This window comes from Chenopodium quinoa, unplaced genomic scaffold (genome assembly GCF_001683475.1).
Source record: "Chenopodium quinoa cultivar QQ74 unplaced genomic scaffold, ASM168347v1, whole genome shotgun sequence".
Taxonomy (NCBI): domain Eukaryota; kingdom Viridiplantae; phylum Streptophyta; class Magnoliopsida; order Caryophyllales; family Amaranthaceae; genus Chenopodium; species Chenopodium quinoa.
Genome location: NW_018743285.1, coordinates 857,712 through 929,800, shown reverse-complemented (window position 1 = coordinate 929,800; position 72,089 = coordinate 857,712). Strand labels below are relative to the sequence as shown.

Below are 72,089 nucleotides of genomic sequence, written 5' to 3'. Positions count from 1 at the left end.
TTAAGTACTCAGTGGCATTTCATGAAATTGTCGTATCTTTTATGTAATAAAAGCTTTCCTCTACTGATTAATTTTCTTCTCTCTCTATTTAATTATTGTAACATAACAACATTATGATTAAATCCAAATCATAAGAGTTACACTACATAATCACTTTAAAAAGAGAGCAGGACAAGTCAAACTTAAATGAGCACGCAAACTATTAAATAGAGCAATTTAGAAGCACCATGTAATACAACTCTAGGAATATGTCTAAAATGTTGTGAGACCCCTGAAAGTTGTCATGAATCAAGTTCAATATCGTAAAGTTGCTTATAAAATGTGTACATAGGCAACATAGCTAAGTATTGTCAAGCACGGACTCATAAGGGGCACAAACTCACACATACATAACCAAGAGAGACCAAAACAAAATGGATCAAACAACAACAGCTCCAGCTATAGCACCATCTGTTAAAAAATAAATAACAACAAAAACAACAACAACAACAATAATAATCCTCCTAAGTGTCGCTTGGGGTTTTCTCGAGTTCTCAAAGGAGCGCTTGATAAGGTGATTTGCAAGCCTGATAACATCTCTTGTTGGGTTCAACTGCTTGTGTTGCCTCTCTGTGTTCATAAAACCTTTTCTCCGAGGAGTAGTCGTGAGTGTTCTTCGGGTGTTAGGCGGCAGCGATAAGAAGAGAGTATCACCGATGTTATTCGTTCTTGGTGTGAGCCTGGTGGTTTTGTGCATCTTGAGCGGGATACGTTGGCTGATGTGTCTCCTCCTTTGTTGGATGATTTTGGCTGATGTGCCTGATGGGCAAGCATGATTTGTCTGAGTGTAGTATTAAGCAATGTAAGAAAAATATTTGTGATAGACATTACACTGCTGCGGTTAGGGTTTGTTCGTCTTCTAGTCTTGCCCCTTACAATGATGCTACTCTTGCTGATTTACAAGCTAAGCACCCTTCATTTTCGGCTCCTATCTCACCGGATATCCCCGTTGATCAGCCCCTAATTGCTACACCTGCTGTTGTTTTGGATCAGATTAAGAATTTTTCCGCGTAGTACGTCATGTGGTAGAAATGACTTGCGTGTTCCACACCTTATCGATTGCTTGAGTGGTCGTGCTGCAGTTGCTTTTTTGCTAGTGCTTGTCTCACGCTACTTGTTAAGCCTGGTGATGGTATTCGGCTTATTGTTGTGGGTACCGTTTGAAGGCGTCTGGTTTCAAAGGTTGGGGCTGCTTTAATTGGTCCACGTCTAGGAAGCTTTTGAGGAGGTCTTCAGTTTGGTGTTGGTGTGCTGGCGGGTGGTGAAACTATTCTTCATGCTGTTGATAGTTTGGTTGAGGCTCGTGGTAGTGATGTTGACCTCTCTATGTTGCTAGTGGATTTCCAGAATGTCTTTAATTTGGTTGATAGTACGGCTTTACTGCGTGAGGCCCGTCTTCGTTGTCCAGCTCTCTCGCATTGGGTTGAATTCTATTACTCTTCTCAAGCCAGACTATTTTATGGGGAGCATACCTTAAGGTCATGTCAAGGAGTGCAATAGGGTGATCCTCTTGGCCCTTTGTTTTTTGCTTTGGTGCTCCATCAGTTGGTGTGCCGAATTAGGAATTAATTCGTCTTATGTTTGCAGGCTTGGTATTTAGATGATGGCACTATTATTGGTGACACCTTGGTGGTAGAAAAATTCGGTCGGAATCACCCTGAATTCCGTCGAAAAACCCGTTTTCGACATAATTTCAGTCGGAACCTGTTGTCGGAAACACTTTTGTAGGAAAAACGACCTTTTTCAACGGAAATTCCGTTAGATACACTTTTCCGGTGGAAATTCCGTCGAAACTATTTCGTTAGAAGAGGATTTCCGGCACCGGAAAAATTTGTCAAAAAATACCGCCGAATACTGTTTCGCCGGAAAATTCCGACGGAATTTCCGTCGAAAAAGTCAATTAAAAAAACAAAAAAAAAAAATCCCACCACCCCCACCACCCAGCCCACACTAGCCCCCCTAACCCACCACCACCACGTCCAACCCCTTTTTTCAGCAACCCACCTGCCCCGAAAAACCCACCCACCACGCTAACCCTAACCTGTATCCCCTCCCCACCACCCTAACCCTAACTCGTATCCCCTCCCCAGCACCCACCTCACCATTCCACACCACCCACCTCGCCTTTTATTATTGTAAAATACTCATGTTTTATTGAAAATGTAGCTGATCGAATAGGTCCGAGAACTATGGGATGGAAGTATTGATTTTGAAGAACCTAACATCGATTTTAAGTCTAACAAGAGTAATAGGAATTTACGAAGTAGAAGATACTGATACATAAACAAAATCGAGTGATATCGGGTCTTAAGATCAATGAACTTCAGCTCATGGATATTTGCAGTAGAAATTCATAAGCAAATCGAGTGATATTTGCGTGAAAACTGTATTTGTGAAATTTACATTGATTATTCTTTCACAAGATACAAGTTTCATTTTTGCAATCGCGTTGATGAATGGGAAGAAGTTTAGGTGTCTACCTTAGTACCATGGTTTGTTTAAGTGATCATAGCAATTTAGGAGAATGTAGTATCTTATCTGCTTATGTAGAGTGAATTACATTATTTGTTTCACGTGAAGTAAAATTAGTACTCCAATATGGTAGTTTCACGAGAGAGTTGTGAAAGTAGAATTACTGTGAGGAATATTATGAGAGTAGGGCTGCTGGGGAAGGGGGGGAAGAGAAATGAGATTTTGTGGGATAACGCAGCCTGAGATTTCTTTTTTGGCAAGTAATTAATTATACAAAAATGAATACAAGTTTGCTGTATTTTCAATTGATTTTTTGGGAAAATGAAATTGATTGAACTTTGTTGTTGATTTTTGTAGGAATGTCTCTTATATGCAGTGTGACCTGAAATATATTCTTATTTATTGCCATTTATCTTCTTTGGAATATTGAACTAATACTTGTAATTAGTGATGTTATATACCAAAGATTGTATGAGTCCTTTAATTGAATTCTATTAACATATGCAGGTCAGGGCAACTGAGGAATCGGAAAATGCTAGCTCAGTCGCAGCAACTGCAGCAATTACGTCGTTTGAATTATATTGTCCGGATTAAGAAAGAACAAGTATTAGTAATTGCTCTGCTTTTTAAAATGCGGAATCATGAGTGGGATTGTAGACGGAAGCATACCCCAGGTAAAAGTTTAAAAGCAAAGTTATAATATAGCTAACTTGCATGAGTTTCATTTACAAGTAGTTTTTTTTTTTTTTTTTTTTTTTGGTTGGATTTGATGTATGATTCTCATTTCAAATTTTTGTGTGTTTGTTTTTCTTGCTTCCCTTAAATTTTTTTGGCATTTCATGTTCTTTAAAGGGAGGATCTTTGCATAAACATCTAGACACCAAAGACCTTATAGAGGAAGATGAACCTTTGAAGTACATACCTCTCAGACCAAGACCACGATCATCGTGGTCTGAGAGTAAAATATACTTTTACACATAGCTTATAGGACGACTTTTACGATCATGCATTCACGCCCAAAGTTAACTTTGAAAGAGATATGTCATATGTGCTGACTTAAACTAAAAAAAATGAAATGATTTTTACCTTGTTGTAAAACACCCATCTTATGGTGGATGTACCTACAACTACAGGCTATAGCTCTTTTCTTAAAAGAAGTTGGACCTGCCTTTAAAGTTTTCGAAAGCAGAGACCATTTGTGATCAAATTTTAGCTGCCTATCTGTAAAGTTGTGATAAACTTTGGCTTAATCTTCATTAGCACACAAGATGCAAATATATAATACAAGACAATCAAGTTTCCTTCCCTATATCAAACTCTAGGAAACATGCATGATAAAGATGTAAAATATATCCTAGAGTAAATTATATTCTCCAAATTTAAATATTCCTTAAATATATCTTAATACCCCCCTCAAGTTGGAGCATGAGATTAAAAAATGCCCAACATGGAAAGAAGAAAGTTAAACTGTGCCTTCCCAAGTGGTTTTGTGAAAATATCCGCCAATTGAGATGTAGTCGACACATGATATGGTGAAATTAATTTTTCAGTTATCGCATCACGAACAAAATGACAATCAACTTCTATATGCTTAGTTCACTCATGAAAAACTGGATTCCTTGCAATATGCAACGTCGATTAACTGTCACAAAATAATTTAATAGCCTTAGGATGTTGCACGCCCAAACTCAACAATAAATCCTTAAGCCACTTTAACTCACAAGTGACTCCTGCCATGGATCTGTATTCCGCCTCTTTAGAAGATTTAGAAACTGTATCTTGCTTTACCCTCAAGGATGCTTCCTAATGTTCTGGACGAGGGGCTTGCATGAACTGAGATAAAATGTGAACCGAATATGCTAAGTCTGGTCGAGTCACAGCAAGATAAATGAGCCGTCCCACCAGACGACGATATGCTTTGGGATCCTTCATTAAATCGCTAGTTGCATGAGCAAGTCTATGATTTTGTTCAATGGGAAACCCACTAGGCTTTGCTCCAAGTAAACCTGTTCAGAAATAATATGCAGAATATATTTTCGTTGACACAAAAATAACCCTAAAGAACTACGGGCCACCTCAATTCCCAAAAAATATTTAAGAGCTCCAAGATCTTTCATCTTGAAACAATCACTAAGATAAGCCTTGAAAACCTTAAATGCAGCGGAATCATTCCCAAAAATAATAAGATACAACTACAGGCTATAGCTCTTTTCTTAAAAGAAGTTGAACCTGCCTTTACAGTTTTCGAAAGGAGAGACCATTTGTGATCGAATTTTAGGTGCCTATCCAAAAGACTCTTCAACAAACAAGTAATTATAAATCATTATATGTAATTTAATTCCCTTCTTTCCGATTTGGAGTTTTTTTTTTTTTTTCTTTTTAATTTTTGCTTGGATATTAATTTTTGTGGACGATCCAGTTTGAATGTAGGATATAGTTTCAGAGATGTGGAGGTCAATGAAGAGTTAGAAAGACAAAAGGTCGAAAAAATGTTAGATGATTGTGTTAAATAGTATGCCCTTCAGCAGGTATGATCTTATATTTCATTTGTAATAGCGCCAATTTATCTCTCAGATCATAACATTAGCACCAAGTAGAAGTTGAGTGATTATAGTCCTAGAATTAAGAATGAACTAAATAGTATGAAATAGCCCAAAATTTCTCTGTAAACAGTTTTCTACTTTAGAGAAATAGAATTTATTGTCTAGAAGCTTGGCCAAATAGATCTTATGTTCTTAGATACAGGTGCATCGGTGCATGTCTTGTTACTTATCAAGGGTTTTTATATTATTATGCTGATACTTCTTTCTGTCTTAATTTAAATATTTTTGTTTATGGTTCTCTCCCACCTCTTTGTTCATTATTCTACAAACCATCATTTCTGTGATTCTTTTGCCAGGTTCCTTCTGAAAAAACAAGTATCAAGGAGTCTGTAACTGATGGGATTTTGGAACTCATATCTCAGTTAGGGATACAGAACCTGGTTATGGGTGCAGGAGCCAGCAGCAGATTTATGAGGTTCTAACACAAATTTTGCTATGCACTTTCACATATTTATGGCCCTTTCTATTGTTTAGTTCCTTTGGGTGATTGGGTTATTGTTGGTTAGAACTAAATAGAACTATTAATTATAGCAATTATTCGCAATTATTGTAAAGCAGGATCAATTTAATACAGGGAAGAGCATTTTGGAAGGTAATTGATGTATCGATTAGCTAGGTTGAGACTAACAAAGGTATTGAATCTTCAGGAGTTGGAGTTACTTCACCTAAATTTGACGATTGTGAGTTATGACAATAATTGTTGGAGCTCTATATTTGATTTACTAGCTATAACCTTATATGACTATATATTATCAAATACAGAGTAGTATTTTGTTTGCGCCCTTTAAACTAAAACTCTTTATGATTTTCTAGGTGATTGTGCTGATATTGCCTTGCTGATTTAGTGCTTTGAGCAGCAGGGGGAGTTGGTGTTTCAGCAATTCAGGTAGGAAAGGTATGTGGTGCCATTGTCATAGCAGCTGTGAGGTAGTTGTTTAGTGTGTATTAAAGGCAATTTGGAAGGTCTTGAATGTGATGAATTTTATAATTTGCTTTTTTTGTATTTAATTTTAGGAGGGAGCCCGAAACAATTTTGTTCCTCATAATGGCATTTTGGAAAATAATGTGATGTTTTTCATTGGTGGGTACCGCCTGTCAATTTTGGGTGGATCTCTCAGATCTTGACACATATCCTATTAGAAACAAAACTTGTTAGTCAATAGGAGAAACAAGGAATTTCCCTAATTTTAGGGGGGCTGAGAAGGTGCAATTTTTGAAATCATTAGGCGCTGACCATGTTTGTGGAAAGCTAACCAAGGACGCCATGAAACTGCTGAGCAGGGGGGCTAACATTTTGGTCATTGAATTTGTTAGTGGAGAAGTTCCTATCATTCCTGCGAACATAGCTCGAGCAAATGGATCAACTACAATGAGATTTTAAAAAATTACAAAACAATAGAAGATGGAAGAAAGATGAGGGGATTAGGAAAACAAGGAAGAAAGAGAGATGCTTTAGTAGCACTGTAATCATCTAATACTATATAGTTTATTTGTGATTGTTAAATAGTAGGGGAAAAATAGAAATGCATGTGATTAGGAAAAACATAAAACAAATGAAAAATTTTCCAAAAAAAAAAAAAAAAGCATTTATTGCAAATAATGTGAAACATATGTTTTTTTTGGCAAATGTTGAAAAAAATAATATGAAACAAAAGTTAAATAGTTATTTATATAGTAACTGTTATAACAACGAAATAGAAAACAATTAGAAAGAGTTTATCAAATATGCCAATAAGTTAAAGAGGGAGAGTGGGATTAGGATTATGATAACTTAAATATTCAAACCATAAAATAAATGTTATACGGATGGAAAGAAGAAACAAGATGTTGGGTGAAGAGGTCTAAGAGTGAGAAATAAGATAGAAAATGGGAGACAAATCTAAGAAAAAGGATACGAATTGGATTTTCCTTTCTGACCGATAAATCATGTTACGACGTCTTAAAACAAACCTAAAATTAACATTTATTTTATAAAAAAATAACTATAAAATATTTCTTAAGTTGTTGCTATCACTACTATTGTAAATTCAAATATTAGTATATATTCTTATAAACACTAATTACATTTCTAAATGTTAATTATAAAACACCTTATTATTTGGAAATTTTGTCAATAACTACCAATTTAAGCCTCTGTTTTGAAAACAACTACCTTTTCAATTTTTTTTTAAAACAACTACCACAAATTTGTAAAAAGTTACAGTAGCACTACCACTCTTAAATTTCCGGTAAGAATTTCCGGTGAGCGGGTCCCACTTTCTACCTTTTCCTCCAATTTGACCATACGAAATTACCTAATTACCCCTCTTTAATTCCAGACCCAACTACCTTCCCTTCTCTTCAATTCCAAGGATGAACCCTTCAATTTCTTGTTGAAATTTTCATTTTGCTCAACCAATCTTGGTTTTTGATCTTGCAGCAAACAAACCTCTTGCTTTATATTAGCAATTTCTGCCTTCATCAACTTCTTCTCCAACACTAGCTGGTTGGTAATGACCCTTTGCCATTCCACAATCTTTACATCAATCAATTCAAAAAACTTGCATCCACGCCTACCAGTATAGGCATCGTAAAACTTACAGGCAACAAACCTTCTTCTAGGATTGTTGTTGGTCCAAGAAGTCTCCACTTTGGGGGGATTCCACAATAGCACATCCCAGGAAAAGGACGAGCTGATTCATAGGATGAATTGGACATGAGTCAATTTGCAACAATGCTGCAAATACATGGATACCAACCAATTAATAAACCCTAATGTTGATAAATCCATTCAATTTACCAAAAAAACAAAAAACTGCGAAACCCTAATTTCCCCAATTTCGAGTCATTAAGAACCCTAATTAGCATATAAATTCTCAAATTACCTGATGTAATGTTCCTGAAATTATTTCTCTTGCTCAATTGGTGAAAAAAAGTAAGAAATTTGGAGGAAAAAATTAGGAAATTTTGTTCAATTGAAAAACGAACATTAGCAGATATGTAGAGAGGAGAGAGAAACAAAAATTGGAGGGAAAGGTAGAAAGTGGGACCCACTCACTGGAGATTCTTGCTGGAAATTTAAGAGTGGTAGTGCTACTCTAACTTTTTACAAGTTTGTGGTAGTTGTTTTAAAAAAAATTTAAAAGGTAGTTGTTTTCAAAACAGAGGCTTAAATTAATAGTTGTTGACAAAATTTCCTTATTATTTTAACATTTCCCATCAAATATCCAAATCAACATCATCATTTGTCATGCACATAAAATCAATAGAACAATAGCAATAATTTCCGACAATAACTACGTCAATTAATATTACACATCTGCTTACACTATAAATTACCTACACTCGGTTCTACTTTATTGGGCTATCACACGCACCGCGCATGATGACTCAACTAGTTGCTTCAAATATAAAGGGGAAATTGATTTATATAGATGTCAAACAATTTCAATCAACCACAATTTCAACATAGATGATGGATGACTTTTTATTATGATTTGATATTGTTAAAAAAAAAAAATGAAGCTAGAAAGTGTCTTTTTTCTAGAAAGTAAGTTGTTTCAACAATTCTGGTAGATGCATACACAATGATTGAAGCAGAGAGGTTGTCAACTGGTCATTCATTCAAACCAATCAGAACAAATTAAGATCACAAACATGAAGTAATAATTTAGGTCAAGCTAATAGAGGAAACACTAAATTCTTTTCCATGGGAAAGTGTATATATATATATATTGGCTCGTGTTTTTTTTAAAAGTATGTGTTATAGTTTTATTAGAAGACATGTTCGCATAATTTTTGTCGTGTATTATTATTTTAATATCATGATTTAAACAATTGATATTAGAATAATAGAATGTCATTCTTATATAATAAATTATTTTCACATCAATTTATTTATTATTATAGTATTAATTTGTTATTTATAAGAACAACCATTATCAACTGGGGTAATATTATCATTTTTTATTTGGGTAACACTAATATTACATTAGTCTTAATGTGTACGTAGTTTCAAATATATTGTTTTCATAAATTTAATTCAATTAATGTGGAAATAAGTATATACTACCTCCTTTATTTTGGTTAACGTGTATTGCGTTTTGGAATTTTGTTTTTTTTTTTTTATTAATGTGTATTTCTTTTTCGAAAGTTTTTTTTAATTGATCGACCCCACTACAAATCCGATTGGGTCTGTTTGGAAAAACTAGCTTTAGCTGTTGGCTATAAGCTTTTGAGTAGCTGTGAGCTGTCAAGTAGTACCTGTTAAAGGTCAGCTATCAAGGTAGCCGTTATGAGTGTTTGGTAAAAGTAGCGATTGAAACTATATAAAAGATAGTTGTTATTATTATTGTAAGTGTGTCGTGTTATGTATCATATGTTCGATATTTTTATATAGTATAATATAGGCTAATTTAGAAAATAACACCACAAAAAGACTAGATTTTGATAATAACACCACAAAAAAAAAAAAAAAAAAAAAAATTAATAATAATAATAAATAAATAAATAAAAAACTTTTTCTGCAACACCACAAAAAAACCAAAAATTTGATTTCACCACCACTTAACGGATTCTTGGATGGAATCCGTTAGTGGGGACTACAAAAGACACGTGTCATACATGTATTGGTTAAGAAAAATTTCAATTAAAAAAAAAAACAAAACCTTAACCCAGCCCAGCTGCCACCTGCCACCTCCCAGCACCACCTGCCCCAGCCACCGACACCCCCTTCCGCCACCAAAATCGGCGAAAACAACCAACTACCCCTACCCCCGTTCCCCCTCCCCGAAAACCACCCCTTCCCCCCCTTAATCGAGGCTTCAATTGATGATTTGTGGGTTGCTAACCACCGCAAATCACAACCAATTCGAACCCCAGAACCACCATAAATACCAACCACAATCCACCGGATCACTGCAAATTGGCATTTGTGGTGGTTCGAAGGGTCTGAATTGGTTGTATGCTGTGGTGGAGGTTGTTATGGGGATTGCTTGGTGCGAATTCATGGTTGGTGGTTGCAACGGTTCGAAGGCGTGCGAATTCGTGGATCCGTGAGGCTAGTCGAAGCTGGGGTGGTTTTCAGGCCGGGGAGGGGGAAGGGAGTATGGGCTGGTTTCATCGGTTTTGATGGGGTGCCGGCGGCTTAGGTAAGATTGTCGACGGCTAAAGCAGGTGGTGCCGGTGGTGGAGCTAGCTGGGTTAAGGTTAAGGGTTTTTTAATTTTTATTTTATTATTTTTTTTATTAATTTATTTTTTTTAACCAATAAGCTATTGACACGTGTCTGTTGTGGGCCCCACTAACGGATTCGATCCAAGAATCCGTTATGTGGTGGTAAAATCAAAGTTTTTGGTTTTTTTTTGTGGTGTTATAATAAAAGTTTTTTTTTTTTTTTGTGGTGTTATAATCAAAATCGTGTCTTTTTTCTGCTGTTATTTTCTAATTTAGCCTATAATACGTATTGCTAATAAGCAATCAATTTTAAAAAAATAAGATAGAAAAAAAATGCTCCTCATAGAAAGAAAAAAAAAAGAGAAAAAAAGGATACAGAGTAAAAAAATTAATATTATTCCTTTATGGTTGACTGAAACAAATAATAGTGAGTCAAAATGATGAATCCAAAAAAAAAGTTCATCAGAAAAACAAATAAAAAAAAAACCAAAAAAAAAGGTTGGATGCTACTTTACAATTTCAAAAGCTATCTTTTTTAGCTTTCAACAACAGTTACGTAAAAGCTACCTCTACCTCTACAACTACTTAAAACAATACTTAACCAAACACTAATATTATTCTAAGGTGGTGTTTTGACTAGGTCTAAAAGCTAACAGACCCTAATTGATACTCCCCCGTTTCATAATGTTAGTCCCATATACTATTTTGGGTGTTTTAAAAAAATCTACCCATATTGAATATGTTCCATTCTTAACTTAAGTTTTTTGGAATTAATTGATTATGGATTGATGACATGGTTCTAAATAAGGAAATCTCTACCTTGAATTATGCATTATTATGACTAATGCTTTTCCACAATAAAAATAAAAAAAAGTTAAATAAGGTAAACTAATTATGAATTATTTTGTATTTTAATGTTAGATTTCAAATATTCTTCTTTTCATATTTTATGTAATTGATTCCATATGGGACTAACATTATGAAACGGAGGAATGAACATATTGTCTACCCCAGTTACTCTAACATTCTCTCCCATGGCCTATCCTTAATTAGAGTATGTGCGTATATTAAATGGGTCATCTAAAAAGATTCGGAGGAAGTATGACATTAATCAAACAAAAATAATAACAATTAATTGGAAAAATTGCGAGGAAGGTCTTTTTAAGTGGTCGACCTTGTGAGGAAGGTCCTTTTATGAAAAAGGTGGCACAAAAAGTCCTTTTATGGCGATTGAGTTGTGAGGAGGGTCTTTTGACCAAACTCCGGCGTTGACCTGCGTTCACTACAAGAAATAGGCTGATTTTCGACGGACTGTTTCCGACGAACACGTATTTCCGTCGGAAAAATCAGACATTCCGACGAAGTTTAAATATTCGTTCGAAATTTCCGACGAAATAAAAATCCGTCGGAATATATGGATTTCTAACGGAATATTTTGTCCGAAATTAATTTTCCGGCGGAATATTCCGTTGGAATCTAATTTTAAAAAAAAAAGCAGGAAACCCTAAACCAAAAACCGCCTCTTTATTTCCCTTTTCTCCTTCTCTTTCTCTCTCCTCTCCTATTCTCTTCTCCTTCCTCTTCGTTCTCCTTCTCTTTCCTCTTCTCCCTCCTCGTCTTTTCTCTGTCCTTCTCTCTCCTGTTCTCTTTCCTCTTCTCCTTCCTCTGTTCTCTCGTCCTCTTCTCCTTCCTCTGTTATCTCTCCTGTTCTCTTTCCTCTTCTCTATTTCTTCTTCTTCTCCGATTCTCTCTCCTCTACTCCTCTTCGCCGATTCCACCATCGCGAGCCAACAACGATGCAACAACAACAAAGCCGCCAACAACAACGGCCCAACAACAAAAAAGCCAACAACAACCATCGCGAGCCAACAACCACCATCGCGAGCCAACAACCACCGTCAAGAGTGTAGATCTAGTTATTTTTAATTTGTATGTAATTGTAATGTTAAGTTTATAAATGATTGTTTTGTGTAGTATTTTTTTACTATGTTGTGTTAATTTTTGGATTTTTTGGGCTTTTCGTCCTTCTGGGATTAATTTCGGTTTGCAGGGTTTATTTTTGGAATGGTGGTAGTGTGTAGTGATGTCAATGGTGGTAGGGTGGGGGCGGGTGTGAGTTTGGTGCTGGGTAAGTTAATGGTTGGGGTGGTTTCGGTTTGGTGTGGGTGGGGTGTGGGTGGGGTGGTTTCTGTGAGGGTTTTGGTGGGTGGTGAGGTGGGGTCTGGTGGGTTAGGGGGTGGCGGTGGGGTGGGTTGGGGTGGTGAGCAGGGGTGTGGGCAGTGGTGGATCTGGGTGGGGTTAGGGGTGGGGGTGGGGCTGTTTTTTGTTTTTTTTTTTATTGACTTTTTCGACGGAAAATCTTTCAAACTTCGACGGAAATTTCCGTTGGAAAATTGCGACGGAATTTCAATTAAAGTCAAAAAAGCGCCGACAGAAATAAATCCGTCGGAAATTCCGTTGGAAACTAGCCTTCTGACGGAAATTCCGTCGGAAAAGGTCGAATTTCCTACAAAGGGTTTTGCGACAAACTGATTTAGATGGAATTTCGTCGGAAGACCGTTTTCCCACGGATTTTCCGATGTTTTCGACAGATTTCCGTCGGAATCAAGCTGTTTTCTTGTAGTGGTTTTCCGGCCAAAAAAAGTCACGTTCAGCGCACGTGACCACATAAATCAGATTTTTTTTTTCTTTTTTTAATTCACCTCCTCCCACCTCCCTTCCATGGTTACCTCCTGAACTGCCATCCAAACCACCACCACCTCCTCAACTCCTTACTCATCACCAGCCACCACTCGCCCGGCCACTACCAACCGCAACCCCACCAGCTAGAAACACCTTTCCATTCCTCTACCAGCAATCCCCTAACACCCACGTACCCTCTAGCAGCATCTAAGGTCGAAAACCATGACTTCTTTCTTGCGAACAGGTTAATCCACCATCCGAACCACATTAGTTACAACTCCAACCCCTCCCCCGCCCCAACCTTAGCTGAAACCCAACCCCATTTGACACTACTAGAAATAGGTCTATTTCCGACGGACAGTTTCCGACGGACATGAATTTCCGTCGGAAAAATAAGAAATTCCGACGAATTTTCTATTTCGTAGGAATTCCGTAGGAAATTTTCGACGGAATATATATCCGTAGGAAAATAAAGGATTTCCGACGGATTATTCCGTCGAAACGTTAAATTTCCAACGGAAACAAAGTCCGTCAGAGATTTCCGACGGATTTTTCCATCGGAATATCGAACTTCCTACCGAACTAAAATCCGTCGGAAACTTCCGATGGAATTTTCCGTCGGAACATAATTTTCCGTCGGAATTCAGTTTAAAAAAAATAACAAACAAAACAAAACAAAACCCTACATTTAAAAATCGGATCTTCCTATTTTCTCACTCCTCTACTCCGCCTCTTTCCCTTCTCCCTCTTTCTCCTTCTCCCTCCTCTCCTCTTTCCCTTCTCTTCTCACGCACCGTCGTGGTCCTCGCCCTTCTCTCCTCCGTTTCTACTTTTGCATCCTCTCATCTCCTCGCCCTTCTCCCTCCTCTCCTCGCCCTCCTCTATCTTCTCACATTTCTCTTCTCCTCTCTCATTCTCTCTCCTCGACCTCCTCTGCTAACGCACCGTCGTGGTCACGCACCACCACCAGCAGCATCGTCGTGCTCATGCACCACTGTCATCCTCACGCATCACCGTCGTACCACTCTAATTACAATTTAACGGTTTTTTTTGTTCAAACTCGACCTTGAAAATTCCAGATCTAGAATTTTCATGGTCGAGTTTGACCATTTAAACCCAACAAAAATGAAATTTCAAAAAGTATGTTTATTTTTATTTTGTATTGTGAGGTAATTTTGAATTTCTGAGTTTTTTTTTGCTGATTTTGATTTTTGTATATTCAATTTTTCGTTTGAGTATTAGATCTGTTTTTTTTGTATTTTTTTTATATTGATTTTGTATATTCAATTTTGTATTATACAATCTGGTTCCGTTTTTTGTTTTTTTAATGAATTTTCTTTTTTTTTTATTTATTCTGGGTGAAGGTGGTTGGGTGGTGTGGGGTTAGGCGTGCTGTGGGTGTGCATGGATGCGTTGGAGGTGGTTAGGCGTGGTGGTGGATGTGGGCGTGGGCCGGTTTGGGCTGGTGTAAGTGGTGTTGAAAAGGGTTAAGGGTGTGGCCTGGGTGGGTTACGGTGGTGGGGGTTGGTTGATGTGGGAAGTGGTGGGTGGTGGGTTAGGGGGTGGCAGTGGGTTAGGGGTTGGTGGGGCAGTGGGTTAGGGGTGGTGGGTGTGGGCAGTGGGTTAGGGGTGGTGGGTGTGGGCAGTGGGTTAGGGGTGAGGGTGGGGGGCTTTTTTTTTTTTTAATTTTTCCGACGGAATTTTTCATCGGAAAATACCGCCTTCGACGGAAAATTCCGTCGGAACATCTACCCCTCCGACGGAAATTTCTGTCGGAACATATCCCACTCCGACGGAAATTTCCGTCGGAAACTTGCGACGGATTTTCACTGAAAGTCAACAAAAGCGCCGACAGAACAAAATCCGTCGGAGATTCCGTCGGAATAGACCTTTCCGACGGACTATCGCAAAATACCTACAAAGGGTCATCCGACAATGCTTTCCGACGGAATTCTGTCGGAAATGAGCATTTCCGACGGAATTTCCGGGTTTTCCAACGGATTTTTTCCGTCGTTGATTAACTTTTTTCTAGTAGTGTGAAACGCTAACCCTCACCTGAACTGAACACCATCACCCAAAACCATATTTGCTTGATTAAATTTGCGAATAAACACAGAAAAATGCACGATTATTTAAGAGGAAAATAACTGAAATCGACAATTCTAAGACTACATTGGCGGAATGCGATTTAAATTATTTCTATTTGAATGAAATAGTAAGGAAAAAGGAAATGACCACTCTGATTTGAATAATCAGATGAAAGATCCAACGACCATGAAATAGTAAGGACGCTTTTGATTGATTGAATCAATCCAACAGCCATGATTGAGCTTAAACCATTGATGATGATGCATGGTGTTGATGAAGTGCAGCAACCAAAGGAGGTGAATTCTGATTGAACTTAAATCAGAATTGTAAGGGAAAAAGGAAACCAAGGAAGAAGAGGGATAGGTAAAAAAAAAATCTGATTTAAGTGGTCACGTGCGCATCACGTGACTTTTTTTGGTCGGAAAACGCAGGTCAACACCGGAGTTTGGTCAAAAGACCCTCCTCACAACCCAATAGTCATAAAAGGACCTTTTGTGCCACCTTTTTCATAAAAGGATCTTCCTCACAAGGTCGACCACTTAAAAGGACTTTCCTCGCAATTTTTCCTATTTAATTTTATATATGATATTATTGGCGGTCAAAGTAAAATATGGAGATATTATTATTATTACTTACCCGAGATGATAATTTCTAATTCCATTATACAAGTAAAATGTGTACTCAAATCTAAATTAGTATAACAAGTTAAACGATTAACAAGGAATAATTCAATGAATATATCTTCTATATATCATGAAACGGAGTACCAAATACTAATCAAGAAATTACATTTATTGTTTCTTGATCTTGATAACCGACTTAACTAATTGAAGTAACAAGTCTATATAACTACTCATTCCAAGAAAACTCTGTTTACATTCTACATAATCATCCCTTTATTATACTTAAAGCATTCCTTCATTACTAAATACATTCTCCATTAATTTCAAAAAAAAAAAAAAAAAAAAAGAAAAAAAAAGAAAAGAGCATTCTCCATTAATTTCAAGATTTCTATGTTTTTTACATAATCATCCCTTTATTAGAATTCTTCCTTCATCAATAATTCCAAGATTTCTCTGTTTTTTTCTACAACATAATCCCTTCCTTAATAAATCATCAGAAAACAACCTTAGCTTTTTTGTCATCTCATCAATACCAAATCTTCTGTTTGCTCAATTAATCAGTAATGCCTGCTTGGAGCTCTTCGAGTTCTTCGAGTTCATCAGAATCATCAGACACAGACGATTACAGTGTTGTGGTGGAGCACTGTCCGAGAGGGCGATACGTAAGGTACAACAGTACCATAGCCAAAGGTGCCACGGAAACAGTTTATAAGGGGTTCGATAAGCTTTCTGGTAAAGAAATCGCTTGGTGTAAGACAACGGAGTTGACAGACGACGAATTGATTCACAAATTATATACATGTACTCTGTTACAGCAGTCACTAGACCATGAGAATGTAATTAAATGCTACAAATGTTGGCGAGATCGTTCAAGTGCTAAAATCCTTAACATCATTACCGAGTCTTTTACCTCCGATTTGAGAGATTACATCGACAAACATACTCTTGTGCATATTAGTACTGCGATCAAGATTTGGTGTCGACAGATTTTAAATGCGTTGTATTATCTTCACAATCGTACTATACCGATGATTCATCATGATGTCAAGATTGACAACATCTTTGTTATTGGAGAGTTGGGCATGGTTAAGCTTGGATATTTTGGTCACGCATTTCCATTTCGACGTGTGAGAAGGGGTACTTGCGATGCTGGTATATCAGAAACTATGGCACCTGATGTTTTCGAGCAAGATTATACTGAGAAGATTGATGTATACTCGCTTGGGATGACTGTATTACAGATAGTGACTAAGGAAAAGCTGTACAGCGTATGCAATGATAACACGGAAATGGTTTGCGAAATGATTAAGAATTGTAAACTACCTGCTGCGCTGAATGATGTCAGAGACTTATATATTAGGAGATTCATTGATAAGTGTATAAGTCCTGTTTCTGAGAGACCCGCGACAATTGAACTTCTGAAGGACGGATTTCTTGCAAACGGGACGATGTTCCTGAAAGATTGACAGCATGTAGTAGTACTACTAGTATTCAGATTCTGAGAGAATCTGTGCGTGTTCAGGTGGTAAGATTACTACAGCAGCAGCCGCCTGCTGAATCATTAGGTATGGAACCAGAGAAGGAAGAGTTTGACAATGAGGGTGAGACATTTGGGTCACAAGGGGGAACGTCTGAGACTGATTCTGAAACATCCAGATCGCGTAATGTTTCTCCATCTAGACCTCCTACGGAGCCAGAGACAGAAGTTCCTGAAACATCGACTGCTGCATCACTATCTAAGGAACAAGAGGAGGAAGAGGAAGAGGATGAGACACCTCTGTTACGAAGGAAAACAACAGGCAATGTTGAGCGTGGGGGTGAGACATTGGGGTTACAAGGGGGGACGTCTGAGACTGTTTTGCCATCTAGGACACACGAGACATCTGACTGATCAACAAGATCAGACAAGCCACATGGATTGATACTTAGTTGGTTTGGGATGATGTCATGCTTTATTTTGCTGCAACAGATGAAGAAATTTAAGATCAATATGGTTTTTTAGTAGTAAAGTACAATTTTCACAATATTTTGTTGCATTTTAGATACTTATTAGTCTCAATTAGTATGATTGCTAGAATTTAGGCATTTTACTTCTAAGTCCTAACTAGTGTTGGCACTTGGCAGGGGAGTTGAAGTACTCTTTCAATCTTTCGTTGATTTGTTTTATTGGTTGTCATTTGTAAATGTTTGTTTTTGATTTAATTAAGAACATTAATGACTATATATAGAACTACTGTAATGTAGGCAATTGCTATGAATATTAGTCAATTGAGTGTTCAGCTTGTGTTAAAATGGAGTAGTAGTGTTTTCTTGAACCACACATAGTCATATTGTTAGAATCCGCCTCTTTCTCTATGTATCCCCCCTTCCTTTTCCTTTTATTTTCCTTATGTATTGTCTTCTAAGTCTTTCTTTATGCTTTCTAGGATCTAGGGAGAATTAATGTGTTACCGTAATTTCAGTGTTCACTAGTAATTCTCTATGTAATCAATATAAAGCTCTTTAGGGAGCGAATGGTTGAATAAATAAAAGCTCCTATCCCGGTTGCCTATTGCTTTAAGACTTGTGTGTTGATTTAAGCCTTTATAGATATTGTGCTTGCCTTGTTTTAAAGCATCCCCTCCAAACCAAGAGAACCTCAAAAGACGCCTTCATTGTCGTCGGTACCGCTTGAGCCCGCTTCGAAATATCGGTCGTCACAAGCCCCGACTCCGCACTCGTTGTTGATGAGATACCTTTGGTCCGTGTTACTGTGCGCTCACAAACCCTTTCCGTTCTAGGCTTGCGTCCTTGTGTCAGAACGATCCGGTGTCAGAACGCGTCGTACGATCCGGTGTCAAAACTCTTGGACCGTGACACATACATTCCAAATCCAAGCCAAGGCCTAATTAAATGTAACAATAGGCGTAACAGAATTGTGCATGAACTCGAAAGCAGCTAACAAAGTAAGGAGTACGTACATTCATTCACATTAATGTTTCACGTTTTAATGAATATAGGTAGTTGGTGAATTATTTACACAAGATGTTCATCAATCAAGCATATTAGGTTCTAATAGAATTGTTCGTGAACACGTTTTAGATTAAAAGTTCACTAGTACTCCGTGATTAATAGCTAGGACCATTTCGAATTCTTCTAATGAACACCACCCATACCACAAGTTAACTAGTACTCCGTAGTTAGATGCATGGTTCTAATTGCCTAATTCGGTTGTGTTTGGGTAAAAAGACTTTCAAATTGATTCAACATTGGTCTAATATCAATTAATATATAATAGATAAATAAATAAAAATTTATTTATACTACGGATCACTTTCCAACATGAGGCAAAAAAAAATATTTGTGAACTTGCCTGTTAAATAAATATTTTGCACTTTACCTCCCACAAATAACTCACCTTTTGATACTACCACCTATGAAAAACAAAAAAACCCCTAAACTCACCACCTTTTGCCTAATTCCTGCAAAGCATTTTAGCTCTTATGAGTTGCGTAGTTTGATTTGGAATAAAATCCTACTAATGTCTTCTCTACAAAAAAAAAAAAAAAAAAAAAAAAAAAAAAAAAAAAAAAAAAAAAAAAAAAAAATAAAATTAATAATAAAAAAACAAAACTTTTGCCTAATTCTGGTGAAAAATCCGGTTTGTGGGCCCACTTTTTAAATTTCCCCCTTCCACGATTTCCCTCTACTCTACTTTCATTTAATTTTTTATCATATAACATTAAATCAAAGTCAATTTCTTCAGCCTCCCAACAATTAATGAAAGCAAATCCTAAGTTTTTTTTCTTCCTCATCAACATCTTCATAACTAGTTGTGTCTCTGTCCTTGCAAAGTTCTCTCTGTTACCCGCCTTTTCGAAAAAAAGTGGAAGCAGAAGGACAAGTCACCATCTTTGTAGTTGAGGGATCTAGAAGGCGGGTGTGGAGCTGATGTTAAGGTGGACACCAAAAAGGAGAAATATGTAAGCAATTTTGGAATTATTGAAACTTTAAACTTGTGGATTGATGTATTTTTGCAATTTTGGTAAATATCGGGGTTCATTGTTAAATTACGCTTAACCCTAGAAAAATCAACCTTGATTATTATATGATTCTTTTATTAAAACTAAATTTCAGTGAATTATAATTTAATTAACAATGTCAATTTACTATTTGAGTATTGGGGAAATAGTGTAATTAAAAATTGCTTTCCATGTTTGCGTCAGATTATTTGTAATTGGGGTAATATTTAATTGGAGATTCTTTATTCTAAGATTTAGTGTTTAAATATTGTGTTATGCTTTGTAATTACTGTCTCGTTACTTTATTATTGTTGTGTCATGCACATGTGAATATCAATATTTAATCTTGACTAAATAAACTTAACTGGTATTGCAAATATATGAATAAGACTTGCCCTTCTCTTGTAAATTGAACAGATGGATGATGATGTTGAAATGTTGAATATGTGGATATTAAGGTTAGGACAAGTGGTGGGTTTCTTTGGAAAAAATGGGGACTTTTCGATCCAACTTCTTAGAGAAGCCTGTATTTGGGGATTTGTGAAGTTAGATTTGCATGTGCCAAGATTGTGGAATATTTGGTATATATAAAAAAAAAAAAAAAATAATAAGGGAAAACCTTGGTCAACTGGTAAAAGAGAAGTTGTAAATAATTATGAAGTGAAGGGCTTTTTTGGAGACAAAGAATAGGTATGAGTATGTAGAAATCTTTTGTACTAGTCATGAAAGGCTTAGAAAAGTTAGTGAAGAATCCATTACTGTACAACCAACACAAAGTAGTCAAAACAATGTTAAAAAGGCCACAAAATTAAGAACAAACTCTAGGTCTTAACACTAACTATTAAAGTCCTGGGAGAGACAGAAAGTAAGCAAGGTGGAAATAAGGTTGGAGACAGTCCTACTGCAAAGAGTGTACAAGAAAAAAGAGAAGGGCTTGTTGATAGAGAATGTGAAAGGAAAAAAGAAGCGAGATGAAGAGGAAGGGCCATCTTCAAAGGTTGTAAAGGTAAAAGGGCAAGAAAAAGAAATGGAAAAGAGAAAGAGAGAAAAAAAAAAGAATGCTTCTGTTAGAAACAGATATCGGATCTAGTTCATCAAGTTCTGATTGTAGTGACATAGATATAGATGGGAGTCAAGGGAAGAGCATGGGGATGAAAGTTACATAGGTATTAATAACACTAGCAGCATCATATATATTAGGGGAGGTGAATGCTTGTCTTAAGAATGTGCATAGTCATGATAGGGATGAGTATCATGAGGATGGGGTTGAGAGGAATGTGGTGAAGAAGTCAATGCTTAACAATAAACTTGTGAGCAAAGAAATGATATTAGAGAATGAGTTTAGTTTTAATTTTGAAGATTTGCACTGCCTTAAAGGATTTATGATGAGCAAGATAGCAGTCTATGGTTTCATGCTATAACTTCAAGAAGTCTATCCAATTGTTGAAATATTACAATAAATTCACCTTCATTATCAATATCATGGCTAAATTCAGATCGATACGTCATTAATATTGCTTTGTAAATTCTCTCGCTCCTCAATTTCACTCCCTAGTTTAGAAATTTGTCTCTCTAAAATTAATCAAATTTAGTAAATTGCAAATATAGAGATATTTAATTTTTGAAGCTAATAATAGAAAAGATCATGCTCAATCCCTTTAATTGAAGAGCGAGTGAATTGTTTGAAATTTTTATTTTTTTTTTAAAAAAGCCACCTCTATGTTTTCACACTCGGTGCTCCATGAGCATGGTGCACCTAGCTATACCGTGTAGACCAATGTCATAGCTACTGTTTAATTTCTTTGGTTCCAATAATATATACTCCCTCCATCCCTCTTTTTTTGCTCCATTATTTGACTTTGCACAGTCTCCAAGACGCTTCTTAGAACGTCTATAACTTTATTTCTATACACGTAAAAATTATAAAAGCATCACTACTAGAAAACAGATCATTTTCGACGGAAAAAAAATCCGTCAGAAACAATCTGTTTTCCGTTGGAAAACCCGTTTCCGAGACAAATTCTGTCGGAACTTGTTGTTGGAAAAGGTTTTGTAGGTAAATCGGCCTTTTCCGACGGAAACAATTTTACGATTGAATTTCTGACGAAATTAAGTCATCGGAAGAGATTTTCCGGCCCGGGAAAATTCCGACAGACTCAATTCCGCCAGAAATTTCTAATGGAAATTCCGTCTGAATTGAAAAGACTACAATCAAATTAAAAAAAAATACGCCGCACCACCACTGGCACGGCGTATCACCATTTACCACCTCCAACCACCCTATAACCCATCGTCAACCCCATCCCCACCCAACTGCCCGAAACACCACCACCACACTCTAATTGAACCACCCCACCACCCACCTTAACCGAACCACCCCACAACTTAACCTAACAGAACCAGACCCACCTCCTAACCCTAACCGAACCAGACCCCACCACCTTAACCCAACCCACCTAACCCTAACTAAACCCAGATCTAAAACCATCCACCACGGACCACCTAAACCCAGATCTAAAAACACCCATCCTAAGCGAATCACCCACCACAGCCCACCTAAAACCACCCACCATGGCGCCAAAACATCCCAACCACCGTAAATATTAAAAAAATTCGAAAAAACAACTAACAAAATTTTTTTAAAAAAAGAGATACATACCTTATTCCACCTCCAAAACCTCGAAATTGGGTTTATGAGGCCAAATTCGACCATTAAAACTCTAGATTTAGAGTTTTCATGGTCGAATTTCACCTAAAAACCTTAGGTTTTTGCCGTTGATGTTCATGTTTGTGTTGGTGTTGCGGTTCATGTCGGTGTTGGTGTTTTTGTTGCGGTGGTGGTTAGTGTTGGTGGTGGTAGTGGCTGGCGGTGGGTGGTAGTTAGAAATATGGGGGAAAGAAGATGAGAGAAGGAAGAGGAGAGAAGAAACAGGCGAGAAAAAGAACAAGAAGAGGAGATAGGAAGAGAACGAAAAGGAGAACGAGAGGAAAGAGAAGGAACGAGAAGAAGAAGAAGAAGAGGAGAGAGAAGGAGAACGAGAAGAAGGAGAGGAGAGAGAAGGAGAACGACAGAAAGAAGAGGAGAGAGAAAGGGATAGAGAAAGAGAAGGGGGAAAGGAAAGAAAAGAGGCGAAAAGCGAGGGGTATTGTTAGGGTTTTACGTAAAAACTTTTTTGTTTAAAATTATATTCCGTCGCAAATTTGTCGGAAATTTCAGACGGAATAAAAATCCGTCGGAAATTGTACTTTGACGGAAAAATTTGTCGAAATGTACTTAAATTCCGATGGGCTTATTTTCCGTTGGAAATTTCTGACGGATTTATTGAATTCGTCGGAAATATCCGACGGAATTAAAATCCGTCGGAAATTCCAATTTTTCTGACGAAATAATGTGTCCGTTGGAACCTTTTCGTCGGAAATCGACCTGATTCTAGTAGTGTGTGATATTAATAAAATATATAATGGGACGAATCTAACAAGATCCCACATGACTATATTATCTCTTATAAATTAGTATGGTAAAATATGGTCAAAATTTTCTAAGTTTGACTCAAAAAAGACAATTGGGAAAAAGTAAAGGAACGGAGAGACTAGTAAGACATGATTAATTTAGGTATATGTACACATGATTAAACCTGATTTGCCTAACACATGATTGAACCCTTTTTTTTTTTGACAAAATAATAAAGTCAAACCTTATTAACACAAACTTACTCTATTCCATTAGAAAATTTCGTAAAGCTTAACACTTATTATAAAAGCTTATGTCCTTCTGTAAAATAATATAGTGGTAGCTTAAATCTTTTATCATATGAAATTTTTTAAATGAATTGATAAAAGTTTCTGATTAATATGTCTCCGTTATTTATAATTATGTGCAATTTTGGGGTATTATTTGTGAGATATAAAAATTTTAAAATTGCACCTAATAATTAATAAAGGTTGTATATGAAAATAGTTGTACGAGTTATATTGGATTGATAAAAATGTGTTATTTTATAAAAATCAATTTTCATAATAACACTTGCTATTTATGGTCAATTACACATGTTGACGACTAGACCTGGTTATTGGGTAGGGTAGCCCAATTAATAATGACAGTATTATGGTAAAGTTTATAGGGCTTTTAGTGGACAAGCCCTATAATGGACAAGATATTTATTGGGTAGGGTCAATATAGGCCCAAAATGCTTGTACAATTTTATAGATAAAGAAAATAAAAATATAAAAAAAATTACATAGATATTTTCGTATTTATATATACTTAATAATGGCTATGTTTTTTAATTTCGTAAGAAAAATTGATTTGTTGATGAAGAGTTGTCCTGTGTCACCATGGAGATTAATTCTACCTCTACAATCAATTGTATCGAATGGTGTTCGATTCCAAAACTACAATAGATCGAAAGACCCCCTCGTGAAAAGCTATATCAAACAGCAGTGTGAAAGAGGGCATTAAGAAATGTCAGATCCAGATAACAACGATCGTAGTTTTGTCAAATTAGAATATTATTTGATTTAGTTTGTATTGTATTTGCTAGTTTTGATTTATATTGTAGATGTCGTATGACTCTTCTATTAATGAATTAATTTTCTTTTCAAAAAAAAAATATAATGGTTTTGTCCAATATTTATTTTAATTGATAGTTTGTTAGGCTACCCATTATCGACCCACTATAGACTCACTACCTGTATTGACCCGACCCGCTATTGTCCCTTAAAATTGAGACCCTCTTTCACCCTGATTCGTACTAACCCTAACCCGACCTGTCTAATAATCAGGTCTATTGAAGACCAAACAAGTAAAAATAATTGCTAAATTGCGGGATGGCCGAAAGAGTCATAAAAAGATGAAAATGCCTGAACTTCTATTTATTGCGAAATGGGGGTCGGTAGATAACTTTATTTGTTGTTAATTACTTTAAAGATTATAAATTAATTAGTTATGTTTGTTTTAAACAAATCTTTGTAATAATCAAGATATGACAACTTCTGTTTCTTGATCATGATAACCGACTTAACTAACTAAAGTAACAAATCAACTATCGCAACCATATATATTTTGACAAATGAGAAAACAAGCTTACTCCAAGTATTCTGTTTTTTTCTGTTGTTTCAATGAATACTACAAGAAGGCGGGGTTGAATTGTAGTATGACAGATTTGTCAAACTTTTTGCGAAAATAAAAACAAGTAACCTTAAGGAACTGAAAGTGCAAGGGAGATTTTACGTGGAAAACTCTATGGCCCCAAAAAAGGAGAAAAACCACGACCACAAGGGATTTTAGAAAAAGAATTTTCACTAGAATAGGGCAATGACCTATTACAAACTAAAGACTCTAACTTCGAGTTTCTCAACGAACTTAAAGCCCCAAGCAACAAGTCACCCAACTTGTTACTCTTCTCTTCTCTTTCTGTTCTCTTTCTCTCTTCTCTTTCACCTAGCTTCACTCAAAGCTAAAACAGAAGTTCACTTAAACTTCCCAATATTCCAAAATACAACTCAAAAGAATTAACTCTAGTATAAGAACATAAGACACTTTATTTCACCAATGTTGAATTGGACTCTTAACTCGATTAAAAGAAAACAAAAGATGAAATCTATTTGAGTAAGAGTGAATTTTTCCAACCGAAATCAACTGGCTATTTATAGATCAAATCTACTTTGGAAAATCATCTTTGTACTGCTTATCCATGCCGCCCCTACTCTAAACCCACTAAGTAGAACATGCCCTAAAATTAAGGACATAAACTCCTCAATGGGAAAGACCATGACATGGACTAAGTCATGGAGAGTAGTCCGCAAGTTATGGAAAACAAAAATCAGATCTTATTTTATAAATGATAGTTCGAAAATAAGAGAAAATAAAATCCTTTTTCATAAATTAAAAGATAAGATTTTAAACTAACTGTTGTCCTAAAAATAACACTACTAGAAAACAACCCATTTCGGACGGACCGATTTCGACGGACGAGTAATTCCATCGGAAAATTCAAAATTTCCCGACAGATTTATATTCAGTCGGAAATTTTCGATGAATTCAAATAATCATCTTAATTTCCGACTGAATAAAAATCCATAATTTCAAAAGAAAGTTTCTCATAATCATCTTAAATCTCACACCTCTCATTCCTCTCTAAAAAAAACAAAACCCTCTTTCTTTTTTTCTCTCCTCCTCTTTCTCAGATTTCACGCCTCTCTTCTTCCTTCTCTTTCCTCCCTTCTTCTTTCTCTCTCCTCCTCTCTTCTTCCTTCTCTCTTTCTCACGCCTCTCCTGCTTCCCTTTTTCTCTTTTGCACGCCTTTCTTTACCTCTCTACGGTTTTTACGGTGAAATTCGACCTTGAAATCCCTAAATCTAAAGGTTTCATGGTCAATTTTGGCCGTATAAACCGAATTCGAGTGAAATTCAAAGCTTCGGTTGTAATAAAGGTATGTTTTCTTGTTTTTAATTTTTTTTTTTTTGTTAATTTATGGGTTGTGATTGTGGTTTTCGGCGGCGATGGTGGTGATTTTAGGTGGGTGGTGGGGTGGTTTGCTTAAGAAGGGTGGTTCAGCCGAATTTGTTAGGGTTAGGGTTGTAGATCTAGGTATGGTTTGGGTGGTAGATCTGGATTGGTGAATCTGGTAGGTCTAGTTCAGTTAGGTGGGTGGTAGAGTGGTTCGGTTAGGGTGAGTGGTGGTGTGGTTCAGGTTAGGGTGGTGGGTAGGGATCTGGTTTGTGTGTGTGTGTGTTTTTTTTTTTTTAAAGGTGGCTGTGGTGGGGTTCTGGTGGTGGTTTTAGTGGTTGGGTTGTAGGTGGTGGTGCGTGTTTAGGAGGGCTGGTGTGGGGCTGGGATGGAGGCTGGTGGTTTGGGTTGGGGACTACGGTGCGGGCTAGTGGTGTGGGGTGACGGCTGGTGGTGGTGAGAGGTGGTGGGAGGCCTTTTTTTATTTTTTTTTTCAGCATTTTCCGACGGAATTGTGTCCGTCGGAAATTTCCGACGGACTTTTTCAGTGCCGGAAAATTTCTTCTAATGACTGAATTCCATCAGAAATTCCGTCATTTTTCCTACAAATAGCTTTCCGACAACCCCTGTTTTCGACGGAATTTTTCTGTCATAAATGACCTGTTTTCTAGTAGTGTAAGCAACGCACAAATCTATCCTTTAGACCAATTTCACACAGCTAATTTAAAGTGTAAGCCTAGTTCTTATACTTACATAATCCTAAAATATAAAAATATTTCAGTGTTCATGTTTCTTTGATGAAGTTTCTACTCCAAGGCTTCTGTTCCTTACAAGGAACTTCTCTTCTGTGGTGAAACTTCTACTCCGAAGTTTTTGTTCCCTGAGGGGGAACTTCTCTTCTCAAGACTCCATCTCTGAAGCACCAGTTCTGTGAAGGAACTCTTCTCTTTTGGATTACTTTGTCCTGGGCTATCTTGTTCCTCATGGAATCTTCGCAAGACAACTCAATTCTCCTAGTCAATGCATCTAATCACACACTGAAATAATCAAGAACTTATTAGTCTGTAAATAAGTTAGGTTGTGTCATCATCAAAATCATAAGGTCAACATTGTCCTACATGATTATTAAATCCTTAGAAAACAAGCTTACTCATTTCTTCATTTCCAAATCTTCTGTTTTGTTAACTAATCAGTAATGGCTGCTTCGAGTTCATCACGGACAAGCGAATACAGAGCTATGGAGGAGTGTCCAAGAAAGCGATACATAAGGTACAACAAATCCATAGGAGAAGGTACAACGAAAAAAGTTTATATGGTTTTTGATAAAGTTGATGGTGTAGAAATTTCTTGGTGTAAGACGCAATTGACAAATTTATCAAATCAAAAAGCCAAGAATTTGCTTGATGAAGCTTCTCTGTTGCAGTCATTAAACCATGAAAATTTAATCCAATGCTACCATTATTGGTATGATGATTTCACTAAAATCTTTCACGTGATTACCGAGCTTTTTACTTCCGGAGATTTGAGAACGTACACCAACAAACACAATTTTGTAGGTAACACCGCGATCAAGAATTGGTGTAAACAGATTCTAAGTGCGTTGAATCATCTTCATGATCATAGTATACCGATAGTTCATCGAGATGTGAAGATTGAAAACATCTTTATTTATGGATATTTAGGCACGGTTAAGCTAGGAGATTTTGGTTTCGAGTGTAAAATTAAACCGGGAAGAAGTCTAACTAGGTGTGTTGGTACACCAGAAACTATGGCACCGGAAATTTTTGAAGCAGAATATAATGAAAAGGTTGATATATTCTCGTCTGTGATGACTTTATTTATTTTTCTAAAAATATCTAGTATAGGTATTCTAAGGGGTAAATTCCTTGAAATGCCAAAAAAAACTAACTCCCTAAGGTTTTGGGACGCATTTTGAGCCAAAATGAACCAACTATAGCGCAGTTGACCTATTCTTTGCCCATTTTCTTCATTTTTGACCAAATGAACTATTTCTTTTTGTAAACATGTCTATTATAGGTATTCTAAGGGGTAAATTCCTTGAAATGCCAAAAAAAAAACTAACTCCCTAAGGTTTTAGGACGCATTTTGAGCCAAAATAAACCAACTATGGCATGTATGACCTATACTTTGCCCATTTTCTTCATTTTCGACCAAATGAACTATTTATTTTTCTAAAAATCTCTAGTATAGGTAGAAAAAGGGGTAAATTCCTTGAAAGTCCAACAAACTACAACTCCCTAAGGTTTGGGACGCATTTGGTGCCAAAATGAACCAAGTCTTACCTATATGACCTATTCTTTGCCCATTTTCTAAGTTTTTGACCAAATGAACTATATTTTCCTTTAAATATGTATATTTTAGTTATTATAAGGGGTATATTCCTTGAAATAACAAAAAACTAAAACTCCCTAAGGTTTGAGACGCATTTGGAGCCAAAATGAGCCAAGTTTTGCCTATATGACCTATTCTTTGCCCATTTTCTAAGTTTTTGACCAAATGAACTATTTTTTCCTCTAAACATGTATATTATAGTTATTCTAAGGGGTAAATGCCTTGAAATGCCAAAAAAAAATACAACTCCCTAAGGTTTGGGACACATTTGGAGCCAAAATGAACCAAGTCTTGCTTATATGACCTATTGTTTACCCATTTTCTAAGTTATTAACCAAATGAACTATTTTTTCCTCTAAACATGTATATTGTAGTTATTCTAAGGGGTAAATTCCTTGAAATTCCAAAAACTACAACCCCCTAAGGTTTGGGACGCATTTGGAGCCAAAATGAACCAAGTCTTGCCTATATGACCTATTCTTTGCCCATTTTCTAATTTTTTGACCAAATGAACTACTTTTTCCTCTAAACATGTATATTGTAGTAATTATAAGGGGTACATGCCTTGAAATGCCAAAAAACTACAACTCCCTAAGGTTTGGGACGCATTTAGAGCCAAAATGAACCAAGTCTTGCCTATATGACCTATTCTTTGCCCATTTTCTATGTTTTTGACCAAATGAACTATTTTTTCCTCTAAACATGTATATTGTAGTTATTCTAAGGGGTACATGCGTTGAAATCACAAAACACTACAACTCCCTAAGGTTTGGGACGCATTTGGAGCCAAAATAAACCAAGACTTGCCTATATGACCTATTCTTTGCCCATTTTCTAAGTTTTTGACCAAATGAACTATTTTTTCCTCTAAACATGTATATTTTAGTTATTCTAAGGGTTACATTCCTTGAATTGCCAATAAAATACATATCCCTACGTTTTGGGACCATTTTCAAGCAAATTGAAACAAGAAACTAAGTTTAGGGAATTTGCTACCGCAATTTCTTAAGCTGTGGGGTTTACTGGCACTGTCCCTTTCCCAGGCAGCTCCTTAAAGTGTGTCTTCAGAAACAGCTCTGGAGCTGTTGGTAGATGGCCCTTGTTTTTCACGGTCTTTGATATAAAAAATACAAATAAACATTAACCATGTCAAACCCTTGTTACATTGAAATACACAAAAATGTCTTCTAATATAAGATCTTTTTAAATAAACTTACCATCCTTTTAGCATGTTGGGTAGCTGACAACGAACCTTGAAATTGGGTCCCTCGGACGGGATTTTCCATAGAACCACCCCTTCTGTTCTTCTTGTTCTGCGCCGACCCCTCCTTATAAGTTGGATTGTTGGCAACAATGTCCATCATCTCCTTGTGGATCTCCGCACTCAACCAACTTGGCCTGGCGCTATTCATCTTGTGCGTGATGGTGTGGAACATGTCACGGAGGCGTGTGGCTACCCTCCTCCGAAATGTGACCCTCACTATCTTATCCATCTGCGGTGCCCATCTGAATTGTGCCTGCAAATGATAAAATAGAAATGTGTTACACAAAACTAAATCCGTACAATAACTAAAACATATATTAACCTAATTGAACCAAAAATATCATACGCTGAACAAGTTGAACCAGTGTTCCTTCATAGCTGGAGGAACTTCTCCAAAGTTCCTCCAAGGGGCTCAGTAGTATCCAGTAATCGTACTGGATACCGCACTCCGAACCTTAGGATCATCAAACCTATAACAAACGGGAAACACCAATGTTAAACAAGTTCACAAAAAAATAATATATGCCATATATCTCATCATCCAAATCATGATATGTACGTACCACAGCGTAGTGGGGTCCAAAAACGGGAGCTGTGACTCATCCCGTGACTCATCTTCTGGAGTGGATGGGGGCGACTGATCTTCATCCAAGTCAGCGATCTCATCAGCATCTCTCATCTCCTCATCCTAATCGTCGTTGTAGAGGGCGGCCATTTTCTCTTTCCCCCTCGATTTCTTCGACGAACTGCCACCTTTCCCACCCGCCATGACTACCTGAATCACATGTTAGTAAAATTACAATATATTATAAATAACAAGTGCAAAAGCAATGAAATATGGCTTTTATATAAACACTTAAAAGTTTTACTTAAGCACATTTATTATTTTAATTTTACAATAACAAGCACACTGTTAAAGGAGATTTACATATTCACCTACTCAGTACTCTCATCACTACTTTCACTACTATCATCTAATACTACATCGTTGTCATCATCATCGTCACTATCACTGAAGCCGATACTAGATTCATCATCTTCATCGCTGGAAATCACAAAGCCATCGTCAGCATCTTCATCATCATCATCTCTGGCATAGTCTGGAAAGTCATTCGGTGGGTAGAGCGTTGCATGTACTATTGAGGATGGTGATTGCAGAAACTCTAAGTCCACCGGAGCATCAACCACTGACCTTGCTTGTGTTTTAAACACACACCACCATTGAACTTGGTCCCGTTTCAGGCTAGGGTATGACGCGTAGTACACTTGAGCCACTTGGTAAGATAAGACAAATGGATCATACTTGGGGTATTTCTTAGTATGATTTACTTCGACTAACTTGTATTGTTCGTGTACGTTCATTCCCCTACCACAATCCATCCAAGTGCACTTAAACAAAATTGTCTTGTACTGTCTCTTCGGTCCCGTGTAGACAAGTTCCATTATGTCGTCTAAAATGCCAAAGAACTCTCCGCCATCCTCACTTGATACACACACACCATAATTCATGGTGGATTTGTGCTTGCCATGGGCATGTGTATGGAAATTAAATCCACCAACAAAAATCTGGCCCCAAGTACGAACTTGCCTGAAGGGACGCATGGACAACGCTTGCAAGACATCCGAATTTGGCTTCTCTTCGACCACCTATAAAGTGGTTGAATATCAACATCACGGTTCATGAATTGAATAAATTGAAGTGCAAGATGTAAAATTCATAATTAGTTTACGGTTAGACCGCGTATATCACCTTGTGATGAAACCAATCAGAGAATTCAGCTTTAAAATTCTGCATAACTTCTTCTCTACGCATGAAAGGTCGAGTACTAAGAATGTAGTCTGCAAACTTCCTACGAGGCCAAACACACCATGTAAACCTACAAAGTTAGCACTGTAATTGTTCGTAAATACAAAAACACTGAATACCTAAACCTAATATACCTTTCGTATTCGCCAAGAATGTCGGTGTTTTGTAACACGAACAAATGTGCACACTCGAGTTCTTTGTCATCTAAGAACCGAGTTTTACCCTCATTTGACACACGACCACTATCCTCCTTGAACAACTCTGGTATTTCAGCGTCGTCCAATGTGGACTCGACGTCAGCATTCACATTTAGACCAAGATCTCGAGTTTTAGTGTCAACTGTCGTCTCAAAGTAATTGGAGCAGAAGTTTGTTATCTCTTCAGTGAGATAAGCATTGCATATGGACCCTTCAACTCGAGCCTTGTTCCCAATTTTCCGTTTTAAATGATTGAGGAACCTGCAATTATAGTTATGTAAATGTATGAACAAGTGATTAGGATGTAAGACAAAGGATTTGAAATAAGAGTCTTTGATTTACCTTTCGAAGGGATACATCCATCTGTATTGTACAGGACCACATAACTTCCCCTCGTACGGCAAATGTATAGGCAAATTCTCCATGGAGTTAAAGAATGCAGGGGGGAAGATCTTCTCAAGCTTACAGAGGATCTCTGGTATGTTTTTCTCCAATCGCTCCATGTCACTAACTGATGTTGTTTAGCAACACAAGTCGCGGAAGAATTGGCTGATCTTTGTAATTGCATTCCAAATATGGCCAGGGAGCAATTCCCTCAAAGCTGTGGGCAACATCCTCTCCATGAACACGTGACAGTCATAGCTTTTCATTCCATAGAGCTTACATGCTTGCAAATCTACGCATCTACTCAAATTGGAGGCGTAACCATCAGGGAACCGCAGCTGTTTAACCCACTCACACAAAACTTTTCTCTGAGCCTTGTCAAGAGGGAATGGAGCCTTTGGCATTACCTCTTTTCCTCTATCATCCTCTTGAAGATGAAGATGGGGACGTTTACAATATTTAGCAATGTCATTCCGAGCTGAAGGCGTGTCACACGTATGCTTTTTCACATCCATTACAGTGTGAATTAACTGATCAAAGAAATTCTTCTCAATGTGCATGACATCTAAGTTGTGACGAATAAGGAGATGCTTCCAATATGGGAGCTCCCACAAGGTGCTCTGCTTGAACCACCCCTTCTTTTCATTTTTAAACCTTTTAATTGAATTGGGTCCATCTGTAGCCTTCGGAAGGTCCTTAACACATTCCCACAGTTCCTCTCCTGACGTGATGTGTGGAGGGGCTCCTTTCTCTACTTTGTTTTTACAGAATGTTGTTTTACTGTTCCGAAAAGGGTGATCTGTCGGAAGGAATTGCCGGTGGCAATAAAACCAAGAAACTTTACCACCATGATCAAGCCAATATGCTTTGGTCTTCTCCATGCAATGTGGACAAGCTTTCTTACCAGCTGTGGCCCAACCAGACAACATGCCATAAGCTGAGAAGTCACTAACGGTCCATAGGATGGCTGCTCGAAGATTGAAATTTTGTTTCTTCGAAATATCATAAGTAGTCGAGCCAACTTCCCACAACAGTTTCAATTCCTCTATCAACGGTTGCATGTAAACATCCAAGTTGCCCTTAGGGTTTTTAGGACCAGGAACGAGTAACGAAAGGAACATGAATTGTCTTTTCATGCACATTGAGGGAGGCAAGTTATAAGGGGTCAAAATGACAGGCCAACAAGAATATTGTCCCCCAAACTTACCATGAGGAGCAAAACCATTTGTACACAAGCCAAGTCTCACATTACGAGGCTAAGAAGCAAACTCTGGAAATCGACAATCGAGGTGTTTCCAAGCTGCACTGTCACTAGGGTGTGCCATTGTGCCTTGCACTCTGGGATTTTTCAAATGCCATGTCATTTCCTCTAAAATGTTCTTCGCTGCAAACAATCTTTGCAGCCTGGGTGTGATCGGAATATAAAATAGAACATTCAAAGGCACAAGGCTACCTTTGGAAGTCTGCTTGTATGGGTCGCTGCCACAAACCCGACATTCAGACAACTGAGCATCATCCTTCCAAAACAACATACACCCTTTCGGGCATGCATGAATCTTTTGATGGGACATTTCCAACCCCTTCACAATCTTCTTCACCTCGTAGAAAGTGTCGGCCATATGGTTGTTGTTCGGAATCGCCTCACTTAGCAAAGAAGCAAACCCATCAACACATCTATGAGGCAAATTATACTCACATTTTAGACTAGTGATTCTAGCGGCCATCTCTAACACATACAAAGAACTCCCTTCGTATAATGGCCTTTCAGAAGCCTTCAACAAATCCAGAAAATGCTTAGCAGTTGCATTAGGCTCCTCCTCTGATGAAACACTAGCCTCCTCGGAGTGCCCTTGATCTTGACTATGACCAAAAGCATCCAAAACCATGTCACGATATTCATTGGACCGTCGTGCGGGAACTCCCGGATACTCCTCCCCGTGACACATCCACTCATAGTAGTTAGGTACGAAACCCTTGCCATACAAATGAATTTTAACCGTATCCGCATCCCAAAGGCGCTTGTTCTTACATTTAACACATGGACACCTAACCTCATCCAGATTACTACTCTCGGGATGATGTGACGTACTGAATGAATTCATCAACTCCTTTCACGAAATCTGGATTAATACTTTGCCCAATCGTCCTTTTATACATCCAGCTACGTTCTCTCCGTTTCATGATTACAACTTCTACACAGCTCACGCATATGTACAATCACATTAGTCATGAACGGTATTTTGCAATCATTATCCACCAAAGCGTTATGGAAATGCAAATGAGATTTGAAATGCTTCCAAAGGGTCCTTATCACTCCAACCTAACCCATCCTTGTACGTTTATTCTCACTAGTGAATGTAACCCGGGTTTTCAATTCTATGGAAAATCTGCCAGCATTTCCCTACAATTTTCCAAGTACACGATGTAGGCGATTAAACACACTTACATATGTACCCAGAGAACACGGTAGAGAAATGCATGAAAAGGCAGGATTTTCCCTAGAATCAAAAACAAGGCTTACATTCACCACCTAAGTGAGAAAAAGCGTACAAGGACAGTCCCAACCGGGGACTATTCAAGGCATACTCCTAATGTGTATGCCTTTATGCAAATGATTCATTTATTATAATATATATATATATATATATATATATATATATATAAACTAACTTACATTACATTAAACAAATATATCATAATTTATCTAAAGAAAACTAACATATCATAATATCATAATATTCAAATAAACCAAACAAACAAAACCAAACTAAACTAAAATATCATTATATTAAACCAAAATAAGATACATTATATAAATTAAACTACACTAAGCTACATTATATTAAAATAAAGTAAGCTAACATACATCATATTAAGCTAAACTAAACTAAACCAACATACATTATTATATTAAACTAAACCAAACTAAACTAACATATTATAATACAACTAAACTAAACTAACATATTACCCTAAACTAAACCAAACTAAAGTAACGTGTTATAATACAGTAATTAAAAAGTAAACTTAAATTAACTAAACTAATCTAACATATTATAACACAAACACATTCATTTCAAATATTTCAACAAATTAAAATATAAATATAACAAATTGTAAATACAATAACTAAAAACAATAATAAACTAACATATATCTACATACCATTAGGATCTAACATGCCAAGTATAAACTAAATTTATAAATTTAGCTTTAAAATAATGTCTAACCTGTAGATCTGAGTTTGTTATTGCCAAATAAACAATTCAATCTACAAAACCTACAAATATTCAAATTTCAAACAAAAAATTAACAAAAAATAAAAGCATAAACTACATTTATGATTTAAGCTTTTAAGTTTATGCTTGCATTTTGTATAAAAAATAATAATAACATATGTGTATTAAATTAAAAAAAAAAAACAAAAAAAGGAAACGGAAAGTACCTGCTGGCGGCGGCGGCGGCGACTGGGCGTGGTGGTTGCAGACCCGCCGGCGAGTGAGGCTTTGGGGTTGGTGGTTATTAGTAACAACTCCCGTACGCCCTAGGTGAAAGGTGGTGGTTAGGGTTTTCCGGAAAAAATTAAAAAAAAAAAAATTAAGGAAACTTACCGGCGACGGTGCAGCAGCGGAGGGGGCGTGGCGGCGGCTGGTGGGCGTGGCCCTTTCTCTCTCTTCCTCTTCCTCCTTCACCCTTTCTCTCTCTTCCTCTTCCTCTCTCTTCCTATGTCGCCCTCCCTTTCTCTCTCTTCCTCTTTCTCCTTCTCCCTTTCTTTCTCTTCCTCTTCCTCTTCCTGTGTCGCCTTTCCTCCTCTTCCTCTTCCTGTGTCGCCTTTCCTCCTCTTCCTCTTTTCTTTTTTTTTTTGCTTCTGTGTTCTGTACAGAATTAAGAAGAGTTGCATTTTTTTTTACTTTTCTCAGCTTCCGAGGGAATAATTTCCGTCGGAAGCTTCTTCGATGGAATATTCCGTTGTAACCGAAATATTCCGAGGGAAATAAAATCCACCGGAAAGTTTCCGAGGGAATATTCTGTCGGTAAGGAACTTTTCCGACGGATTATTCCTACAAAGTCAATTTCCCTCGGAATTTTTGAAATTTACGAGGGAATTAAATTCCGTCGGAACCATTCCCTCGGAAATAAGCCTATTTCTAGTAGTGTTAGTTGCTCATTAGTCAAATGAGCAAACATTTCTTTAATCATTCATTAAATCAGCAAGCATTTAATAAGAAAACATAAAATGAGCAAATAAGAAAACACGTACGGTTTCCTTTCCAAAGGTACATTCGTAGAAGCTTTGGGTATTGGTAGAATCAATAGCAACCGAAGAATCCATAGCACTAAGTAGTTCTACAATTATAAAAAATAAAACCCGAAAAAAAATGTAAGCTAACTAAAACAATGGAAAAATCAAATTAAGAAGCAAATTTGTAAGAAAACCCTAAACCAAGATCTTCTAAATGAAAAGACGTGTTTAGATCCTACATGGCTGCATAACCAGCACAAATATCACAAGGTACATATGAATGATATGCTTATTTCTGCTTTTAAGATGGATTTGAGTCATTATCAATTTCAATGATGCCAGTCAGCTTTTAACCAAACAACATCCCTTATCCCAACAAAAGCATCAAAACACAAGCACAAAAAAGTCTAAAATAGCAAGAATTGATTTAATATTCAACTTATTAATAATCACAGTTGTATTCCAATTTACAAACACTATCTGCAACTGTAATCTTCTGTCACAGCTACTAACTAATTCTAATTCTTCCCAGTCAAGCTAAAATCCGTCACACAACCTCAACCACAAGATTAACAGCACACTAGGTGTAATGCAACCACGATTTTTTTCACTAAATTCAATACTTCAAGAATATTAGGCTCAAGTCATAAATGAACCGCCGAGGATTAACATAACAAGCAAAACACTTATTTATGAGTTGCCTCTAGTAATGCAACTAGTGACAAAACCCTGAAAAGCATATTATGAATATGATGTGAATCTTTGTATTCTTATCTATGCAAACCTTTAGCACACAGCAGTGTGAAAAAAGTATTCATATATCAACGCAAAGGAGGATGGCATGCATGGGAAAATATATCTGATAATATGAAAATCAAAACAGAAAAATTCATGAAAATCAAATCAGAAAAATCAAACTCATGCAAAATTCATGAAAATCAAAACAGAAAAATCGCAAAATTCAAATCAAAAAATCGCAAAACATAAAATCGCAAAAATCAAATCAAAAAATCGCAAAATCTACTTGAACATCATGCTAACTTCATGAAATTTGAACAAAATTGAAAACAAAAAAACACATACCTAATTTGAAAATCCTTCAATTTGTAATTTCTATGGAGATTTTTGGGGGTTTAAGGAGAGAGAAAGTGATGAACACGAAGAGAGAGAAAGTTAGAGGAGAGAGAAAATTTTAGACGATTGGTAAAGGGTTTGAGGGAGAATATGTATTTTAATCTTAACCGTCCAAAGTAACTTAATCCTACGACTATGATTGGTTCCTGTATAACTAGGGTTTTTATATAAGGAGGGGTTTTTACCGGATCCCTCCCCTATATATATATAATTAAAAAAAAAAAAAAAAAACCCTTGTTGATATTTTTTTTTTTTGAACAAATCAAAGGGCAGAGTATATTTAGATATTTAAAAAATGTAACTCAAAAGAAATTAAATTTTGAACAATATTTATCATTTTCCTATTTATCTCCGCGAATATTTATCATTAAGCATCTAAATAGTCAACACTATAACTACTCCTTTTGAGTCGGAACCAACCTATAACCCTAACACAACTTAACTACATCTCTGCTTTTTATATATTTTGCAGCATTCTACGAAACTTTCATCACAAATAATCCATAGCCATTAAAACAATTAGATTCTTTTTTCTGTTTCTCTATCGCTGATTAATTAATTAGTTAGTGATGGTCATCACTGGATCGCTCGATGTCAATGGTCTGAAGGTGGTCGAAAGAGATCCAACAGGACGGTACGCAAGGTACGACGAGATCGTAGGCAAAATGGACTCCAAATCAGTATACAAAGGTTATGATGAGATTGAAGGAATAGAAATTAGTTGGAGTAAGACATTCTCATATGAACTAATCATAATTAATTATAAAGGATTTGCTATGAATTTGATTTCTGAAGCGGAACCGTTAAAGTCATTAGATCATGAGAATATTGTAAAGTGCTATCATTATTGGACGGATGATGATTATATTAACATGATTACTGAGCCTTTAACATTAGGTAATTTGGAAGACTACTTAAACAACAAAGACGATCATTTCGATGTGAAAGAAATCAGGGAATTTGGTAGACAGATTCTCAAAGGGTTACATTATTTACACAGTTAAGATCCCCCGATAATATCCACTGCGATCACTTTTATTTCAGTAAAAAGACAGGGCGGGTGATGATAGGAGACTTGTGTTACGCGGTCAAGCTTAAAATAACACACGGTGTAGTAATTGGACCGGAGGATAGGCCGCTATACCATAATCAACTGACTGACATATACTCTTTCGGGTTGTGCTTTCTTCAAATGCTTACTGGTGAAGTACCATACAAGGAATGCCGTACTTTGGATAAGCTTTGGAAAGTGAAAAGAAAGTATATTGTGCCAAAACTTGTATTTAAGTCACAGATTATTAAGTTAGAAACTTGATTATACGCTGTATAGGTCCTGCTTCTTACAGACCCTCGGCAATTGACATTCTCAATCACCCGTTGTTTGCATCAAATGCTTCCATTCAACAATCAAGGGTGGGAAAGGGACGACCATTTTCTACCATTAAAAAGGCTCTCTACAAGTTTCTCTTTTCTTCGGTGGTTCACCCGGTTTACCCTTTGGGCTAATCCAGATTCGGATCAGTTTTGGGTGGTTAGGTTCCAGTCTCCTCCCAATTGTTGTTGCGGAGGATCGAACACGGGTCCACTCTACAAAGTCAGTCTCAATCACCACTGCACGAACAACTACAAGTTTCTCCTAAATACTTGTATGTGTTTACTGAGGTTTTTTTTTCTCATTTATATGATATTCACGATCTTTAGGCTTTGTTCGTTGTTTTTTTTTTTCTTTGGCCTTGCTTAGCATGTAATTATCACTTGTCGCTGTAGTGGTAAGACGTGCGAATAAATGTTATAGATGTTTTGGAAAACTTGTCAAATGCGGCCATATATTTTTATTATAGAGTATTCTCTTTGCTAATTGTAGTCTATAAATAAAATAATCGCAAATTTTAGCCTAAATATGTATTCGTGAACGTTGGAGAGATCCAACCCAATACTTCCTCCAAAATTGATTCATTTAACTCTAATCAAAGCTTAAGAAAATGGATAGGAGGTGGTAAAACCGTAAAAGGGTTGATTTATCATTTACGGTTGTGAATTAATCAGTAATGCACTAGAATTTTAGTAAAAGGGAGGAGAAAGAAAAAAAAAAAAAAAACAAATTGACATTATTTTTAGGCAATTTTATCCGGAAATAGGAAGCGGGTGTCAACAAACAAGTTTGTAGTGCTTTTAAGGCAATTGCAATTATCATTTTACAAGATTGTAATTGCTAAAGTAGTGTGTGGCCCGAGCAATGCCCTGGATTGCACTAGAGTTTTACTAAAAAAAAAAAAAAGAAAAAAGTTGTAATTTGAACCTTATAGGTATTGTGAGCTCAAAAATGCAGAATCCAAGTACATAAATACAGGTGATAGCAACAAACAGTTGAATTAAATTGTCACAACACACAAAAGAAGGGTAAAAACTCTGATTTTTTATGACAGAAATCACAAAGGGGTGTATAATAAACTGTAAAAAGTAGAAAATGAAATTAAAGATATGGTGTTATTTAGCTCATTCTAAATCTACAATCCCCAAATTGGAGAGAATGAGTTTTACTTGATCCACAAAGTCAGATCCGGTTGCATACTCTGTCAGCATCCCAACAGCAAATCCAAACATAGCCCATCTGTTGATAGCAGCACATCAAAAAGGCGCAGTTTATGGTTTACTTGTCATATCACAAACATCATAACATCACCACATACCAAATTTAACACATCAAAAAAGCTTATTTTATAATTGAAATGAAGTTTATTCATCATAGATCAGGCATCAAGAATAAAAAAAGCATATATGAAACAATTTATCCCATAGTTGATGTCTTTTATATGCAAAACATCATGTCAAAACACACAGAAAATCGAAATATTGTATCAGAATGCTAACAGTTAGTCCTTGTAATCTTAAAGCATAATCACATTGACAAACTAAACATGTATCAAATTCTACATGTTCTTTTTCACTGACAAACAAGGAAAATCTAAATTTAGGTGTTTGGAAAAACATTGCTTAATTCATAAAACCCTCATCAATATGAGTTACAAAGACTGAAGTGAACAAACAGTATCGAAAAGTGGAAGTATGAGTTATAAAGTAAATGTTACACATGTGTTTCTTCAACCGCCACCATAGCATACTATAAACATGTTTTTCTTCAACCGCCACCATAGCATACTATAAACTTGTGTTAATTGTAATCTTAAACAATGACTGAATCATGATCCTCATTATCAAAGCCCTTTTATATGGTCCTCCACAATTTCCTCAAGCTTATATAATCAAAGAGATAGAGTGATGGGAAGCACAATCTCGATTACTCTGTCTCTCATTCACATTAACAAAAAATCACTTTCAAATTAACAACTTTCCAATTAGAACATCAACATTTGAGTCATCTGTTAAGTAATTCACCGATACAATAGTCACATTGCGACACGTTTAATAATAATCATCAACTTATGGATCTTACATTAATTTTGGTACAAGGTCAACATTGGATAATTGACAATAACTCCTATGTTCCCAAGTAATTGTTTTTCAAGGTTATGCACTAGTAATTCTTACGAAAGTATTATTAAATTCAATGGTATCCATAACTGACAAGTAATAGTGAATTGAAATAAAAACGAGTACATCAATATCGAAAATTACATATCACCCCACGGTAACATGTAAATGTTCATGATGGTAGGGAGATTAAAAATAAAATTTACTAAGAAAAACAAATATTCCAATAATTTAGCAATAAAAATGTGTTATCAAACATAGCCGTAAAATAAATAACATACCTGCCATTGCCAATCTCATTTTTAGGAACAAAACCAAAAGCAGGGCCTTGATCAGCTTCTTCAAGCTTCTTCTGCTTAAAATAATCCTGCAGCTCTTTAGCCTTAGCCCTCTGAAACTCCAATGTGATCACACTCTTATCCTCCACCACTTTAGAAACCGAGGCCGGCTTCGAAGGCGATGGAGGAGGAGATGAAGAAGGCAGCGAAGGCGGTTGTAGAGGAGGAGCAGGAGAAGGAGCAGTAGGTCTTCTGATAGGACCTTCAGTCTGTGAACTTCTGACAGTAAATGACATACAGGGCTTAGTTTGTGATAGCCTTAAGCTCAAGGTAGTTGATGAGGAAGAAGAACATGATGATGAAGAAGGTGATGTTGTTGTTGGTAGTCTGATACTTGGGATTGAAGCTGCTACTGACATATTTTTCTGAATCCAAGTGTTTTTGTCTGAATTGGGGAGGAGAGAAAAAGAGAGGAGAAGGCAGAGGATGGAATTTGAAGTGTTATCAGAATCAGAGGAAATTTGTTAATGGGTAGATGAAATGTGGCTATGATTTATTGGGTTTGAGGATTTTGATTGTTTATGAGCAAGTGGATAATGCCTACTTGCAGGGAGAGGCGAGTGTGACTCACACCGCTTTCGAGTCTGAGGCTGAGTCTTACTCTACTTGGCTGTATGGAACCCAGAATAATTACTTTTCTGAGAACAGGAATTTAAAACCATAGTTGGTCATTAGGGGGACGTATTAAGAGTAAGATTAAATGGCTAACTGTTAACAAAGACGCTAATTATTAACGATTATTTGGAAGTAAGATATGGTTCCTTAAAATGAAGTAAAATGTATTCCAACTGCGTGAAATTAAGACTTGTTCGTGACCATTCTCTGTTTACAGATAATTAAGAAAACTGAACAGTAAAGGTTTCAATTTCTTTTACTTTTCTACCTAATTAAGCAATCAGAATCAACATGATTAGAATAAACTTGACTAGTTTTAAGTTCACTATACAACCTCTTGAATTGCTACAGATATCAGACTGGATACATCAACCAAACCGGAACTAAATCAAACGACTCATCTGCTCGGATCTGTATGAGAAAGATCCCAAAAAACCTGCATATGCATTGTTACTGAATATACCTAGGGGCCAGGGTGACTTGATTGCTAAATACAAAGGCTTGTAAGCGGCATAAATATGATTGAATGCAAGAACACTTTAATCACAGCAATAAATACTGAGTCATGAAATAGGAAAAGGACATGATCTAGTAACCCAAACAAAAAAAGAATGGGTAATGGGGGAGAAGCAGTAGAGGTGAAGAGGGAAGAAAAAATGATTGAAAGAGATGACAAAAAATTCAATCTGACGGTCCACTCAATGAAACAAAATTGACAAGATATTAACAAAGTGAATCAGCCAGTAGAGGCATCCGAATGCCAGATCTTAGCAGATGGCTGTACTCATATCAAAACACACTCGAAACCTCAAGCACCTCGCTCTAGTTTTCCACTCACTCAGCAGGCGAAAAATGGGCAACAGCACTCAGTAAATCCAAATATGCTTGATTCACAGCAGCTAAGCACACAAAAATAGCCCAATCTAATGCCCTTCCACAATGCTTGATTTTGATTCAATCAAGTGGCTTTTACAAGCCCAAATTACATTATCCTGCAAGAACAAGTCTTCCCATTTCCATTGACAAACTCGTCATCTGAATCGCCATGTTCACTGCAATTTAATTTGGTAGATGTAAGTAGAAAGCAATGGATAGGACATAATTGTGCACAGGATAAATGAAAACTCCACAAAAGTATACTCGTTATAAAATAAATAACAAAACTTTAATTGGGAAAAAAAAATTACACAATAAACAGGGTGCAAGAAAAGATAAAGTTTGAACAGAAATAGAGAGACATATCTATTGCTGCTGTCAGTAAGACAGACATGATCAAAAGCAAAAATCAAGCCAATCAAATCTATCCAGTATCCACACATCCCACTGTCCAATAAGGCATTACCATTGGTTCTAAATGTTACAATGAAAGCCATCTAGACTGCCATAACTAATACTTCTAGGAAAGGCAGATGCAATTCCTGATGAGTACCATATACTAGTATTGCAGCAAGTGATAGCCTTAGGGCTTAGACAATGGTTATGCTTATGCAAGTTAATGGGGCATAGATGTGCTCAAGCTCCAGCACAGCAAGCATGTAGCAATTATAATTGAAAGAAATGACCATCAGCAGGTTGTGTAATCCTTATATTCAAAGCTCTCAGGAAGCTCTGCATCAACAGCTTCATGTGTCTTTTTTTATAAAGTGAATTTAGGTTATAATATCCTTGGAAGAAGAAAGAAGTGGACAAATCATATTAATTTGAGACTTCTGAATTAAATCTAGAGATGATGTACATGTTTGGGCTTGATTCTTTTTTGTACAAAATGCTACACCAAAAATGCTTAGACAAACATCCCCCACTGAAGAGAGAAAGAGAGAGAATGCACAAGGGAAAAAAAAAAAAAAAGAACTATAAAAGATAGATTAATTAAAAGTCACAGGGAATCAGCTCATATATTTCACTGAACTCTGCCTTGATAAAAATTGTAAGCACTTAACACAAACAATAAGTAAGCAACCCTTGCATGAATCTCTATCCAATAAATGTTAATTATTATTTTCTCCTTTTCAGTTAGTAGGCTTGAACAGGTGAAAGTAATAAGCTAATGGTTATCGAATTCTTTACAACTATTCTGAAACAGAGATAACTCAAGCAAAGTATTTTCAGTTTTAGATAGATGGCCACTTTCGAACACACATGAACAATCTGTGAGGTTTTCATGGGGGGAAAAATACTGTTCAACTTCTTCAAAGAGTCAATTGGGATCCAAACCAAGGGGTTGTGGGTTTGATTATCAGCTCTCCCAACCTCATGATTTGGTGCCAGTGTTGTGGTTTCCTATTAAAAAAATTCTCAGTTTCTTCGTGGATTGGGATCTCTGTGTTGCCCCTATCAGAATATCACTGTTCTTCCAGAGACAGTTTCCAGTGACAGTTAAGATATCTTACAAGCTGCATAAATGTAAAAGCTGATTGTCTAAGTGATCCCGTACTCCCACGCCTTATGGTCTTTTATCTACAGAGGAAAGTATCTTATCAAGTAGAGTCATGAGATGAAATACTTCAAAGATAGGTTTCACCTGTTACCTAAAAAAAATCTCCATGAAGAACATGGCACTGAATAGGCACACTGATGATTGCTTCTTTACTTTGTATAGGCACTATAGGGTATTGCCCGAAAGTTAAAGTAAGGAAGACACAATCTATAATTAAAGCACATTTTAAATCAGCTACATTAGTATTAAAACCAAAGCAAGCAATGAGGAGGTCTTTGAGATTAGCTGGAAAGAGACACATTCTTATTGATGATGGCTGTGAATTCTGATTCTCTACCAGCTTTACAAATCCAAAATTTTGCAAGGATGAGTGAGAAATTTTTATCCACCCACGTTTGTCTTAATAAATGGTAGAACCCATTTCTTTATCATAAATCATATTCAGAATCAAATTGGGCCACGCTAATTCCCAGAAATGAAATCATAGAATCTCCTTATCAGAAAGTAATCAAATGTAGCACATGATCAATACCATGTCAACTTATTCCTTAAGCATTACAAAGTATATCTAGAAAGGAATCAAAAATTAGTCATCACTGTTTTGCCCACAAACCTCCCAAGTAAATAGCCAGTATGAACACTAGCAACTTATTACAACTTTGTCAAATTACTAATGCTAAAATAGCATTTGCACTATCATGTTAAAAATTATTTTCCATGGATAATCAAACTTGTTCACATGCAATTATAAGGCATCCCTGAATCAAGACAAAGAGCTTCCTAACTCCTAAGCATCACAGATGACAGGTTTATATCATGTCTGGAGTATAAGATGTTAAACAAAAAACATTCAAATATTCAATGTAATAAAAGGTTCTACTACATCGATTAAGCATAAATTTTCCAACCTCTAGTCAAAATTAACTACATAAATGTATTACTTAACTATGCTTATCTTCCTACAAGACTGTAAGCTAGTTGGTCTTTGTGATCAAGGGGAACAACTCTTTTTCTATAGTACTAGGCTAAAGGGGTCTCAAACTCATACAGGTTACACTCACAGCATCCAAACACCCCCCTCCCTTTCAATAAGTTAATAAACACATATACTATAAGAATTGTTCAATAATGAATACTACTATGTCCTACAAAGGTTGGCAACATGTAAAAAAATGCAGATATAACTTTACAACATTTACACCTCATATATACATTACTTGCTGTAGGATTGATGCAAATGCAACTTTTACCATATACTGAGACAGCTTATGATAGATATTTCACTAACTGGATGGGATAGGGGGAGCACACATTGAGCTTAAAAGCACTTTGGTTGACTTTATGCAAAGAGAAAACCAAGGATAGGAATTTAGAGGTGTCAATTCGGATGTTCGGATCAGGTCTGATGAGGTCGGGTCGGGTCGGGTCAATTTTTAAAGTTGATCAAGTTAAATTATTATGTCCACGCGAGTTGAAATCTAAATCGGATATTTTTCAGGTCGATTTTGGATCGGGTCGGGTCGGGTCGGGTTTTGAACCTCTAGATAGGATTAAATATTTTCGATGCCAAACGCTGGTTTGTACATGTCACCAGAAGTTTCATCAATCAACCAATACCATCCTAAAAAATTCTATTGACACATTGCAGGACACAAAACATTAGTTATTGTGGACAGTTATGATTTTAGATGGAACATTTAAAAAAGAATTGTATTAGTTAGGTAACAACCAATTTAAAGCTTAGAACTGTCAACATGGATTCAGCTCTTAAGTATTTTGGAGATGAGACAGTCCAAAAACCTGATTCCCTCCAATCAAACAAAAGCTAAAATTATTCCATATTGACTTATGATACAATGATAACTCATTAAGTTGACAAAACATATCTGAATCAGGGTTTGAAGGAATTAAATGGTTGAAGCCCATGCTAAAATGCAAAAAGAATGTCTTTTGTTGATAAAACAATAAACTAAAGTCCTTATGCTGCATTGCTAGAGGACCATAAGGACTCTGTTCAAAATTAACTTCGGGGTCGTTTGGTTCACTAAGCTGGAATGGATTGGTATGGATTCCCATACTTTGGGTGGTATGGATTCTATATCCCTTACCAATCTAAAGTTGTTTGGTTTAATCGTGGAATGGATTCTCATACTTGAGTAATAGTATGGATTATGAATCCTTGGGGGAGGTGGGTATGAGATTCCATGGGAATGGGGTGGAGTTAGAATCCCCAAGTATGAGATTCCATACTTAAATAACCCAACCAAACAAATAAAACCATGGAATGGATTTAGAATCCATTCCAACCCATACCAAGAAGTTCAACCAAACTGCCCCTTAGCCTAAGTTAATATCTAATCCAGCTTCATAAATTTCCAAGTCTTTGATGAAGTAGGACTAGTAGGTACTATAGTACTATCTTTCAGTAAGTGCAGCAAACACAAGTAACAGTGCCTAGCATTGTCTCTGAGTGAAATCAGTAAAATACTGGAGTGTGATAAGAGTGATTAAAAACAAAACCTATGACATGTGGTCCACATAAAATTACATTAATATTGTAATCACATAAGGCACCAATAAATGCAGACCAGGACAAACGCCAAACCAATAATTCCTTGTTGCAGGATACTCTTAAATAATGTAAGTAAATAGAAGACAGTGATATCGAGAAAGTAACATTCTATATCCAGCATTTTTACATAACAAAAAATTAGCAAGAGACATGAAATTTTATAGCCTTCACAGTCATATACCTGAGCTCAAATTCCCTGATCTCTGCAAGCTCTTTCCCACATGCATCTGTCCACTGCACTTTTCTCGTTTCTGTGTGTCCAGAGAGATCACTATCCTCTTCAGCCAGGGGCTGCTGCTCATCATCGTTTTTAGTAGTTTGTGAAGTATTATGCAATGGCTTCTTCAGGCTACTCTTGAGGGTGATATTTCTAGCATTGTTATCATCGTCAACAACAGTGCTCTGTTGAGTCTGTTCCTTTTCCCTATCGTTTGCAGGACCACTCAGCAAAATATCCTGTGGCTGGGTAGGACCTACTTTAAGAGGCGACTGCCCATCAAGTCCTGCGGAAGCGCGACCAAAACAGACAAAGGTAGCGCACCCGCGGGAAAGTCTATTCTTTCCAGAAGCCAGCTGGAGGTTACTTTCAGTTTCCTGGTCCACCAACTGGTATTGATTCCAAGGTGCAACTTTCATGTGCTTATCATCACTCTTCTGACCCAAGAGTAAAAGGGTCAGACCCTTGCTATACCCAGTAGCTGAAGAAGAGAAAAACCCCCCTCCTTCGACTGCTAATAACATCAGTTCTTCTCATCTGGGCACCAGAACTATTTACAGTTTTAGTTCCAGACCCTTCAAAGTCTGATTCTGCAAATTCTGATACAAATTTTCACCCAATCACCTGAAAAGTGTAGTAGAAAGGTCTCAGGGAAAAAGAACTACAGTATGTAAGTTCTCAAAATTGAATAAGCCATTATAGTTATCAGAGCAGAATCTTCGAAACACTAATTACAAGCTTAAATGTCCAGCTTGTAACTATTATAAGCATGACTAATTAACTGCCTAGTTATCAACATGAAATCGTTATACTTTATAATTCTAAGCCTCTCTATCTCTTTGGTAGATTTTGTCTAGCTCCCTAGTGGCCTAGTCCACACAAACAACTTTTCAGCAACAAGCAACAGCCCCTTCCTATAATTTAGGATTGCTTTAAACTCACTACATATGACAAAAACAGATCATCCCCGCCTCCCCACAATCAAAGAGCTTCTATGCCAATAAATGTATGATCATACATATAACTTTAAGTGTAAAATACATCAACATCAACTATAAAGAGCTACTTTAACTTTTTCCAAAGTTTAATACTCAGCAAAATTTGGCATAAATCACTAAAAAAACTCAATGTACGCCGCCCGATAAGCATGTTCTTATCCAAAATTATAGCAACCCATCAATGCAACTGACCCTAAGCTGGAAATTATAGTCTCAGTCCAGTAAACTTATATCACAACACTCTTCAATAAAATAAAAATCAACAAAAGCTCAAAAGCTTAAATTATACAAATCATAAGAATAAAAGAAAAAGAACCCCCCAAAAAAAAGTAATATTCTCGTTTTGGGAAACAAATATAAGAGATCGTACACTAAAATTCTAACTACAGAAAAAGTAATCCAACACAAAAATCATGAACCTTTTTGGGGTTGATCACAGAAAAAATTCGAATCAACTACAAAATGAGAAATTTAACAAAGTAAAAGACGAATAAGTTCAAAAAAATTAAAAACTAATAATCAGAAATAAATCAAAAAAAATTGAGAACATGCAGCGATTCAAGTTCAAGTAAAATAACAATAAAAACCCAGAAATGGGTTTAGTACCCATTACTGATAATTAAAATCCCAAGTTGATTAAATTGTCAAAAGTTCAAAAGAAATGCAGATGAAAAGAATTTTTAAAAAATCAAAAAAAAAAAAACCAGAATTAGCAAATAGAAATTGAAAGTGTAATGAGTCAAAATGGAGTAGAGAAATAAAGGATACCTGAGGAGAGAGGAGAAAGTAGATCTGAGGCAGAGAGATATCCAGCGAGTAAATTGATGGAGGGATTTGCGAAGAGATTTGAGTTGAAAGAGAAAAGGGGGAAAAAAGAAAGAGAGAGAGATGAATTGAAGAAAAAGAGGAGAGAGAAAGAAAGATGGAGATTGATGAACACTCTAAAAAACGAGACACAGCTATAAGATTATAATCAAAGTGGAGTGTGGGGGAGACTTGGTGTGCCTGTGGGGGCTGCTGCCTCTTTTTTTTTCAATCCTTTTCGGGTTTCATTTTGGAACGTTTTCTTTAAAAAAAAATCATGTAACAATTTTCAAGTTATGCCCCTTTCACCATATTTACTGTTACCGTTCATGTCGATGTGTAGGTTTGACTCTTTTTCTTTAGGAGTCGGTCTCCGTTAATATCTACTATAAACGAAATTCGTTTATATAGTGGCATTGTTGCAATTGTATGCATTGGAGTTTGTACTTTATTATTTTTCTATTATTTGGCTGAGTTGGACAAATTGTGAATTCTAACAACCGTTTGTTACTCATTGTTGACGGCGTCCTTAACGTCGTTATTGTTTCTTATCCCTCCCCAATTGTTAGAGAGAGAAAACACAGAGGGAAAAATTCGACAGAATAACATCAGTAGAGCAGCTCAGGCGTTGGATTTAGTGGAAGCTTATGACGATTCGGCATCCACAGATCTGAGACGACTCCTTATTCCTGGTTCTCGGTAAGTCTCCTTTACCCGAAGCTTTATTATTGTTTTTTATAATTTTGTTTCTGTAGCTGTATCTCGATCGAATTCTTCCGTTCTTCTTCCTAGTTATTTCTTTGTCTTTGTCAATTATGCTTTTCCATCAGTTAGTTACTCTTTCGTCAATTGCTTTGGTAAAATTAAATAATTCTAGGGTTTTGATATGAATACGATTGTTGAAATTTGTTGCAACTATCTGAAATTAACTTTGTGTTGATTGGTTGTTAAATCTACCATTACCATTTTCTTGGGTTTTTTGTTATGCTATTATGCAGTTGTGTAATTATGCTGACTTTTGTTAGTTATTTATGTTTATTTGTTGATTACCCATTTGTTGCTTACCCATTTGTTATATGGTATCTCCAGTAGATCTTTATATATTGGTTATAATGGAAGGTCATCTGGTTGACATGGGACATGAGAATACTTGATCAAAGTTTAGTACATGATAGTCTAGTCTACTATGGTAATGTTGATGACAGTCCTACTATCCAGTGTAGTAATCCTTAGCTTCCATCCTTGAATTGTCTCACACCTTATGTGCATCCCTCTTTATCTCCCTTTCCCAATCCTATTACTTCTCCAATCAAGACTATTGAGACTATGGAGCCTATTGTTTTTAGCGAATAAGGTCATTATTTTCTCAATTGTTGAGGCACCCAGGGTTGGTATGGTCTTTAAAAAGTAGGAGGATGTGGAGACTGCAGCATGGATTTGGGGTTAGCAGAGTGTCATCTTCATTTTCTAAGGCCACTAGTGAGAAGAGGGGTTGTACATGGCGCTGTGAATGTTGGGGACCTCCTGATTTGAGGGCCAAGAGAGAGGCAAAGAAAAGGTGTAAGGCTATGGAAGCATGTTGTTATGGGGACGCAGTGGATACAGTAAATGGTGCCATAGGAGAAGATGAATTGAGTCGGGGGAAAAGAACATCGAAGAAATGTGAATGCAATGCCCGAATCTATGCGAGTCTTAATGGTGATGGTGAGTGGAAATTGAGAACTGCCATTCTGAAACATGACAATCATAAATTATCCCCTACCAAGTTTACATTGGTCAAGGAATATCCTATGAAGAATTGTACGCCTAATGTGCGGAAGAAGTTAATAAACTATTACGAAGAAGGGGTTTCCGTGACTCAAATACACGGTTGTATGGCATCGAAGATGGGTGGGTTAGATATCTTGCAAACTGTTAAAGACCTTCACCATGAGGTGTATAAGGCTAGGCAACTAAAAATGGAGGGCGGTGATGCAGCAGCTATGATGGGGTTTTTCGATCGTATGCAAGTCGATAACCAGAACTTCTTTCATGCACATCGTCTTGATGAAGAAGGGCGATTGAAGGACGTACTTTGGGTTGATGCTCGGAGTCGAGTGGTATATGAGGAGTTTGGTGATGTTGTATGCTTCGATGCAACCTACCTAACTAATGAGTATGAGCTACCTTTCGCAAACTTTGTTGGCGTTAATAATCATGGGCAATCCATACTCTTCGGATGTGCCCTTGTGTCTCATGAGAATTCGGAAACTAATACCTGGATTTTTGAGCAGTGGCTGTCTTGTATGGGGAATAAACCACCTGGTGCCATATTGACGGACTAAGCTACTGCGATGAGGAAACCACTTGCACAAGTACTAATGTCGTCTTCTCGTCATAGATAGTCATTTGGCATATCATCCGGAAATTTCCTAAGAAGCTGGGGAAGTGTGAAAAGTAAGTGTAGGGAATTTTTCAAACTCAACCTTTTGAGCCCCACTATGTTCATGCTTTTAGGAATGGTGGCGCTCCAAGGGAAGGAAGCTAGAGATAGAAGAGTCGCCAACAAGTTTTAGGAACTTGTAAACCGTTCACAGGTGCGAAGATTACACCCCATTCACAATCACGGAGATTGCTAACTCCATAGTGGTCCGAAACCATGACTGGATATTCGGGGATGATGGTACGAATCTAACCTAAAAGAGATTGAATCCGGCCTAAATCGGCCTCTACTTAATTCTTATGATATTCATGTGCGCTTTCCGATCAACATACATACATCATATTAGCCCTAAACCTGTTTAATCTACGTTGGTTGATTATTATTAATGCACGATCAAATCTAATATTGGTGATCACTTGAATTAAAATCATGTTATCCTAAATCAAATTATTAATTATATTACTAGGCGTGATTTCAAGTACAAATTCCCTTTAAACCTGCAAAAAGGGACGTAATCAAGCAATAATAATAAATCATGAATAATCAAGCAACATATAACTGACTCAACAATTGTCATCATAATAACATCGTCAAAATTTTATTAATAGTAAGATCCTAAGCATGATATTAAATAGATTAATAACAAACCCTAGCATGTCACTAACAATCAAGATCAAAGCTTTAACCTAAACATGATACTATCAATCAAAACCAACATCCTAAACATGATTCTAGAAATTATAATAACATCCTAACATGATACTGGGAATTAAAATAATATTCTAAACATGATTTATACTCTAAAATAAAAAAATAAAGATAGTGTATATACTCACTTTGATGCCTCGGCTTTCTTGCTATTGAAACAATAAACACATTAGTAAACTTCAAGAAAGATTAGATCTGTAAAGTAAATAAATCAAATGTGAATTGAAATATAGATTTGGAATCAAACCCTCAGAACTATCAACCTTTCACGTCGAGGTCAAAGGCAACGTCGAGGATGGCTTGAAGTATTCGAATCTCATGAATGAGGTATTGTGACTGATTGGGGAGAGTATCAAGGATGTGTTTAGGCTAAGATAAGAACATGAAGAATCAAGAGAGAGAGAGAGTATTAGAATGGGTATTGATGATGATTGTTGTTGATTCAAAATGGGGTGAAATGACCTCTATTTATAGAAAAAAAGAGAGTCGAAGCGATCAGAAAACATCAGAATTTGGAATGGAATAAAATAGGTTTCATCGCATGGCCATAGACTCATCGCGACGCGATGGTCGTTCTGCGATTGATCCAAAGATGACTAAGCCGTACGGAATTTGATTCCTAATAGAACTGGGTCGATGAAATACACCTGTACATATTTTAATTCGATCGGGATTCGGATTATAAAAAAAGATGTTTTATTCGGCTTCGAATTCTTTAATCTTTATCTTTCTGGGAAAGGATAAATTAGAACCTTCTAGAAACTCGTAGGAATAAGGTATGTGGACCCTCCACATGATCATTGGGTCGTAGGTAAGGTGGACCTAAGTCCGGTTTGGGCTCGGTTTAGTATATTGGCCATAACTTATTCATTTTAAGTCGAATTTGGTCTAATTATATATCGTTGGAATGCTCTTTTCAAACCCCATCTAACGAAACAATAATTGGACCAGGACTATTGACCTAAATAATCTTCTTTGGACGTTTTTCTAAATTGGACACGAAATGAATGATTTTGGTTAAAAACATTTTTAGGAAAGGTTAGGAATAAGGTCGAGGCTTAAGAAAACTTCACGAGACTATTCAACTCTTTACCGAACTCGTTAATCAAAGACGTGAAAGGTACTCATCACTAGGTTTGGTTTTTGGGGAGACACAATCAGGTGTCTATAGTAAGTCTCTGTTGTTCATGTATTTTGCAGATACGGTGAAGGTTTTGGTTTATAATATGCAATTCATGTATATTACTTTGCTGAGCTGGCTACTACGGTTTAGGTTGGTCTCATGGTCTTTACAATGTGTATTACCTGGCTACCTGATTTTGCTGATAGCTAACTGTTATTACAAAATGTTAACTGTTGCCCCCCTTGATGTTGTTTACTGCTTATGTTGTTGTTAGTCTGTTCAGCTGCTGTATCTGATGAAAGGAAAATGTTTTGTTCCTATCAGTTATAATAAACTGGATTTGTCTTGGCTTGCTTATTTTGGTCATAATGAACTGTTATTACAGAAAGTTCATCTCTGGCCCTTTTCATATATGTTGTTTACTAGTTATGTTGCTGTGTTGTTGTAATAAACTGGATTTGTTTTAGTTGGCTTGCCAATTCTGTAAGGGGTGTAGAAATGTGTAATCTAATTAAATGGTTCTTTATGTTCTATTTTAATGTCTTTAACCTAAAATCACAGTTCATTTAATGTTTTTATAAATTTGTCTGTTATGCTAATTTTAAAGTCCATTGAAAACTGTTATATATGAGAGCTTGGCATGCTCTAATGAAGCAATTCAAATTGGAGGATAATGACTTTCTTTGTGACCTTTTTGAGGAAAGACACATGTGGGTGCCCACCTTTATGAAGGAGCATTTCTGGGCGGGAATGAAAACAACCCAGAGGGTCAAAAGCATCAATAGCTTTTTCGATGGCTTTGTCAATCGGCACACCAAGCTTCATGAATTTCCTAAGAAATATACCAGTGCTATGGAGAAGAGCGTATAGTCTGAATTGAATGCTGATGCTAGATGTGATAAAGCAGACTAGTTAGTGGGTTTAAGGTTGAAAGACTATTCCAGAGTATATATATATACCGATGCAAAGTTTCAAGATGTACAGAAGGAGTGTGCACGAATGATGTATGTGTATTCCAAGGGGGAGCGAGTTGTCGAAGCGAATGTTATCGAGTATGCTTGAAGATAGGGTTGGATTATTCCCAAGGGAAGACGGAGGAGATTATAACTGACAGGTGTCAGTTGGTTACTATGCCGTTTAATAAGGTCACAAAAGAGGTGTCTTGTGATTGTCGGAAGTTTAAAACATTTAGAATTTTATGCAAGCATGTGATATGTATCTACAATAAAAATTTGATGTTCAATATTCCAAGAAAATACATCCTTGACAGGTGGAGGAAAGATTTGCATGAGAAGCATACAAAGGTGTAGGCACCTGATTGTGTCTCCCCAAACACCAAACCAAGTGATAAGTACCTTTCACGTTTTGGTAAGCGCGTTTAGAAAAGAGTTGAAGGGTCGCACAAAGTTTCCTCAAACATTGACCATATTTCTAACCTTACCTAAAATGTTTTTAACCCAAAATCATTCATTTCGTGTCCTTTTAATCATTCATTTCGTACTCAAATTATAAAAACGTCCCAACTTGATTATTTTAGTCCATGTTCTCAATCCTATTATTGATTAAATGGATGGGTTTGAAAAGAGCTTTCCAACGATATATTAAAAGCCCAAATCCGACTTAAAATGAGTGAGTTGTGGCCAAAATACTAAACCGAGCCTAAGTCCCCTTTAGTGCGACCCAATGATTACATGGAGTCCATATATTTTATTTAGGCCCCATATGATCATATTTCAAATCCTAAATTAGTTAGGATCCTCTAAAAGGTTCTAATCTATCCTTTCCGAAAAGATAAGATCAAGGAAATTCGAGATTGCATAAAACTTCTCATGTGATAATCCTTATCCTATTCGAATTCAAATACGTTTGGATATCTTTTGCATAGAAAAGCCATCAGTAACCAAACTCTATATGAACTTTGCTATCTTTAGAAACCATCATATAACGACAAGACCTTTGCACCACGTCAGCCCTAAAGTGCCGTGACAAGGGCCAACGCCTTGCGATAAACCTGTCGCGCCGCGACAGAGAAGTTCTATTTCGCTCAGAACTTCTAATCTTTTTCTAATCGATTTGACTCTCTTTTTTCCTTTTAAATAAAGGTCGTTTTCCCCGTTTTCAGATCATCAACAATCAGCTACGACCATCAATAATTATCAACAATTAGACACAATTATCACAACCATCATCATCATCTACACACAAATTCCTAAATTCCTAATGTTCTTAGCCTTAGCCTAAACACACCTTTGATAAATCCAAATCATTTACAATACTTCCTTTACGTGATTCGAATACTCCAAACCATACTCGACGTTGTCTTCGACCTCGACGTGAAAGGTTGATATTTCTGAGGGTTTGGTCCCAAATCTATATATTTCAATTCTTAATTAATTATTTAATTTATTGATTTCACTTTCTTGAAGTTTACTAACGTGTGTATTGATTTTATAGCAAGAAGGTCGAGACATCAAAGTAAATAATTTAATCATTTGATTACTTTCTTTGAAATAGAAATCATGCTTAGGATAACAATTTGATTTTGTTTATTAGTATCATGTTTAGGATAATGCGTTGATTTTGTTATTAGTAACATGTTAGAATAGTTATTAATATGATTAGTATCATGCCTAGGATCTTACTACTAACTATATTTATATGATGATGATTGTTATGATAATTATATGTTGCTTGATTATTCATGATTTATTGTTATTGCTTGATCACGCTCTTTCTTGCAGGTTTAAAGGGAATTTGTAATTAAAATCACGCCTAATAAGACAATTAATAATTGGAATTAGGTTTAATATGATTTTAATTCAAGTGATCACCAATATTATATTTAATTGTGCATTAATAATCAACCAACATAGATTAAACAAGTTTAGGATTAATTTAATGGATGTATGTTGATTGAAAAGCACGCATGAATATCAATAAGAATCAAGTAGAGGCCTATTTAGGGCGAGTTTGACCTCTTTAAGGTTAAGTTCATACCATCATCCCCGAACATCCAGTCATGGTTTCGGATCACTATGGAGTTAGCAATCTCTGTGATTGTGAATGGGGTGTAACCTTCATAATCGTGAACGGTGTACAAGTTCCTAAAACTTGTTGGAGACTCTTTTTCTCTAGATTTTTTTCCTTAAAGCGCCGGCATGCCTAAAAACATGACCCACATGTAAGGCGGAGGTGAAAAATTCCCTACAATTTTTGGCGACTCCATTGGGGAAGATTTCTAAATTAATTCCTAATTTGTTTAGCAATTAATTGGAATGAGTGGATGAGACTTGAAAGATTATTGATGTTCATGTGCGTAATTTTGATTAACATTGCGGCATAAGCATAAAAGGTACGCATTGGAAAGACCATCCGTAATGCGTCAAAACATAGGAATACACGTAGGAAAGGCCGAAAATATTTTTCATAACTAAAATCGGAAAGACGCTGTGAAAGTCAGAAAAAAAATTCGAAAATCGAGCATGCCGTAGAGCGCAAGACATGTCGCATGGCGACATTGACCAACGCCGGACGATAACTTTGTCGCTTTGCAACCGAGCTGTCGTCGGACAATGGTCCCTGTCGACCAGCGACAGAATCTGACGATTCTGCGTCGGTTTTGTGTCTTTGTGTTTCGCCTGATTCTAGTGCTATCTCGACGATTTTACTTCCTGATTATGTTTTTCCGACCTTTTTGAACCCATATGTTTTTACATAAGTTTTTAGCCCTTGGGAATTCACGCTCCGCCCACTTTACTAAAGGCTCCGTGCAAAAAGGGTGCATCCGAGCTTGTTTAATTCACCAAACCATGGAGTTGAGTTTAACTCGCGGGGTCCCGTCCATCGCAACAACCTTTCTAAGGTAAGGCTTTCGTGCGATGCATCCGAACTCTTAACCATAGAACCTCTTGGACACCAAAATCCTTGACCTTAGAGAACTAGAGCCATGGTTAGGTGGCAAACTCATTGCATCATATTGTGACTACTTGTCTATTTTCGCATAACTTGTTTGTGAATAAACTAACCCTTTGTGATGACTTGATTCTTGTACTCATGTCTAAATACACTAACCAAAGGACTAAAAGGACTTTTCTTAATTAATTTGGTTAATTGAAATAAACCCATAAAGTCTAAATATGCTCGACCTAGCAAACCTTAGGCTCAAACCTTTGAAGGAACAACTGAAAACAAATCACTGGGATGCTCCTAATTTGGCATGTCACCTTTGATCTGTGGCGCATGACGATGGTAACCATCACGTTGCGACAAGTATGTCGCTTTGCGATGGGGCCATCGTCACACGACAGTCCCCATCGCAACGCAACGGTTCGGTCTTTCTTTTCGAGTCTTCGCATCGAGTCCCACTATCACGATTAACCAGTTTAACGTCCGGATCTGGTCTTTCTTGGTCTTGTATGAGTTTAACCACATGTCTAGTCACATGGTCATCACATAAGTCTTGTAAATATCACTTCCACGCACTAGTCTTTGCACACACTTTGTACATGTCTTCTTTTCCACCATGACCATGCTTAGAGTCTTGCACGCATTGTTTTCCGTCATTTTTTTTAGGGGAGTAAGTCGGATAGTATCCTCCCAACATAAACTATGTGTTTCGAAAAACTTGTCTTTTCTACTTGATTCCCACAAAATATGCACCCATTTTTTTGCTTTTTCAACCCTATAAAGTACGAGTCAATTAGAGTCAAGTCATTAAAGAGTCAATGGTTTGGTTTTTACAGCATCTGGTCGAGGAAAGAAGGATGTCTAGTTCGAGATAACTCCTAAATACAAGAGATCTTCTTCAAAAACACGGTTCACAGGAAGAAAAAGAAACCAATGGCAGCCTCTAAGGAAGATGTTGAAAATCTCCAAAAAACCATGGAGGGTCTTGCCGAGCTTGTCAAGGGACTCACCACTCGAATGGAGAAAGTCGAAGATTCAGATAAACAAGTTCCACCTAAGAAAATCAAACGCGTCCAAGAGAGCCTAAGTCAAGTCTCCAATGATTATAAGTAACTCGATTTAAGCTCTAAGGGAATCTGAGTGGACAAAGAACTTCTTCCACACAAGTTCTCGGCCAATGACGTTCCCAATTTCAAAGCCACTGATAATCCATACTTCCATCTAAAGGCTTTTGAGACAATCATTGAAATCAAGGGGATTGATAAGAAAATATTCCCCTCGCTTTTTTCTCTTTCCTTGGAACCGGTATGCCAACAGTGGTACTTTTCTGTAGGTTCTGAGAAAATTGCTATTTGGGATAGTATTACGCATGTTTTCATTGATAGGTACAAGTGTAATGTCCAAGTAGAAACCGATCATAGAGAGCTAAAAATCCTTAAGCAAAAAGAAAATGAAGGCTTCACTGCATTTTACAACAGGTGGAAAGAAACTTCTGCTAAGATGATCGATGTTCCAAATGAAAAGGAATCCGTGCAGATATTCATTGGAAATCTCCAAGAAAAGTACCAAAAGTACCTAAAAGATCAACTTTTAAATACTTTCAAGGCTGTCTATAACATAGGCATTGAAATTGAAGATGACCTTATGAAATGGAAAGCTGCTAACAATAATAACAACAGTGGCTGGAAAGGAAAGAAGAATAACACTCCTTCTTCTTCCAAAACCACCCACTCTAGTAACAATGTTAGCACATATGATCTCAATGATGCATGTCTTAGCCTTGAATAATCAAGGGCCAAGAAGGGAACAAAGGAATGAATTCACCCATATTGGAATGAGCTAAGATAACGCCTTTGATCGCCTCCATGTCAGGAGACTAATCACTCCCATTGAGCCTATCTAAGATCCTACAGCTAAAAAGAGATCACCCAACTAGAATCATAACGCCCATTGCAAGTATCATCAAGGTAGGGGTCATGCTACCGAGAGTTTTTGGAAGGTACAGGAAGCCTTCCAATATTTGATTGATAACAACAAAATTCTCATACATCCTGCCGGTAAAAAGCCGAGCATTAACAATTTTCTCCACTTTTCGATGCCTTGGCTATTTCTGAAGATCAAATCTCTTTCAATCCATCTCTTCTCATTGAGCCTACCGATGAACCTTCTGTGGAAGAGGTTGTTGCTATTAAAGAAGAAGAGGAGGTCTTCTTCGATACCATGACCAACTTCCCAAATGAGGTTACCAAAGAAAACATTGCTAACCTCCCTAATGTTATCACTACCGAAGAAGACATTGCTAGTCTACATAATGATCTTGATAGAGCCTGGGCTGTAATTCAAGATCTTATTAGACGAATAGTAAACATCGAATGCCAATTTATTCTCAAAAGAAAAAGTAACTCTCCTTCTTCCTCTCGTGGACTAAATACCATTGAAAGGAAGCCGTTTATTTTCAACACTATAAAGCCATAAGAGAGAAAGAATAGGAATACTTACACACCTATAGGCATCACTTATGAACAAGCTTTTAACATGCTTCATAGTAGGGGCATGGTCAAACCTCTCAAATCCAAAGAGTTTGTACCCTCATGCAGGAGGATAATTTTTATTGCAAAAAGCATCAATATAGAGGCCACACAAATGAAAACTATTTTCGGTTCAAAGATTTTGTCCAAAAGCTCATGGACAAAAAGAGGCTCTACATCACTCTAAATAAGACAACTATCCCAGTAGAGGATAACACCATTCTCACCTCCAATGATACTCTTGCTAATGGAGTTTGGGACAGTGATGAGGAAGATGTATACCTCAAGGACATGATTGAATCACCCCTTGCGGCACTCTATCCCAACACCAACGATGATGATATGTGGAATAAGGATTTCCTAATCACAATACTCATAAGGTCAAGAAGGTTGCAACAATCGGCCGCACCAACACCTCCATCTGCAACTCAACAAGCTCTAACATCAGTTGAAGAAGATAACGATGTAGTCAAGAAACTTAAGAAGACTAAGGTAGAGATGAATGTGTGGAAGCTTCTACCCTCATCCCACGAGCATAGAGTTGCGGTAATGGATGCTCTCACAAAAGTAGGAGTAGATTCTGAAACTACTCCAGAAGGGTTGGCTAACTTCCTCACAAGTGACCTCCCTAGCGCAAATAATTTGATCACCTTCTCTGACAAAGACTTGCCGCCGGAGGATGACAAACATAATAAAGCCTTGCACTTTACCGTGGTATGCAAAGGGTGAACGTGCCTATGACCCTCGTAGACAACGGTTTAGCAATCAATGTATGCCCACTTCGTACTGCTAGAAGGTTGGGAATAAAGGATGAAGACTTAACTCCGTCTATACAAGGCATAAGGGCATACAATAACTCACGTTGCCAAGCCCTCAGAACCATCACTATGAATATCACTGCATGGGTCATTGAATATAGCACTACCTTTCAATTAGTGGATATCAAGCCTTCGTTCAACCTATTGTTGGGACGCCCTTGGCTTCATGACTTAAAGGTCGTTCCTTCATCCCTCCATCAACAAGTAAAGGCTATAGTCAGAGGTATCCCCATCACTATTGATGCCTCCCCCATGAGGATCCATGTGATTGACGACCCAATCATTCACGTGGACCACGATGAGCACGATGAAGATTTATGGGGCTTTAATGCCGAAGAGGTCACTTTTGTCGAAGAAGATGAAAAGACACCTCTTGACTACGACCCTCATTCAAATCTCGTGATCAACGCTATTTTAAAGAGACAAGGACACTTTCCCGGAATGACTCTAGGAAGGAAAAAGGAAAGGGCCGAATACATGGGATTACCAAGCCTCCCTAAAAGGGATACTTTTGGAATTGGATTTGAACCAACTCCAGAAGACCTTAAACAAGCCTTAAAAAAGTCCATTACACGAAGAAAAGCTCGTAGCAAGAAAGGTGCAATACCAATAGATCCATGCCTGGTGAGTGTCATTCATGACACTCAATTGGTAGTATTTTAGGATTTTTTTGGTTTCTTTTTATAGTTTTCTTTCCCTCTTTTCCCTTAGTTTTTATCTTTTGTTCCTTAGTTTGTCTTTTCTTTGCTTATTTTGTGTTTTCTCTTATTTTTGTAGATTTTCTTGTGTTTTCTCTATTTGTTCTTCTTTCTTGTTTGTAGGTGTAAGGTGAAGCCCGAGACCCGTCACGTTGATTTTTCGGGCTGGAAGAGGCTCCAAGTGCAAGGCGGAAGCTCATACATAGCTCACAAGGCAAGGACTAATTAGCTCCAAGACTTGTGATTGCGCTCGCATAAGATTTTGGTATTGAACCCACCGTAAACCCCATTTTGGGACTGCCATACCTAGTGTGGATCACAAGGAGTGCACCATCTACATCAAGCACGCACCGTAGGAAAGCCCCTTCTCCAGTGATGCGGGCGCGCACTTCATTTGCGCGAGCGTGCAAGCCTCTTGCGTGGGCGCGCACCTCTTCCTCGCGGGCACGCCACTTGGGGTCTCTGTTCCGTACCCAGAACTTCGCGGGCACGCAAGCTCGAGAGGGGGCGTGCCCGACTTGGTCTATTTTTGGACTTTTACCTTATTTCCTTCTAGTTAGTTATACTATAAATAGCTTTTTCCTCATATTTTTCATTATAGACTTGAATTTCCATAATTTGTACTATATTTTAGAGAGAGAAACTTAAGAGAGAATTTGTTGATTACAATTTTGATCTTCATTTACATTGAATTCAAGTACAATTTCCTTTGATCAATCAAGTTTGTAAGATTCTTCTATTTCTTAGTTCAATTTCCTTGCATTTTGATTTTGTTGATTGTTGCAATTTCAAGTTACTTTGATTGTTTGATTTTGATTAGTTTGTATTGCAATTATGATGATGTTGATGATGATTAGATTAGTTTTCTTCCTTCAATCCATTATGCTTAGTAAGTAGATTCTTTGCTAGGGTGATGGTGAAGCATGCATGAATGATGGAAGATTACTAATTAGGGGATTTTGATTGATTGGATGTTGTGATTAAATTTATTGATAGAATTGTGCATGTGTTTAGCTTGATAGGAGTAGCTAACCTAGATTTCCAAACTAGATTGTATTATACAAACTTGTACAAATTGTCCTACAAAGCGAGGACTTCGACCCTCCAAGCTCATTGTTCCTAGCGAAGGACTACTCAAAGGATGGCGCAAGACCGTGAAAGTGACAACACCAAGCGAAAAGAAGATAGCCAAAACTACAGGTGAAGGGCCCATGTTTGATGAGTCTAAGTCGTCTGGATCCGAGTCTGAGTCTGAGTCTAAGTCTGAGTCTGAGTCCTGTTTAGATTCTTCTACCCTCGAGTCTTCTAAGTCTCTCGTTGTCGCACCTTCTACTATCATTCCTACCATAGAGTCTACCCCAAGAATAGTTAATAACAAGGTACCTACAGACCTTTCTCTTTTTGATGTAATGGTTCAAGAGTTTAATAATATGACTTCTTCCGCTTACTACTCGTGTTATTCCCTTACCCCTAATGACGAGTATTGCTTTGCTAATAATGAAAATGACAAAGAAATAATTAAAGCAATGGAAGATCTTGAGAATAAAACAGCAATAATCGAAGAAACTGAAACTGTTAACCTCTCAAAAGACACCATCATTAAGAAAGAAGTTGAAATTGGATTGACTCTAAATCTGGATGAACGAGCTAAATTAATTAATCTACTTGTTGAATTTATCGATGTTTTGGCTTGGTCATATGAAGATATGCCAGGCATAAGCAAAGATATCCCTCAACATACTATACCACTAATTCCGGGAATGAAACATGTAAAGCAAAATCTACGCACGACATATCACTTAAAATAAAAGATGAATTCAAGAAACAATTGACTGCAGGTTTTATCAAGGTATCCAAGTATCCAGAATGGGTCACGAGCGTGGTATCAATTCCCAAGAAAGATGGTAAAGTAAGAATATATGTCGCTACAAGGATCTTAATAAGCTAAGGCAAGCCCAAAAGACGATTTCCCTCTACCTCATATCGACATTCTAGTAGACAATACAACAAATCATGCGCTTCTCTCGTTCATGGATGGGTACGTAGGTTACAATCATATTCTCATGGAAAAAGAAGACATGGAGAAAACTACCTTCACAACACCATGGGGCATTACTGCTACATGGTAATACCGTTCATATTGAAAAATGCGGGTGCCACATACCAAAGAGCAGCAACTGACGTACTCCATGATATGATGCATAAAGAAGTTGAGGTGTACATGGACGATATGATTGTCAAATCCAAAGTAGCCCAGGTCACCAAATAGCCTTGAGGAAAATCTTCGAAAGACTCCACAAGTACAACATGAGGCTAAATCCAGCCAAGTGCGCATTCGAGGTTACCTCAGGAAAACTTCTAGGTTATGTGATTAGCTTTAGAGGAATTAAAATAGACCCCACTAAAATCAAGGCTACCATGTCCATGCCACCGCCCAAGATTAAGAAGAAAATTCGAGGATTCATTAGCCGGTTATAATACATAAGTAGGTTCATATCAAAACTTACCACAGTATGTGAATCAATATTCAAGAAACTCAAGAAAAATGTACTAGTAGTGTGGGACGATGAGTGTCAAGAAGCCTTTGATAAAATCAAAGCCTATCTTGCGAATCCTCTTATACTATCACCAGCAATGCCAAACATTCCCCTTTGTCTCTACTTAATAGTCACCAAAGAAACAATGGGGGCTATGCTCACACAAGAAGTAGAAGGTAAAGAAAACGCCATCTACTATCTAAGTAAAAAGATGCTTGAATACGAGGTTTGCTATACACCATTTGAAAAATTGTGCCTCGCACTCGTGTGGGCCACAAAGAAACTAAGGCATTACATGCTCGTTCACACAGTCCATGTGGTGTCTCGAATGGATCCCCGTAAGTATCTATTCGAAAAATCCATACTTAATGGAAGGATATCAAGGTGGATAGTCACATTAGCCCAGTTTGATCTGAAACTTGTGCCCCAAAAATCCATTAAGGGATCCACAGTTTCTGACTTCTTGGCTGATTTTCCACTTGAAGACTCAACACCAGTACAAGATGAAGATGACGCTTGGATACTATACTTCGACGGCGCATCAAATCAGAAAGGACGTGGCGTAGGAGTCCTACTCGTGTCACAGAATGAAGAACACATCCCGATCTCAATAAAGCTTGACTTCAATATAGCCAACAATGCTGCGGAATATGAAGCCTGTGTAGTAGGTCTCGAAACAACATTAGCACTTAGAGTAAAAAAGCTTCAAATATTCGAGGACACATCCCTCATCATCAACTAGATTTCCAAGAGATGGAAGGTGAGACGTGAAAGTCTAGTTCCATATCAAACTTACGTAGAAACTCTCACCGATCAACTCAAAAAAGTAGAGTACACATATCTACCAAGAGAAGAAAACCGATTCACGGATGCCTTAGCAAGACTAGCCTCAATGGTTAGGATTCCTAAGGAAACCGTACAAATGCCTCTAACCATAGAGAAAAGGCATAAGCCCGCCTATGTCCAAGTTCTTGAAAATGGAAAGGAAGTCCAAGAGGATAAAGGAGAACCATGGCACATAGACATACATTCTCAAATATGTCACTAAAGGGGAATATCCACCAGATACTGACAAAAGAGCGAAACGTGCTTTGAGTCTTAGCTTCACAGTACGTACTTATCAATTATGAACTCCATAAAAGTGTACCTAAAGGAAGAGCTCTCCTATGTGTAGACCAAAAAGAGGCACAAAGGGTAATGAGGATAATCCACGAGGGAGCATGTGGCACACACATGAATGACAAGATCGTAGTCTAGAAAATAATACGCCAAGGCTATTACTGGACTACCATGGAAAATGATTGCCCTCAATATGTCAAAAGGTGTACAAAATGTCAAATATACACCAACTTGCAACATGTTCCACCTTCCCTCCTTTAAACTTACACATATCTATGGCATTTCTCAACCTAGGGAATAGATATCATTGGAAAAATCTCTCCACCTAGATTAGGGGGACATGAATTCATCCTTATCGCCATTGATTACTTCACCAAGTGGGTTAAAGCAGCATCGTATGTAAAACTCACCGAAAAACATGTCGCACTCTTCATAGAAAGGAATATCATATGCCGATTTGGGGTCCTACATCAAATGATAAGTGACAATGGTACTCATTATCAAGCTGAGTGTAAAGACCTGCTTAAAAAGTATGGTATTTAACATCATCACTCTTTTCCATATAGACCTCAAGCAAATGGTGCAGTGGAAGCGGCCAACAAAAATATAAAGACAATCATCGAAAAGATGACAGAGAACTACAAGGATTGACATGATATGAGGTATTGATCCTACTCGATGAGAAACGATTAGAAGCCTTACATCATATCCAATGCTATCAAAATCGTATGGCTAGTCACTTTAAAAAAGAGTCAAAATAAGAAACATCAAAGAAGGAGACTTGGTGTTAAAATCCCTCCGAAATAATGTATTAGATCTAAGAGGAAAGTTTAGGCCTAATTGGTCTGGTCCGTATGTTGTGAAAGCTATCATGTCTGGGGGTGCAGCTAAATTAACAGACATGGACGACAACTAGTTCTCAAATATGACGAACCTTGACCAACTAAAGAAGTTCTGCCCATAATTTGACAAGGCTCCGTGCCCAAGAGAGCTACGTACGGCTTGATTCCTTAATATCAAGTATAAGTAGGCAATCCTTCCGCAAGGTGCAACCACTTTAAATATTCAAAATCGCGTCTTCGGAAGCATTAAATTAGTTAGGAAATCGGAACCAGAAGAATGAAAGAACAACAAAGTCGTTGCAACGCGACAGGCACATCGCGCCACGTCAGATCTGACGCGCCGCGATGACCCTGATGCCCCGCGAAAAGCATGTGTCTCTACGACAGCATCCGACCTTTGTGACGATGAATTGCGAGTAATTAGCAACCTCTCAGTCATTAATTATGTTTGAAATTTCTCCGACTTCAATATTCGGAGTATTATTTTGAAAATTACATGATAAACGAATTACATGATTTCGTAAACGCATTTTCAAGCAATTGTGAAGTCAAGTAAAAGTAATCCAACCTATATATGTGGGGGTTCCTAAGAATGAGTACTTCAATTTATATTTCTCCTAAAAATTTGAGTTCTTCGATTGAAGCAATGTTTTCCTATCTTGCTTCGTCTCGCGTGGCACTTTGTTGGAACCTTTGATGTTCCAACATGCGAAGGGAAACTTGAAGGAATACGGGAATGCATATACATATGCTAAATACTTTAAAGTTCTTACATTGCTCCCGACTTTTATACTCGGGAAAATTATTTAAAATAAAATTATATTGAAGATAAATTTAATTTTATTAAAGGTTAAAATTGCATTGATAATTAAATTTGAAAACTACATTATTAATCGTATTACGCCTTATTTAAAATAAAATTAAACTTCAAACTAAAATTGTCTAATGAATTAAAGGAAAAGCAATACTTTAATCTACTCTTCCTTCTCCTTACAAGCCCTTTTCCAATTCTTATCTATGTCTTCATCATCTGATAATACCTTTACCAGTAACGAACCCTTAGATGAACGAACTGAAACCTTTGTGGAAAAAGTTTCTCTTTTTTCAACCTTTTTCTCCATCCAAATCTTCTTTTCCTTCTCTATAGGAATAGCTTTTCTCTTCCCTTTACCTTCCATAGAACTTTTCTTTTTAGGCATGATAGGAGTCTTGAAAACAATTCGTTGGCCCAGACGACCTTTAGGTGGATTTTTCTTGTCCCCAAGACGGTCTTTTATGCTACTCTTCTCAGCACCTTTGGAGTTCAATTTCTGAGCTTTTTTCTTATCCTTTTGATTTCAATCAAGTAACCATTGTTTGTATCCCCGAGACAATGGAGGAGGAGCTCTATCAGACACAACAGTCCACAATGGTCTCAAATACCAATAATCATCGAATCTCACAATATTCTTTGAAGGGAATATTCACGAGGAAGACGATCGTCACTAGCAGGAATAGTTTGCTCAAGTCCATATTGTCTCATGACTCTATAAGGAAAATAAAAAGTCAATTTTGATAAGCTTGGGATACGACAGAAAGGTTGATTGTTGACTCCATTCATCTTATCAATCTTCCACCAAGGAACGACTCACTTGATGGAGAAATCACGAGTCTGCAAGATTTTGCTCCACACCCGATAGTTCATCCTTGTAGAAAAACGTTTCTTTCTTCCCAAGAAGCAATTTTGAGTATATTTTTCAATATCATCAGGAGGATTAATTAATCTCATTCGCTCCATTAGCGAAATCTACAAGCATAAAAATTAAACATTGTTACATTACAAAATCAAATATTTTTTTATTTCTGTAATTAAAAGTATTGATTTCTACCTGTAATAATAAAGGAGATCCTTGAATTGGTGTTTTAGGATCCTTCTTCAATTCATCTAACCCTATCATTGTTTCTTCGACGATTGCAGACATGGGATTTCTCCTGGCATCAACTTGCTCCACAACTGTAGCTAATATGGCTTGACCCATGTGATTACTACCATTAGTGAACAAGAGTTGACTAAACATGCAAAATAAAAACGCCCTTCTACTATAAATGTGGAAAGAATTAGACTTAGGACGATTAAAGAAAAACGATGCAAATTTTCTCAGATCTACTTCTTTTCCATTAACCGTGAAATCTAAATCGGCTTCCCTAAGTTTATAAAAACGCTCAAATCCTTATAATAATATTCACATATTGTGGGGATTGTAGCTACATGCCTAGTAGGATAGCCAAAAATAGCTCCAAATTCCTCCGGGAGAGGGCTAATTTAATCAGTTCCTAGCCTAAAACAATGAGTGTTAGGGTCCCAATATTCTGCTGCAGCACGGATAAAATCATTATCCAATTCTACACTGCTAAGACCCAATAGGCCATTCATGTTCAAATATTCAAGCTCTTTTTGCTCACTATTGGTCAAAGACCGACACCAATCACGAGTAATCTTAGTAAAATTTTTAGCCATAATTGCTAGAATATAAATGCTAAGGAATATGAAAGCTAAAGATTATGAAAACTTAAACTTGGTTTTTGAATTATGCTGATTCTGACGAAGTCGGGGGCTTTTTATAATAAAAAAATGACGCAGAAGCAGAATTCTAGTCGGAATTAAATTTCCGAGATCATCGTGCCACGACAAGAGTATTGCACCGCGACAGACCTGTCGTGCCCCGACAGCACCATCGCATCACGATGATCCTTAACGTCGCGGATACAGGTACGCTAAGTCCCTGGAGGACGAGGCTGCGGGGGAAAACCCGTGAGCAAGCAACAATTTCATCACAACGCAACAAAACTATCGCGGTGTGATAAGGTTAACGCCGCGCGATGGAAGCTGACGTGGCACATTAGTCTTAAGATCCTACAGAATGATCTGTTGGATGATAATTACTTTACTTTAGCCTCTTGATGAGCAATTAACCTTCCTGAAGCCTCGTGATGAGAAATTCATTGAGCCTCGTGATGAGCAGTTTATCAAGAAATTCTTGTTTGCTTGGTGATCGGCCCAATTACGATCACATTGATTATTTGATCGACCGAAATACAACCACACTTGATTAGTGATCAACGCGATTACAATCACATCGATTATGTTTGATTATTGATCGGCCCGATTACAATCACATTTGATTAGGGATCGGCCCGATTACGATCACACTTGATTAGTGATTGGCCCGATTACGATCACATAGAGAAGTGGTCGGCCCGATTACAATCACATTGAGTAAGTGATCGGCTCGATTACGATCACGATTTCCAAAAATGGTTCGATAGGACTCTCAAGGTGAGATATAACCATTGGAAGAGGATTTCTACGGAAATCGATTTAAGCTTGGTAAAATCTTGAAGATTAAGGTTTTACGATAGGTTTTCAAAGGCACGAGAAGCTATCACTTCTAAGTCATGAAGACAAGAAGATTTGAGAAGACGACTCAAGGCGAAGTAGTCTTCGACAGCGCTCCTTGAGAATGAGGAGGTTGTCACTTGATTTAAGAAGATGACTCAAGGAAAAGTGGTCTTTGACAAACGCTCCCTGAGAATGAGGAGGATGTCACTTGATTCAAAATAATGGCTCAAGGCGAAGCAATCTTCGACAGCGCTCCTTGAGAATGTGGAGGTTGAAAGGAATGGTAGTGTATTAGTCCGATAGAGGGTTCAGAATTAATTAGAAAGCTAATTATTCAGTGAGGTTAAGTGATCGGAATGCCTAGCTGGAGGCCGCTTCCAATCAGTAATATTAATGCATAATTAATATTACAGCTTAATCTTGATTGAACCCTTCGGGTAACACCCAATTGTGTAACCTAACCGAAACGACGAATTAATCCGAAGGAATAAATTAGTCAATAGAGTATTTACGAACAAAGATGTCGGGTTCTGAGCTTAGAGCGTCGAAGCCGAGCGTCGTAAGTCGAGTCAAATTTAGGAATTGACAGACGAAAAAATCGACTAAACGACAGTCATAACGTATAGCCCTAGCCTCGGAATGGCCGAGCCAACCGAGGGCTAAGGCAAGATGGCTAGCATGGCTAGCCAAGGCTATTGCCGCAAGGCAATGCTCAGTTGCAAGCTCAATATGCCTAGCATGGCTGAGCATGCTGGCCGAGCATGCCTTGCGCGTACCGCAAGGCCAGCATGGCTAATCGCGCTTGCTAGGCAAGCCAGCAGCCAGCCCCGCACCATTGCAAGGCCAACAACAAGCGTATGCTCGCTGAGCCTCACGTATGGTCGCAGCAGCTAGCTGGCGCTGCCTAACACAAGCAACGCAGCAGTAGCAGTAGCCCGCATTGAGTGCCTGGCCTACTGGCTGTGCGTGCGTGTATGCGGGCTGGCTGGCAGGCCCAGCCATGGCGCTAGGCGCCAGCAAGGCTTCCTTGGCTGCCAAGGCAGGCCGCCAGCTAGCGTATGCTCATTGGCTTGCTTTGATTGTGAGGATTGCTTGGGGAGCAAGAGGTGGATGGTCCCCCCATGTGGTCCTCACCTAACCACTTGTTCTCCCCTTGCCACTTGTCATTTGGTGATTCATTTGGATATTTAATTTAATTTAGAATTAAATTAAATTCCATTTTGCATTTTTCCAACTCTCCCACATTGATGAGAGATGAGATTTCAAGGGCTCCTTTCCCTATAAATACCAATCATTTGGCATTGGGAAAGAGCACTTGAGTTGTGAACTATTGAAGGGATCTCCAAGAAGAGAAAACCTTTGTTCTAATACTCTAAGTTATTTTTGGTCTAGCCCCGACTAAGCTTCGGGGTAAGGGTCGAGTTAGTTCGGGGAACGAGGGTGTTAGCCATCGGAGGTTCGCGCATTTGCGAGACTCTACGCTTTCAAGTCCGAGAAGTGAGAGCAAAGCACGCTTCAAGGGTAATGATTCTTTCTCTCTTCTTGTTAATTATGTGATTATGATTTTAATACATGCTTAGTTACTTTAATTTGTGTGCGGATTTTTGGCGGGTTTCCTTTCACGTGATGTTGGACATCACGAAACCCAACAGTGGTATCAAATCCACGTGCATTTAATTATTGTAACTAATAATTAATTAAAGTGATTTAAATGGATTTAAATTTCTGGTTTTGCTTTCTAATTGGATTAGAAGCTCGTTTTAATTAGTTTTAATCTCGTATTTATACTAATTTTGGCTAAAGAACCCATATTTCGACCCGAGACTAGTGAATTTTAGGTGGAATCGATTTCTAAATCGTTTTTTATCCACTATGTAAGTGCTCCGAAATCCAAAATCCACCAAAAAACATGTTTTTCGAGGGGTTTTTTTTTTCGTTTTTTACAAAAAAAATTAAATCTTTAAACTTTGATTAATTATGGCATGTTTATGTTAGATTATGTGTATGGTTACACCATTAATCTACTGCAATAATAACCGTTATTAAGCATATTTATGAAGTCATATTTGGTGCTTAATTTGGTGAGTTCATTTTTCACATAAACTTGCAATTTAACATTTTTGCAAATTAATTGCTTCAAGTGTGAATGTTTATGGTTAATTTGTATTTTTGAAGCCCCTAAAATGTTAAAGATCCAATCTTTAATTGTTTATTTGGTTGGAACTTAACTTTCTAAATTCTATGTTGAACTAATTTTGATTTTAATCATTTTTGAGGTTATTAAAGTCTTAAAAGTTCAAACTTGTGTTTGAAATTTGATTACTCTTCATATTAGAAGTATGTGATTTTTCAAGTTTACACAAGTTAGTATTGGAAAATTTTTCATTGGATGATTGTGTTTATTTTTCCAACTCATTTTATTTTGTCAAATCTCATTATCAATTTATGTTTGGTTAAATTAAGAATAACCTTCAATTTTTGTAGTATCAAGTTGAGCCAAACAAAATTTAAAGAATGGTTCTTGAATAAATTTTGGTTTGTGCACTAAAAAAATTGAATTTATTTAAGTTGGACTTGTTTTATCTCCATTTTTACTCAAAATTGATTCTAAAAATAATTTAGAATTAATTTCATATCACACAAAAATCAGGATAAAATCCCAAGGCACGAGCACGCAAATCAAGTCACGAATCCCCAAGCACATCTCTCGGCCAGCTGGGCTGCTTGCACAACCCGCATGTGGCTGCCGAGGTTGTGCGGGCTGCTGCTGCATCGAGGTGTGCGTGAGTGCGTGTGTGTGCGATCTTGGTGCGCATGGTACGTGGAGGGTGCTTGTGCGAGGTGTGTTGTGCGGCTGCTAGGCAGCGTCAGCTCGCACAACAGCAAGGGCCTTTTAGGCCTACACTGGCTGGCGTTGCAAGCGCGCTGCTGTGGCTAGCATAATGCACATGGTGCGATGCTGTTAGCCACAAATAGGCTGCTTGGCGCAGCAGTGGCTATACGGAGCAGTGCCCACGCAAGACAGCCGAGCCTCGGGCGTAGCAAA

General features: G+C 37.2%; 4 protein-coding genes across 4 annotated transcripts; 2 read left to right on the top strand and 2 right to left on the bottom strand.

Annotated features, from left to right (window-relative positions):
* Nucleotides 1–16,223: 16,223 nt before the first annotated feature.
* LOC110735590 (probable serine/threonine-protein kinase WNK1) lies at nucleotides 16,224–17,126 on the top strand. The gene has a single exon (XM_021915779.1). The coding sequence runs from the start codon at nucleotides 16,224–16,226 to the stop codon at nucleotides 17,124–17,126; it is 903 nt and encodes a 300-aa protein (XP_021771471.1).
* Nucleotides 17,127–39,774: 22,648 nt separating this feature from the next.
* On the bottom strand, nucleotides 39,775–41,800 carry LOC110735663 (light-harvesting complex-like protein OHP2, chloroplastic). The gene is made up of 2 exons (XM_021915852.1): nucleotides 41,264–41,800; nucleotides 39,775–40,101 (listed from the first exon to the last, which is right to left on the bottom strand). The coding sequence occupies exons 1-2, from the start codon at nucleotides 41,677–41,679 to the stop codon at nucleotides 39,987–39,989; spliced, it is 531 nt and encodes a 176-aa protein (XP_021771544.1). The 5' UTR covers nucleotides 41,680–41,800; the 3' UTR covers nucleotides 39,775–39,986.
* A 633-nt stretch (nucleotides 41,801–42,433) lies between these two features.
* On the bottom strand, nucleotides 42,434–49,177 carry LOC110735662. Its single transcript, XM_021915851.1, has 3 exons — nucleotides 48,928–49,177; nucleotides 47,126–47,785; nucleotides 42,434–42,987 (listed from the first exon to the last, which is right to left on the bottom strand). Exons 2-3 carry the CDS (start codon nucleotides 47,683–47,685, stop codon nucleotides 42,918–42,920), a joined length of 630 nt encoding a protein of 209 aa, XP_021771543.1. The 5' UTR covers nucleotides 47,686–47,785; nucleotides 48,928–49,177; the 3' UTR covers nucleotides 42,434–42,917.
* A 1,201-nt stretch (nucleotides 49,178–50,378) lies between these two features.
* LOC110735589 (protein FAR-RED ELONGATED HYPOCOTYL 3-like) lies at nucleotides 50,379–51,287 on the top strand. The gene has a single exon (XM_021915778.1). It carries the CDS (start codon nucleotides 50,379–50,381, stop codon nucleotides 51,285–51,287), a length of 909 nt encoding a protein of 302 aa, XP_021771470.1.
* The last annotated feature ends 20,802 nt before the right edge of the window (nucleotides 51,288–72,089 follow it).

Bases quoted from the DNA above. Each gene is read 5' to 3' on its own strand.
- LOC110735589 (XM_021915778.1), top strand. From the start codon at position 50,379: ATGTGGAGACTGCAGCATGGATTTGGGGTTAGCAGAGTGTCATCTTCA.
- LOC110735663 (XM_021915852.1), bottom strand. From the start codon at position 41,679: ATGTCAGTAGCAGCTTCAATCCCAAGTATCAGACTACCAACAACAACA. The intron at 40,102-41,263 runs GTATGTTATTTA...TGCTATCAACAG, and splicing joins AATGAGATTGGCAATGGCAG to ATGGGCTATGTTTGGATTTG.
- LOC110735662 (XM_021915851.1), bottom strand. From the start codon at position 47,685: ATGTTATTAGCAGTCGAAGGAGGGGGGTTTTTCTCTTCTTCAGCTACT. The intron at 42,988-47,125 runs GTATATGACTGT...ATTAAATTGCAG, and splicing joins ATCAGGGAATTTGAGCTCAG to TGAACATGGCGATTCAGATG.
- LOC110735590 (XM_021915779.1), top strand. From the start codon at position 16,224: ATGCCTGCTTGGAGCTCTTCGAGTTCTTCGAGTTCATCAGAATCATCA.